Consider the following 72,089-nt stretch of genomic DNA (forward strand, 5'->3'; position numbering starts at 1 on the left):
AGTACTACAATACTACAGTACAGTAGTACTACCAGTGCTGTAATGTATACAGTATTGAATTGTCTACCATATTTTTAATCACAGTACTTATGGATCATACTGTAACTTAGTACAGTAGTAATACCAATGCTGTAATATTATATACAGTAATTTTGGGAAATTCATATCCTGCTTTATCTACAGCCAGGATTAATTTGACTAGGCCTAGGTATGGTTTAGGCTACACAAACTTGCATAAATAACCATTGACAACTTGTTATCAGTTTGAAAAGCAAGTACATTTATTCACTTTTTTCCGTTTAGAAATTCTCGTGTGCTGCATCCTAACGTTAGACCAACGGTTGCAGTCAGCCTGATCCACCACCAGTAGCAGAGTGAAGCAGCACCTAGCAGAAATAGAAGAAAAAAAGATAAACAGTGTTAGATAACAATTATCAACTGAAACTGAAGGCTACTTACAAGTGAAACTTTAGAATAATCATTTATATATATACTGTATGTTTTTTGAGTTTACTGTCAAAATGCCAGGCTGAAGATGGTGTTAGCATAACTCAGTTTCGCAAGGTATATTTAGCTGCTAACGTTAGCCAGCTGGGTGAGCTCATTGATGATGTTTGCTTGCAGCAACACATAGATATATATACTGTCAGTATATATATATCTATGGCAGCAACAGCCATTCGCGCTGTTCGTCCGAACAACGGTTAATGATAGTCAGATGTGACTTAAAGTTAACTTATATCAATATTGCTAAAGTTAGCCTATTAAACTCACAAAACCGTACATGATTACGATGAGTTAACGTTACATAAGTTAGCTGGTAGCAGCTAAACCTCCAAGTTAACGTTAACCAGCAGCACATCATCTTCAGCCTAACATTGTGACCATAGACTGTATATATAGTTCTATATATACAGTCTATGATTGTGACAGTAATATATATAGGCCTAGCACTACTAGCGAATGTTTTATATAAATTATATGAATATAATAAACTGTAACTTACTGAGAACTAAGGTAGGCCTAATATAAATGAGACTGCCAAAACGTTAACGTAACATAAAACATTAACGTTAATGCCACCTTCACAGCAACTATGATAGCTAGCCTAACATTACTTACTTAGTTGATCCGACAAGCATGGATGAGTTTGTAAGTTAGACAGTACAACGTACATAGACTGTACACATGCCCGAATTTAATGTAGTACAATTTCACAATGAAACATTAACGTTACATAAATAAATGCTTGCTTACCATTAAGGTGGAGCTGCGAACTTGACAGAGTGCTGAACACCGTTGGTCTGACTGACTGAACCAGAGAGGGTTAAAGCGGAGGATCTTTGACTGAACTGTTGCTCAAAAATGATCTCCCGCCGCCGGACAGTTCAAACGTCGTCGCGCGGTGCACGTTTCAATCACCACGTCAAAATTTCCCAGTAAACCATAAATCCATGACTTTTCAATATATTTTCAAAATGATGATTTGGATGGAAAATCAACATAATATCAATCTCACCTTGCTATCTGGGAGCTTAACTGTGTATTTATGTGCAAAAAGAAAGCAGAAAACCCCAACTGATTTTCCGCCATGTTTTTTAAACATTTTCAAAAAGTTGACAAGTGAGGGAGAAGTCAGATTTATTACTGTGTTATGATTCACAGCAAATTTTTATTACTGTAGTTTGACCATAATTCATAGCGAAACTACAGCAACATACTGTATTCACAAATACAGTACACATTTTTCTCAAAAACAGCAGTGATGCTGTGAAAATCTTGTTACAGTGTGTGGAAGTTTACATTAGACTTATGATGTTTCCTAACGGAAGCATATATAGGGAAAAGAGCAGGGGCCTCATGTACAAAGCTTGCGTACGCACAAAAATGCTGCGTACGCCATTTCTCACGCTCACGTCCAGATGTACGAAGACTGACTTGAACGTGAGAATGTGCGGTCCTCCACGCAAACTTCATGTCTGGCGTATGCAAATTTCTAATGTGTATCGTCAGTTGGCGACACTTAGAGGCAATGCAGCGCAACAACATTATATGATCGCGAGTCTAGGCCTTTATTTGCACAGTATATTGTGAAACATGGGTTATTAAAAATGATAACACTTCGAAAATAGGCCTATGTTTCTAAATTTGGACATGCAACATGCGCAAATTCTACTAAGTTATGCAACAACCTATCTATGATGACAACTGTAGACTTATTAGAGGATAAGAATTAAAAGGGAATGTGAAACATACAGTAGCCTACACAGCCCCAATATTTGGTTACGCGATTGTTGATGACTGGTTATCAAACATTTCAGATTCTGAAGAGCTTTCCACAAAACCTGTGATAAATGGGGTCGGCTTCACGCATTTGCCCATGCCTTAACATTTGCAGAGTGTTTTCCCTTCATATCTCCGATAGTTTTCATTTGAAAAGAAATACATATGGGACAGGATCATGCATGTGAATAGAAAGGCTGACTAATAAGTGCGAATATAAGATATTTCCCTGATTGACTGCATGGCTACTTTGACTTTCCTTGAGTAAGCATTTGCATTATTGGTCACACTTGTGTGCAAATATAGGGATATGATCCAGAAATCGTAATGTTGTGGCGAGGTGGCCTGGATCATTCATCCAGTTCATGGAGTTTCATGGAGTTCATTCCATTTGGGTGCACGATGCGTGGTACTTGGACATGATTTATTTAATGATTTTTTAATAAATGCAGTTATGTTGTCATGGTCCAAATGCATTCAACCCAGTTATGCGAACCCTGTCACCTACTTGCAGACTGACCAATAATTCTGCCACGGTCTCAGCCTAGCCACTGCCACGCTCTGCCACTACTGTTTTTGTTTTGTTATTAATTAATTACAGATGATAAAGACATAAGATTCTTGCCATTCCGTCAGATAAGCACTTCTACCTCGCATTCGCTGGAAATAAACTTTTTTATTCATTTGATGATTTCAATTATTAAACTTTGCAAATTGCAACAGGTTTGAGTATGAATGAAAACTCATCTGTGAATCCATTGTTATTAATATTGCGGGATAGGCCATTTTGTCTTCGCAGAGGTCTGCGCTCTCGAATGTCCTTCTAGTTAGCATATTAAAATGAGGGTGATTGAGGGAGGAGAGAGGGTGGAGTGTAATGCTCGTGCATGTACGCTTAATTTCACGTTAATTGGGATGTACAAAGAAAAGCTGCATGGAATGCTGCGTACCCACAGTTTCATTCATCAGGATTTTTTTGTGCGTACGCTACTTTTCAGGTTTGCGCGTACCCAATGTTTTAGTATGAAATCCACGCAAGTCTTTGTACATGAGGCCCCAGGTGACCAAGGCAGCTCCCCTGGGCCACACCAAAAGGCAAGTCATGTTTTACAGACACATGATCTCCTAGACTAACATAAAAATCCCTGCCAGTAATGTAGGTTTGAAACCAGTTTAGAACATTATCAGAGATACCCACCCACTTTGCAAAGCGGTGAATTATAGAATGTTACTATCAATGGTGTCGAATGCCGCACTCAGATCTAGAAGAATAAGTATTGAGACTTTGTTAGAGTCAGTAGCCAGTCTAAGATCATTGACTATTTTTACTAGGGTCTAGGTTATTTAGCTGATTACAAACAACTTTGCTCAGAAAAGGTAGGTCTGATATACTGTAGGCCTGTAGTTACTCAGGATACTATGGTCGAGATGTGAAACCTTTTTAAGTAAAGGTTTCACAGCAGCGGTTTTAAAAGCAGTCGGAAATTTCTAATGAGATGTTTATTATCTTGAGAATAAAGGGAGCTCGGTGGTTTGTGACGTGTTCTAATCACTGTCCACGAGCGTCCATCTGATGTAGCCGGCTAAACTCACCACACTACGTCATTTTGGTGTAATGATGGATGTTTTGTCACTAGTAGGCTTATTTGTGTATTTACTTTTAATGAAAGCCCAGCAGGAAAGAACTTTTCTCTACCTGCTCCTTCAATTAAGGTGATGGAGGGCAACACAGCAAAGACTTACTCTCATCCGATCGTTGCACCTACCTCCTTCTCCGCCTCAAACAAGACTTTTGGGTAAGGGTTCGTAGCCAGGACTGGTGGGAGAGGGTGGTCCTTAATGAGTTTTCCGATCAGGAATGGCGAGAAAATGTTAGAATGAGTCGGAGATCTTTTGTTAAACTTTGTGAAATGATGATGGATACATCACCAGAGGATGTGACGATCCGAAAGCTATTCCGTTGGCCATGAGAGTTGCCATGGTGTTATACAAGTTGGGTAGCAGTGGTACGGAGTACAGGATTATAGGGACACTAAATAAGATTCATGCATTATCATACTGGATATGTAACCATCCCACCTCTTCGTAACATACACCTCAGGTGGCTTTAAATACCATGTTCTTTTCTCTACACCTAACTAACTTATTCATTTATCATGTAAACAGACCTTACTGTTCTGTACTGACCCTAGGCAGATGGGTCAGGCGCTTGAGTTGGGATCTGCTCGAGGTTTCTTCCTACATGTATCTCCAATTCTAGGAGCTTTTCTTCGCCCCTGTTAGTCATGGGCCTTCTCTGATTGTTTAACACTCTGTAAAGCGCCATGAGACATGTGCAATGTTTTGGTGCTCTATAAGTGATATTAAATTGATATTGAAATTGAGTTCCTCAAATGACACAGGTAAAATTATCGAAATAAGATGCAACACCTTAGTGCTGCAGTGAAGTGATTGGCAGTAAGGGGTAGGGTTGGGCACCGAAACATGGTTCTAATATATGGATTTCTATGCAACGTCACAAAAACATGCGTGCGCAACCAAGAGGCAGAAAGCACCACAGAACAGCATAGAGCAATGCAAAAGAGCAAAAGAATAAAATTAGTTTTTGTGCTGAAAACGGCACCAATTCGAAATCACGATGGTTAGAGAATGTTAAATATGTTCAATATCCCTAACGGAATGTATGTCTTCGCCAAAAATGACAAAATATGATGTTATATTAATAATGCAAATGAACGGCAAACTTTGAAATATAGTCTGAAATAAGATGTTATTATCATTGAGACAACAGGGGTATACAAAAAAAATCTGAGTGTAGCTTACAGCAGCCTACTATTTAGGTTAAGTTTATAACGTTGTGGACGGCCGCCAAGCGTCTTCTGCCCCACGTCTGCGCGCGCATCTAGTTTTGTTGGTAAACGGGAAACCCGTGTATGGCACCGGTGCCGACGCAAACGGTACATTGAATAACAGCATGGATTTCGGTGCCTCATTTCGGTGCCACTTAAATCTGTTTTGTTTTTTTTAATACAAGGTATCACTGCACGTCATGCGCCATCTCTAATGACTTGCTCTGATAGCAACACATCCAGATACAGTTAGCTAACATAAACACTAGATGTATAAGATTAAACGCTAGTGGACAGTGTACATTTTAGTACATTCTCAGCTGTCAGAGTCAGGTGTCAGACATCAGATGAAAAGGCATCAGATCTCAGGAAAACCGCTGTCAAGTTTACGGAATTACACAGTCATGTCTCAGACATAAGATGAAAAGGAGTCAGGTCTCAGGAAAAGCAGAGTCAGACAAAAAGGTCTCAGATGAAAAGTTAGGTTTCAGACATCAGATAAAAAGGAGTCAGGTTTCAGGAAAACAGCTGTTTCTGTTAACTGGTACAACAAACTTATTTGTGATATAATAGGATACGAAATAGGTTATTAAAAAAAAAGCAGTACACAAAGGCAAACTGGAATCTATAAGTAATTAGAGAAATTATCCCTCCTGTGCAAATTGATATAAGCTGGGTTAGTGCGAGAGCAAAATTGAACTTTTAGGATGTCATACTACACACCATATTTGGAGGAAAAATGGCACTGTGCATCACCCTAAAAATACCCTACCAAGAGTGAGGTTTGGATGTGGTGTCATCATGGTGTGGGCTGTTTTTCATCTCATGGTACTGGCAGACTTCATGGAGTTAAAGGAATGATGAATGAAGTCATTTTGTTCCAGGAGAATCTTTACATCCACCAGGATGATGAGGATGAGACATGGCTAGATCTTCCAGCAGGACAATGATCCAAATCATTCAGCAAAGGAAACTCAATTGGGTTCAGAGAAAGGAAATCAAGGCCCTGACTTCAATCCAATTGAACAGTTTTGGAAGTTAACTAAAGATCAGGATTAACAAGAGGGACCCCTGGAATCTTCAATATTAAAGGACTATCTGTTTAAAAGAATGGGCCAAAATCACACCAAAATACTGTGACTGATTAGTTTCGTCATACAGGAAATGCCTTGAAGCGGTCATTACGAATAAAGGCTTTTCCACAAAGTATTAAAGAAATTTCAGCAGGCGTATTCAATACTTTTTTTCTGTGTCATTCCACTTTATAACACATAACTCTTATGACTTTAACGACTTTAATGTTTGGATTTTTGTTATATGGGTGGATTATCTGAGTTAATACTAATGTCTGGTGAAAATGTTATGCAAATAGCCTCATTGGAAGTATACTTACTCAAAAAAAAAAAAATGTTGACGTGTTCAATACTTATTTTCCCCGCTGTAAATGTATTGTAGCGTCAGTGACTGTAAATGTCTATCTAATGTTGTATGAGAATGCAGTGCGAGTGAATGCTAGAATGTGTAATGTCGGTTATAATCGTTGTATTTGCGTTTACCATGTTGTGTATTTGTTAGCATGTTTAGTCTCTTTGGTTGTACCTCATTTGTACCTTACCCCCGTATTGATGTGTATGATTACCCTTGTTGTGTGTTGCATGTGCGATTGAGACTATCCCTGTGTTGCCCTATATCTGTTTCTGTGTTTGCCTTACTCCAATAAATGGACATCCTGGCCAAAGGTGATCCCTGTCTGCGGGTGTGAACACTACAGTATTATGCGTAGAAACAATGAAATATTGATAGTAAATTGAATATATCAGTTTAATTTCATGTCTTATCAAAAAAAAAAAAAAAAAATCATGCTTTAGGCCATTTTATTGTAAAAACAAAGTAAGGGTTCAGGCACCGGCACTGTTTTCAAAGTCAATCTAATGTGATGGATTTTATCAATAAAAAACTTCAAAAATGTCTCACAGATGTCAGTCGATGCCTCAACCTAAGAGGGGACTTGGGGAATAATGATGGAATTTAAAGTGCTAAAAAGGATTCTGGGTCGATGGGAGTGTTTGCTGATGTTGTTAAAGTGAGCAGCTCTACATGTAGCTGTTTTAGCAGCTGCCTGGAATGCCGTTAGTGAGCTCCTAAACATGTGGTAGGAGACAGTGAGGCAGTCTTTCCTCCACGTCCGCTTGGCTCTTCGAATGGTCAAAATAATAAATTCTCATGAATGACAGAAAATGTATAGTCAGTAGGAAATTGTATTCTCTAATCTAGGGCTGCACGATTATGGCCAAAATGATAATCACGATTATTTTGATCAATATTGAGATCACGAGTATTTATCACGATTATTAATTAATTTTAGTGACCAGCTATCTGGCCCCCAAAATTCTTCCCAAATTCTTCCCCTCACATTTACTCCCCTAAATTACTGCAAATATAGACTTGACTGTGACTTCCAAAAATGTTTTTTTTTTTTTTTTTTTTTTTTTTTACAATTTAGAATCAGAAACATCTTGGCGTCATGTATACCAACTTTGACATTAATCGGATCAACCGTCTAGGAGTGTGTTAAAAACTGATCATGTCCACAACGCACAAAATCTCAATTACCTCACTTCCTGTGGGCGTGGCTAATGGCATGTTGGCAATATAATGGCAATACAAAAGTTGTTTGTTTTTGGGAGTTACATACACCTACCAAATTTGGTGTGTGTATCTAAAACTATATGCCAACCACAAGTCACAGTGACATAAGGGGGCGCTATGGAGTTCCTGGGCAACGCCCGGTGCCAAGCTTTTATCCCTGTCTATTCACTGCATCACTTGATGTGTGTGCCAAATTTCATGTGTTTTCACCCATGGGAAGTACCTCTTTTGGCAACATGATTCATCACATATTTCATCACATATTAGTCTGCACAAAATCCCAAATACCTCACTTCCTGTTGGGCGTGGCTAATGCATTGTACATACGAAAGTCATTCATCTTGGGGAGATACAGACACCTACTAAATTTGGTGTGTGTAGCTGAAAGTATATGCCCACCACGGGATCAGTCATCTATGGGGGCGTAAGGGGGCGCTAGCGAGTCTCTGGGCCATACCCGGGGCCAAGCTTTTTTACCTAGCTGCTTTGTGTGACACCTGATGTGTGTGCCAAATTTCAAGACTTTTCAATTATGTTAACCACCTCAAAAACAGGAAAGCAAAAGAGTGGAATAATAATAATAATAATAATAATAATAATAATAATAATCCTTACAAAAACAATAGGGCCTTACGCCCTTCGGTGCTCGGGCCCTAATAATCCTTACAAAAACAATAGGGCCTTGTGCCCTTCGGTGCTCGGGCCCTAACTAGTAAAACAATGGGTGCTTTTGCAGCTTCGCTGCTAGGCCCCCAATAATAATAATGATAATAATAATAATGTTTTGTATTATTTCTGTTGTAGAAAATTCATTTCTTAAAGCGATGGTTTGGAGTAATTTCACCCTAGGGTCCTTTGCACCATGACCCCGAGCCAAACACCCTCCCAGAACCTTTTTTCCCTTGGTCGAACCCTGGTCGAGTAGCGCTGTCAGAAACTAATGACCTTCTGCAGTCGTGATGGAACCAACTTTTATCTCGTAAATTACCCCACTAATAATGCCCTGAATGGTACGAAACTTCTGCAGTAGTACAACTATGACCTTTAGTCCAATAACGAGGCATTAGAAAGTTTGTAAGTGCACCAGGAGTTTATTTAAATAAGACTTGCCTGATTATCTGCTACTATACCGCTGCGTCGACGTTTCTTCCGTGATTTGGGAAAAGCCTGTAAAAGTCCTGGCAGGAAGCATGCATAAGGATGTAGATCCAGGAATGCACTACTATTTTGTTCGTAGTCCAGTTTGCAACAATTATTAGTTAACACTAAGTTGTAAACACTTCGGAAAAAAAATATTAAAAACTGGATATACCAAAAAACGTTGATGTAATCGCTTCCCGTAAGGACCTTTACTTTTTACTTTTTTTACTTCGCAACATTTTTGGATTACCCACTTGAGGAGTGTTTTCATTCTACCCTATGGATATGGATCTATTACAATGCTCCAGCGGCAGCAAACTTGTGTACACAAGGAATCAGCTGCTTGCAATACGATGGAATGCTGGTAGGGTTCACGTAAACATCCAGGAGGAGCTGTGGTGCTTTCGGGGGTGCAGAGCGGGAGTTAAAGTGAGGACTAGGCGTCGGAAGAAGAAGTGGCAACACAAGCCCTCAGTTCCTTCGATGGTTATGGGAAACGTGAACTCACTGGCCAACAAGACCGACGAACTGGTTGCCCTGGTAAGAAATCAGAAGCTGTACAGGGATTGTAGTTTGCTATGCTTTACGGAGACGTGGCTAACAAGCCATATCCCCCCCAGCTAATGTTGAGCTGCCCAGCTTCAGTGTAGCTCGTTTGGACAGAGACAATAAACTTTCTGGCAAAAAGAAGGGAGGCGGACTGGTGCTATACATAAACAACAGATGGTGCAATCCCAGACATGTTACAGTGAAGGAGACTGTATGCTGTAAGGATGTGGAGTTACTAGCGGTCAGTCTACGACCATACTACATGCCGAGGGTGTTCTTGCACGCCATTGTTGTTTGAGCCTAGCGTGTGACGTCATTCACTCTACAGTCACTAGGCTCCAAACTCAGCACATTGATGCCTTCTTTGCGATCTCTGGTGCACATTACACTGGATTCCACCCTCACAAACTTTTACCAGTTTGTTGACTGCCCAACTACAGTGGGCATCGCTTTCAAATGGCCACTAAAGTCGCGCATTACGAGGCGTGAAGCTGCGTGAAGCTTTAGTACCACTTTCAGCCACTGTGAGTCGCTCTGCCACTGTACATCGCTCCTGTCAGTAGCCTGACTGCCGCCCCTTTTGAAAAAGCAGGAGGCTAGGCTACCTTTAAACGTAATTGTTACCGAGAGGAATCCCAGCCTACGAATTCAATAACAAAATAAATCGTAATTAAACATTACCTCGATTAAGGCTACTTGGGTATGGCTTAAGGCTTGACTACACGGTGGTAGCGAAAATCGAAATCTGCTTTTGATAGCCTACCGGTGCCGCTCCACAAAACAAAAAATATCTTAATTTGCTGTCTATGTTATTGTCAGTGTTGGGGGTAACGCAACTACACAAATCAAAACAGTGCCTTAATTTGCCCTACTTCTTGACTGCAATGTAGTCAATTGACTGCTTGACAAGTCATTTTTATTTTTCTGTAGGCCTACAATAAACAAATACATCTGCTTTATGCCGCAGAATTACATTCATATTTGGCTGACTGCAGACGCGCCATTTCCCTCCCCATATTCCAAGATTAAGATGGCCTATACAAAAAGCACTTCATACTATCATAAAAGAAATCGTTAAAACGAATAGCTATTTGCAATTTGACAAAACACTGGTTCTCATTTTGCGAATGCGAGGACGATATACCTGTTGCATTTAGTTAGATGTCCGAGTCACGCATAATGTTTGAAAACCACTGGCTCGTAATCACAATAATTTAACACAGACAGTTGGATAGCCTACTTCATCATGTCCCCATGCCTACATTTTTGTGAGTAGCATAGAGATCGTTAAAAACAATAAAGTATGGCTCTCCGTTTGGGACATCGAAAACTTATATTTTTAATAGACTACCGTCGAAGATGCTGACTTGCAAAAGCTTCGGGATAACACGTTATCTCCACTATCATCAGTCATGCCCCTTGATCAAAGTGGGGAATGAAATAAAAGTTAGAGAACCACTGGCTTAACAAGTTACCTGCAGTCCAGAACACAGAATCTGTTGCAATATTCTGATGATCGGCGATGATATCGGCAAATGTTTGTTTTCCAAAGTAAGAATTTCACTTCACCATGCACCTTCGACAATGAATAGCTCATTACACTTGTTACTGTTAGACGTAGGCCTACCTGGTATCATTACAAACATTATTCTGTGTCCTAAAACTGGCATATTTTATGGCATTGTGTCATGTAAGTTCGTTGCAAAATGTAGAGAAATGTGTGAGGTGGTCAGCGGGGGACAATTGAGACACACATTGGATTGTGTTATTACTTGAACATTCCACACTATCCACAGCTGTGGTAGGCCTATCAGGGGCAGGAGGATTACTGTTAGCGCAGGCTTTATATAAAATTCTTCAACAGAAGGCCTCGAATGTTGTCTTGTTTGTGGAGCGCTTTGCTTCGCTTCTGTAATCTCGGCTTCATTGAAAATGAGAGCTTCCCTCAATGACCCTCCGAGAATAAACTAGATGTACCGCATAGTGGTACAAAATATGACCGCCGCTCAGTCCTGTACATCCGTTCCGCGAAAATAAATCACACTTCAATTTGTCTCCATATTTTACTCCATCCCCCACTCTTGAAACTTTTGTGTATGCTTGTTTGGCATGCCTGAGTGTGTGTGTCCGACTTTATTGTCAATGCACAAATTAAGTAACAGTAGTCTGAAACGTTATTGTTAATGCACAAATTAAGTAACAGTAGCCTAGTCTGAAACGAAATGCTGTTTTACATCTAACCAGTGGTGCAAATAACTGACATGTCCAAATGGGCCTTGATGAAATGCGTCGCTAGACTGTTCATACACATTTTAACGGGCCAAAGTTGAAGAGCTTTTGTCCGTTATTGTTCGTGCAAATATAGGCTGATTCATGTTCCCTTGCATTGTTTAACTGAGGTCCATGGCTAGTCTGGCTTTCATCAGACCAAGCTCAATCTTTTAAGAAATCAAAAAATAAATAGCGGGCAGATCAGGCTGGGTTCACCCAGCCTAGTCCATAGGCACCCGATATTGTTTAATTTTCCGATTGAGATATACACGCTCTGGCTATTCTAAATGCAACAATGCATCAGGGAGTTATGACAAAACGGTAACTAACAAACTAGATCCTAATAGAAAGCTGTTAGCTTCCATAAGCTACAGGTAGGATTATAAGGTAGGCCTATTTACAACATAAATTGTCAATAGGCTATGCTGGCGACACAAATAAAATCTCCTTTGGAAACCAATGGCTTACGCCTTACAGTATCAAGCGGACTTAAACTGTCATATCGTGGCGAAAAGTTGTAATAACATTCACGCAGCTCCATGAGTCAAGGAAAGCGCGAATGAAGTAGCCACTTCTAAATGGGACCCACTACACAGTAGCTTAAGGTGTTTTGCTAAAGCAGCCATAATGAAATGAAGGTGTCATTGTTTGGATACTTCACACACACGTCCTTTTTAATTTCACAGACTACAACTACCAAGCTGTAATCAAAGCACATCGATTCCCCTCTCACACCCTGCACGCCCCATACAAAAATGTGATATATGGCAATATATGAACATATATGTCAAATAACAGGGACTTATAATTTTACTTATATGGACATATATGTGATTCAAATATTTATGTCAAACATATATTCAAAGCTATATGTCCATACATGCATACAAAATATTTTAATTTCCCATATAAGATGCTATATATCTTCATATACTAGATACAATTATTTGTTTTCCAAATATATGGAGAAGTTTATGTGTGAATATGTGACAGACTTATGTGTAGTCTCTATGTATGGTGGCATACATATCCATACACTAGATTCCACTACTTATTTTCTAAATATATGGAGAACTTTATGTGTGAATATGTGGCAGACATATTTGTAGTCTCCATATATGGTGGCATACATATCCATACACTAGATTACATTACTTATTTTCCAAATGGAGAACAGTGTGAATATATTTGTTTATGTCTTGGCGTCACAGATAAGGTGTCGACTATGCTGCCTTATGTGTCAATGTTTTGTGTGGAGCGCTTTGGGTTGCACTATGTGCATGAAAAATGTGTGAGGCCAAAGCTACTTTAAATATAACGGATGCTTATCGCATCTTGATATGCGCATGCGCACACAGCAATACCCATCCCCCACCCTGGACTGACATTTGAACTCCAACCACGGTGACTTCAACCGTCACTTTTTGTCATGCATCCGACTGTGTAGCCTAAGCTGTACAAACTCTGCTGTCATCATATCCAAGGTAAGAAAGCCTTTAGTAAACGGGAATCAGTTATAAAATATTGTTTTTATAATGTAATGTTAACCAAATCCGTTTGTTAACAGTCTAACCATCATGTTAGAATTAGCTAATGTTAATGTTATCAATTAGCTATCGATAATGTTAGCGAGCTAATATTGCTAACGTTAGCGATGTTAGCTGTTAATGTTAACTTTTCCATTAACTAACTTTACCATTATGTGGAATATCTAAAATGGTAGTTAACATCATATCCAACAACAAGCCTGTCTGAGATGTCGTTATGAATATAAGTTTTAGTTTGAATGAAATATCAGGTGTGAGTAAGTTAGCTAACCTAGCTATAGCAGCTAACTTATATTTAAAGTGGCTGCTAAAAACCATGCAGGCTAACGTGAATTTTAGTAGGCCTAAATGGATCTTTAGTTTGTGAAGGGTAGTGTTAAGCCATCCTTACAACAGAAGACTTTGAAGATTTGGGAAAGATTCTTGAAAGATAGTCTTTTGAGTAAAGCTTGAATGGGGGGCATTAGTTAAAAGACTCCAATCTTTCAAGAATCTTTCCCAAATCTTGTCAAAGTATTCTGATGTATGGATCATTAGGCTACATGTTCTTCATCTCATAGCCCTTATTTAAGCTTACTTGTGCCAAGGTGTGTGTTTATTAAAGATGCATGTGAAGGTAGTAGTGCTTCAGTGATGGTCTTTTCATGTTATGTGTGTTTTACAGCATATTAATCTTCTCTGTTCCCTGTTTGCAGGTGGTGATTTGTGAGGACTGCTGCCCTGAGAACACAGAGTACATTCTGCATATGCCAAATCAATGTGTGCCACTTCCATAAAGGGGAAAAAAGTTTCTACCTGGAGAGTGTACTCACTGTTTGTGTGGAAAAACTAAACTTTAATAAAAGGTTAAACAAATATTTTGTGTGTTTTCTTTGGAACATCAACAATGTTATATTTCTGATACAGATACTGTGACATATTTCTATAAATGTGACATAGCAGAACATAACATACATTTTGCAATATATTTACCTTATATGAGTGCAAATATATGTCCATAGACATATATTTGCAATATATTGGTATCCCTAGTATGCGTACAAATACATAACTTATCATATATTAACATATATGCAACTAACATATATTTGTAATATATTTGTATATCTGGGAAAATATATGTGACATATATAAAAACGGCCAATTTTGCTATATTTTGAAATATATTTGACATGTATGTGTATATATATATATATATATATATATATATATATATATATATATATATATGACTTATATGTGTGAAGCATACATTGACATATACATAATATATGTGATTTACATATATTGCCATATATCACATTTTTGTATGGCGCACTTAAAACAAAATAAACAGGCGTCTCAGTCTCACACATGTATAGGCAAAACTGTATCAGACCGGTGTAACGTTGGTAAATCTTCCATTGCACAGAATGATTTTGTAGCACGTGCAATAAATGACAGTCGAAAGATACAAACAGTGCTGCTATACATTTGCTTGGTATAACCGCATTTATAGTTTTCTACAAATGCAATCAATCAAATGCCTCCATCACTCAACCAACGCTAACGGTAACATTACCTAGGTCCTTATTGATATTACAAGATTAACGTAATCGCTGCGCGGCGGTCATAATAAAGGTTGAATGAATGAATGAATGCCCAAAATAAAGGCCTGTGGTTTGCGCAGCCTACAGTAAATAACAGACCCGCCAGAATGTGCGTTATGATGCTTTTTTACGAGAAAGATGTTTTTGGTACCCTACGCACACTGCATGTTCTTAAATAACAATGATCATCAGTAATATTCGACCATTCATTTGGGTAAATGGGCAAGCGTGACCACCTTGATTGGCTGATGATTTTAAGGCGGGCATGATTCCAAACACCTCCCTTACGATGATGAGTGACAGGTGACAGGTCTCAGAATGCGTGCGCTACACAAGGACGGAAGATGATGAATAACTGGGGCCGTAGGCTATTCACAAAGGTTTTTATCTTACTACTAGGAGTAGGCTACTCCTAAATCGCACTTAAAGATTTTAGCTTGGAGTTTTCTCTTAAAAGTTATTCACAAAGCCTTTCAGACAACTCCTAAACTAGGAGTGAGTCTTCGTGGCTATGGATGACGTCATTGTCATTACTCATGCATGAGCTTGACTGAAGTGACCACCTTGATTGGCTGACGATTGTAACGCGGGAATTCCAAACACCTCTCTTCCGATGATGACTGACAGGTGACAGGTCGGAGAATGCGTGCGCTACACAAGTAGTGCGAAGGACGGAAGATGATTAATAACTGAATAAAAAGGCCTAGCCTAAATGAATAAAGAGTAAGGCAAAACAAATAGCCTAGTAGCCTAATGAAACATAGGCCTATGGATTGATGTAGTAGCCTACCTTTTTGCAACATTATTAAATTAATCTGTCACCATATGCCTAGGCTACGTTTGCAAAGAGGAGAACATTTTAATTTGATTCACAATGAAACGTTACATTTCATTTACATGTTAACAATGAGTAGTTTTGGTTGTTGTTGGTGGCGTTATTGCATCCCTTTTATGAATGCAAAATTGTTCCCTCGTGATTGGAAGCTCCTGTTGCGCATAGGCTACGCATTTCAAAACATCGCAACTAAAATGCCACAAAAAAGCTGTTTATGAATAGGTCTTAGTGAGTTAGGAGTCCTCTCGACTTAAGCTGTCCCAGACTTGGGTGCTACTTTTAGGTCTAAAATACTTCGTGAATTACTTTTTGTGAAAAAATTAGGAGTCCTAAAGTTAGGAGTGAAACGGCCATTATTTTTAGGAGTTGCTCCTAAATTCGCCAGTTAGGAGCTACTTTTAGCCTTAAAATTCTTTGTGAATACGGCCCTGAATAAAAAGGCCTAGCCTAAATGAATCAAGGCAAAACAGCCTAGTAGCCCAATGAAACATACGGATTGATGTAGTATCTTGTAACATTATTCAATTATTCTGTTACTATGCCTACGTTTGCAAAAGAGAACATTTTAATTTGATTCACAATAATGTTACATTTAATTTACATGTTGACCATGATTAGCCTTTTGATTGTTGTTGGCGCCATTATTGCATGTTAGTTATGCCTACAATGCAAAATTGCTTCCTCACGATTGGAAGCTCCTGTAGCTGCATAGGATTTCAAAACACGGCAAAATACCGCAGGTTTGTGAATAATAGGTCTGTGAGTAAGGAGTCCTCTTGACTTCTTTTAAGCTGTCAGAGATGGGAAGGTGTGATTTGTTGGGGGCAGGGTGGATTAACTGGCCACAAATGTCTGATTGCCCCCCTTCCCCCCAGCCAACGTGAATCGGGTGGTTAGTTAATAGGCCTATCGTGAAGATTTTTCCTGCCATCTAAGGCATGAGCACATCTGTGAGGCCAAGCCTCACCAAGTAGCTTGTTTGTTTACAACTAACATTCCATTTAATTAAACTGCTTTATAGGCTATGCCGAAATAGTTTTCAACATTTTGAATATTAGTGTCGGGTGAATTGAAATGTTCTCAAAGTAGCCTTATGGCTGAAAGCTGTTTGGGATCCCCCCCGTCAAGCAATATAACCATACAAACGCGCTTCCTGCACTCATTGTTTCAAAAGGAGTAATTTTGGCTTTTTCAGAACTGAAGAGCTGTGGACGGCATGGCAAGGTATGCCCAATGAAAATACATTAACGCAGTGGTCCCCAAACTACGGCCCGCCACCTCATTTTAGGTGGCCCCCCAAAACATGTCCGTGGTATATAGGATCCGGCCCGCACGGGAGTACGACATCGTCAAACTATAACCTCCGTAATTTCCCCCATTCATTCTCTATGGCGGGTCTTAACAGTACACATGTAATACTCTTTTTGTCCACTGGTGGTTGTTTTGGCGCAGTTTCGCGTTTGCCATTGAAAACGGAATGAAATGTATAGTAGGCCTACTGTACCTGCAAACAATGTAAGAGGCCTCTGCTGACTGCATCAGTGCTCAAAGTATTCTAAAAGTTTATCAATTAATTGTTAATAACTAACTAACTTCTATTCAAGTCATAATTCTGAAACTTTCTGGTATAATTATTTATATTTTTTATTCACTCGTTCAAATATTCATACAGAGTTCACAAAGTTCTCATCAGGTAAGTAAAAGTTAGAATGGTGGTCATTTCAGATGTTTCTGCCACCACTTCATAAAACTCATAGTTTGAGAACTTTATTTGTAGTATATTGCTTGTTCACAACTCAGCTGTGTATGCAAAGTTCAGAGTTCAAAATATACTTTTGGGACTCCCTGCTTATAGTTTTGAGAATGCTATTATTAGTATTATTTTATTTGAGCTACATTTTACACTGATATGGCAAGATGCCAATATAAACACAGATAACAATGGTATTAAATTGCAATAGCCTATAGATTAAATGTAATGGAATATTCAACTAAGGTAGACTGCCTTTGTTCACAGTGCTAAGCTATTTATGGTTACTGATATACTCAGAGTCTCTGGCCCTCTCTTAGAGCCAGGCATAGTGAGCTGGCCCTCGGAAGAAAAAGTTTGGGGACCACTGCATTAACGCAACGCAACACAACACAGACCCCGCTTCTCTCGCGTCAATCACTGACAGTAACCTAGAATAAATGCATGGTGAAAAACACTTCCCCATGACAGACATCATAAAACACTGAAAGTTAATATTTTGTCACTAGCAACATACATCTGTCCTTTGTTAAATGTATTATGTTCCAAGTAGCCTATGCATAATTCTGCTTCATAAAGTTGAACAAATACATTTGGTTATTTCACAGAAAAATATAAATAGCCAGTTAGGGTCTACAGTGCAGAGTTGGTAAGTTATGGTAGGCCAACTTGCAGTGAACATACAAACAGGGGAAATTCTTTCTCTTGTATCTGAGTAGCCTCAGGTGCGCATGTAGACATAAGGCCGAACATGCAAGCGCCAATGAATCGTGCTCTCACGACAATCACGCCGTTAAACTTAAATAGGTTACTCTAAAAATCACTCTAAGTTCGCCTTCAAGCAAGGAAAATGATGATTTGAAGACTTGGAAGGGCAAGGGGTAGCAACAGGGCAACACAGAGACAGGCCCGATGGCAGGGCTGTTAAGAGCGTATTAAAAATATGGGATATTCTACGGGAAAACATTAATACGGCAAGACAGCGGGGGAAAGTTAAAATACATAAACACGGAAAAAGTTGGCATGCATTGTTTCGGTCCCCGTGCACAGGGATTATTTGTCATATTATTATTCACATATGATTATTTGTGAAATTGTGCAAACAGGCGCAACACATTGGAAAATGAAGGACTGGTAGCATGCAAGCTCACGGGAAAGATTGATTTAAGAACGTTATCACAGTGTGTGGCTGTGGCGCGGGCGGAAGACAGCGACAATTGGCAGGGGAGGGTCATGTCTTTTTTTAACAATTCTGTCGGAGGGTCATTGAACAATTTCTAGCAGGCAAGAGATCGCTTGTAACTCCGTGATAACAGGACGTAACAGGAAGGCATTTGGCTGAGCAACGGCGGTTAATATGCTCTATATTTTGTCCAAATGATGTCTGTCTATCATCGTTGCACTCGGAGAAAACCAGAATGTTTAATTTGTCCTGCGTTTTAATTTGTCCTGCGTTTTTCTACGGCTGCAAACGGGATTCACTCGCAGTTAACCAAATATTTCTTTATTAGGGCAGGGCAGGCATATTTCTGGCTATTAAATTATTTCTAAACGAGTTTGCTAAAGTCTGTAGTGAAGTCTGTGTAGGGTTTTCCAGGCTCCATTTCTTTTTACGAGACACCCTGCTCACTTGAGCCATCTACCGGTTGTTTGGGTTGTTGCAGCGTCTCACTGGAAAAATACAAATTAAAGTCGCGTGATCCCACGCGCGGACCGCGAATGAAGCTGGCCAAGTCGAAGCACTGCCCACTGTAGGAAAAACAGGACAATAGATCTCATGTATGCAAACGTGAGGGATGCTTACAGTGCCACCCCCCTTCCCCCACTGGGGAAGTCGGACCATAACCTCATTCATCTTCAGCCAATGAACAAGCCAAAAGTTCAGAGGCTACCAGTTGCCACGCGCACCTTCAGGAAGTGGACACCGGAAGCGGATGAGGCTTTGAGAGACTGCTTTGAGTCCACTGACTGGAGCATGCTACTGAATGGAGAGGACTTAGAGGAGGTCACACATTGCACTACTGACTATCTGAACTTCTGTTTGGACATTGTTGTTCCCACAAGGACTGTATGCTGCTATCTAAATAACAAGCCTTGGATAACCAGTAATGTCAAGACCCTTCTCAATAGGAAAAAGATGGCGTTTAAGAAGGGGGACATGGCAAAACTGAGGCGAGTACAGGGGGAACTCAAGAATGAGCTGAACTAGGCCAAGGAGGACTACAGAAGGAAGATGGAACAGAAGTTGCAAGAAAACAACATGAAGGAGGTGTGGGACTGTATGAAATCCATCACTGGCCTTAAGAAGAGCAGCAGCTCTGTGGAGGGAGACCTGGACAGGGCGAACCAGCTGAACCACTTTTACAACAGGTTCGATTGCCCATCCCCCAGCCCCCACCTCATTACCAGTGCAACACTCACCCCCACCATCACTGGATATTGCACCCCTCCCCCACATGGCGACCACTAACAACGAGGTGACAACGACCTCAGTCATCAGCCATCAGACACACAGACACCAGACGCTGCCCCCCTCCCCTCCCCCCCTCCATCATCACTGCTGATCAGGCTATCGCACCTCTCCCCCACATGGTGACCAGGAGTAGTGCGGCAACAATGGCTTCGGCCAATGGCCATCAGTCTCTAGCCACACGACAACCCTCTCAGAAGCACCCCTTCTCCTCCTCACCCTCCACTCACCTCACTCCCCCTATCATTACAGCTGATCAAGTAAGTTATCTTTTAAAAAAACTTCATCCTCATAAGGCAGCCGGACCTGACAGACTGTGTCCAAGGCTGCTCAAGGCCTGTGCTGCTGAACTGGGGGAGCCACTGAAGCACATCTTCAACTGGAGTCTACATCTCGGACAAGTTCCAACACTGTGGAAGACATCATGTCTCACCTCCGTCCCCAAGAAACCACACCCCAGTGAGCTTAATGACTTCAGGCCTGTCGCTCTAACATCACATGTGATGAAAACAATGGAGCGCCTGGTCTTAGGTATGCTCAGACCCCAGGTACGCCATGCACTAGACCCGTTACAGTTTGCATACCAGGAGAAAGTGGGCGTGGACGATGCCATCACTTATCTTTTACACAGGACACATTCTCACCTAGACAAGGGGAAAAGTGCTGTGAGAATCATGTTCTTTGATTTCTCAAGTGCTTTTAACACCATCCAACCCCTCAGACTGGGAGACAAGCTCTTGCAGATGAGTGTGGACGCTCACCTGGTAACCTGGATTACAGATTACCTGACCGAGCGACCGCAGTTCGTCAGACTGAAGAACTGTCTCTCTGACACTGTAATCAGCAGCACCGGAGCGCCACAGGGAACTGTGCTCTCTCCAGTCCTGTTCACCCTGTACACATCTGACTTCTGCTACAACACCGAGTCATGCAGAAGTTTTCTGATGATACTGCAATTGTGTGGTGTATCAAGGACGAGCAAGAGGAGGAGTACAGGAGCCTGGTGGAGGGCTTTGTGCATTGGTGCAAACTCAATCACCTTCAACTCAACACTTCAAAGACCAAGGAGATGGTGGTGGATTTCCGCAGGTCTAAGCCCGCTCTGCTACCAGTCTCCATTGATGGGGTCAATGTGGAGGTGGTAAGCACCTACAAGTATCTGGGTCTCCACCTGGACAATAAACTGGACTGGTCAGCCAACACTGATGCACTCTACAAGAAAGGACAGAGCATGCTGTACTTCCTGAGGAGGCTGTGGTCCTTCAATGTGTGCAGCAAGCTCCTCAGGATGTTCTACCAGGCTGTTGTGGCCAGCGCCCTCTTCTATGCAGTGGTATGCTGGGGAGGAAGCACAAAGAAGGATGCTGGGCGACTTGACAGGCTGGTAAGGAAGGCTGGCTCTGTAGTAGGAGCTGAACTGGAGTGCATCAATATCTGACAAAAGGACCCTAAACAAATTGATCAACATCTTGGACAATGAATGTCATCCACTCTACAGCACTATCAAAAAGCAAAAGAGCTTGATCAGCTGGAGACTTCGATCACTGCCATGCACAACTGAAAGGCTGAGGAAGTCATTTGTCCCCAGGGCCATTGAACTGTTCAATGCCTCACTAAAGGAAAGAGGAGAGAGACTTCTCTGCTTAGTCTGTCTGCCTCTCCACCCTCTCCATGTTTGAGTACTGACTGCCCACTACTGCTTTACTACTGTTTTACTAATGTACACAGCCTATTTTTTTCACTACTGTTTTACTGCTACACTGTTTTTCATGCTATATTAGCACACATGATCAATGCACGGTCAGGCTTTTGTTATAATACTGAATGAATGAATGGCTATAACCCTATTACCTCAACCTGTTCTTGCACTGACATAGTTTTTTTATTTTACCTTGTCTACATTATACTTTACTCTCCTATTTGTCCATATTATTTATGCTGGTCTCTAGACCTTATTCTTGCACTGTTGGACTAATCTGCCGTGCAAAGGCAAAAGGCCGTAACTTCAATTTTATCAAAAATGAGTTTTTGTCATTTTTGGAACAATGGGCATCAATTTTATCATGTGGACAAATATCTTGAGTCAATTTTGTTGTTTTCTTATCAAAATAAGATGCTGATTTTGCCGTAACTTCAAAAAGCAGAGGGTAAGCCAAGGCATAGCCCGTAACATCAGTTGTGGTTCTTTAGCTTTGTTTCGCGGCTCTATAGAACGCTGGAATTAAGTTACAGTGCACCGTAATTTCAGCGCAGCAAACCATATTAACATTGGTGGTGGGTAAAACAAAGGCAGAGTGTCTTATGCCTATGTATTGTATGTAGGCCTAATTGAAGCACTTCAGCCACACTTCAATAAAGTGAAAAGAAAATGTTGCAGTGGTTGTTTTACTATCTAGCATTAACTACTTCAGATTTTGTGAAATTCAGCTAGGACGTAGCCTAGTTAGCTAGTTAACTGTTCCTGATCCACAAATAGCCTACATGATAGATGTTGTGCCAGGCAACTGTAAGACACCATAAATGTCTCAAAGCCTGGATACTATTCTCGTTTTCTCGTGCCATACAGGGTGGCTAGCTGCCTGCCAATCTGCAAGTCCACTCACTGGCAGAAAACAAAGCGAGTGGGTTGGGGACGCCTCACGATACACCTCCCCGTCCCTCCCCGGCGAGGAGAACATGTCGCACACAAACTAACCCAGCAGATAGAACTTAGATCGCAGCTTACCTTTAAAAAAATCCATGGAAAACAACATCCACTGAGAAGACAAATCCATTGTTTAAATCCATCACAAGTTTTCAGCAAGCCCATTCGCAATATAATTATGTGCAGGCTAGCTAGCCTAAAATCTATCAAAGTGCAACGTTGTTCGGATGTTGTCATTCAATTTTAAGTGTCGCTATGAGTAAGCTATTAGCTAAAGCTAGACAGTGTTGGTTGCAAAATATTTGACTCCCATACGAACAAAACTACACAGCATGTCCTTAAGTCGATGTCCCTTTAATTTGTCAAGAAAGAAATCCAATCAATGTGTGACTCCTCCGCCGCCCGCATGACACAGACAGTAAATTATTATGTGTCCATGAGTAGCAAAATTCCTGTAATTGCATACGTTTCCAATGGCATTGGCTTGGATCATGTTGTGGCTGTTTTTTGGTTTTCTGGCTCTTAAAGTGTTATTTTACTTAAATTAAGTACAACGATAAAGTTTTAAAATGTTCCAGTGTAGCCTTCTCATTATTTTGTATTTTGTAATATTCTGTTGATGGAGGCCTAATATTAAGCCTTACTAGACAAAACTCACTAAATGTTATCTTAAGGCTATCATTGTTATCATATAAATGTTTCTATAGAGTGATAAAAGTCCAAATGGTCAATAAATTAGAAGTTAAGGTATTTTGCCTTTGTATGACCCATTATTGTTTTGCAGATAATGCAAAGGCAGAATACAGTAACTTCCAAATAAGGGTCAAAGGTCAAGTTTGAGCTGATTTTTTTTCCATGTAGATACATGTATTCATTATGACAATTACTTGGCAAATTTTCAGTGTCCTACCTATCATGCAATTGGCTGGACAACAAAAAAACTTTAAAGTCATTTTTCTCAGTTTCACACTCTGGCGAGTTAAGGTCTTTTGCCTTTGTAGGGCAGTAATGTTGGACTACTTTTTGCACCTTCACCATGACACTCACTCTCTTGAGCACCTTGCCATGCACTCACAACTAAAGGACTATGGTTGGACAACCTTTTGCACCTTCACCATGACACTCACTCCCTTTAGCACCTTACCAGTCCCGGCCCTGTCACTACAAGCGTCTTATGCTTGATCACCCTCAAGCACATTGGACTTTCTAAATTTAATTTATATAGTGTATTTATATAGTATATTTATATAGAGTCTGTTGGTTTTCAAATACAGTCGAGTCCGAGTCAAGACCGAGTCTTTGAGGAAGCAAGTCCGAGTCGAGACCGAGTCCTTTAGGAGTCGAGACCGAGTCGAGACCAAGACCATAAAAAAATTTCAGTTTTAATATTCATAATTTAATATCACCCCAGTTAATAATCAACAGTTAGGCCTACAGACTAAGCTAGATTGGGAATTGTTTAGAGGAGCAGTCTTAACGTCTTAATATGGACTATGCTGACCTACAGACACTCACCGGCAGCAGAGCCAGAGAGATAAATAAACGGCTCCGACGGTAGAATCTTTGCATTGCACCATGGGATGTCATTTTCAAATAATGCCGGTCAACATTGCATTTTATTATTATTGTTGTTATGCAGTGCTGCAGTTTTTACTGCCAAAGGTGTTGCGAGTCGAAGTGCTCACTAGCCTACACAACAACCACGGACATCTGGGGGTGGACAGGACCACAGATTTGATATGACAGGGGTGCTACTGGCCCCAGATGTGGCATGAGGTGCAAAAGTGGTGTTCTAAGTGTGAGCACTGTGTGGTTGCTAAAGCAAGACAACCCAAGCCAGAACCGTCTTGGGAAATATGTTAGCCACTAAGCCTTTGTAGATAATCTCCATTGACTTTACTCTCTTGGATTGGGCTAGCACAGGACAAGAGAATGTTCTGCTAGTCACAAATGTTTTCTCAAAGTTTACCCAGGCCTTTCCCACCCCTAATCAGAGAGCTTCCACCGTAGCTAAGATTCTAACTGAGAGATGGTTCTATGTGTATGGTGTGCCAAGGAGAATCCACTCTGATCAGGGGCGCAGCTTTGAGTGGGAGCTGTTGAAGCACCTGTGTGACACCTACATCATAACAAAGACTAGAACCACCACTTATCATCCAGAGGGAAATGGTCAATGTGAACGTTTCAACAGGACACTTCATGACTTGCTCAGGACCTTACCCCTGAAAAGAAGCGTAAATGGCCCCAGTTGCTCCCTCAGCCTATAATACCACCGTGTACCAGTCCACACAGCACTCCCCATACGAGCTGAAGCCACAGTTACCAGTCGACCACCTACTTGGAAATACTGGAGGTGACCACAGGGACAGTCCACCGACTGATTGGGTGGTGCAACATCAAGAGTACCTGACTTCTGTCTATGCTAGTGCTAGGAGACACTTAGAAGAGGCTGCGGCATATCGTAGGCATGGTGGTCCTAACACTGTGATCCTCTTCAAAGTGGTTGTATGCACATCCCACCTCACTGAGGCCAGGTGCAGGACAAAAAAGCTTATCAAGGAAAGAAGAGTAGTTGTCCGCACACTGCAATCATAACACATAACGCAACGTTTCGACCCACCAGGGTCTTCATCAGGCCTGATGATGACCCTGGTGGGTCGAAACGTTCCATGATGTTTTTAACTCAATAAATGTAGTTCTTCTGGGAGATTGCAGTGTGCGTTCCTGACACTGTACCCATATTACCATCTGGCACTCTAGTCTTTTTCTAGTGGGCAGTGGTATTGTAGTGGTTAAGGAGCTGGTTCTAGCGTGCAGTAGCCTGAAAGTTGTCGGTTCAATTCCCGGCTTCACTGTTATGGCCTTGAGCAAGACACTTAACCCCAAGTTGCTCCGGGGACAATGTGATCCCTTGTAATCTAGCTGACATACAGTATGTAAGTGACTTTAGTCAAGAAGTGTCTGCTAAATATAATGTACATGTAAACTCTTTTGCAAGAACCATTTTCACGGTCGCCACAAAATCCAGGATACATGGGTGTCTACCAAGTATGAAATTGTGGAGTGTCTTGATGGAATTGGCAGGCTGTATGGGAAAAAGGGCCCCCTTAAGACGTTCCACTCATAATACTGCCGGACAGCATTCAAACCCTTGTAAGTGCATGTTGTGTGTGATGTCTGTATGCTACTGAGACGCTTGAATTTCCCCTTGGGGATCAATAAAGTATCTATCTATCTATCTATCTATCTATCTATCTATCTATCTATCTATCATCTCTGTCATCACCTCACATACATACAGCACACTGCTTGCTACAGTAAGCCTCCTCTACATACTTGCTGCACACTGCCCCCCCCCCCCCCCCTTCCTACAACCACAGCACATTGTCTTCAGGATCTTCTCCAACACACATCCTCTACATACTTACAGCACACTGCCCCCACCTACCTACCCACACACACACACTACACACCCCCCCCCCCCCTCCCCCAAATACACAGCACATTGTCTCATGAGGAAGCTTCTCCAACACACATATTGCACACTGCCCTCTCCCCACATACACAGCACACTATCCCATCTCCCCGGTCATCCCCCCAACACACACACCAAGACCCCTGGCAGTTGGGTTAGCCCCTTGAGCCGTGGATCTGCCCAAGTTTTTCCTTGCCCCTGTTGCTCTTGGGTGCTCCTTGTTGGTGCCCCCCGCCCAATCCCAATCCTCCCCCACCTTTCTTATGCAGCCCTTGCCACTTAATCTACTAAACCCCTTCTACTGCACTTTTTATTTCCAAGACAAATTTCTCTTAAGGTAGACAATAGAATGACATTGCAGGTCAAAGAAAGCATCAACAAAAGCAAAGATTAAGAAATCGTTTTGACATAGGCAACAAGGGTGGAGGTGTTTTTACACTTTTCAGACACTCAAAGTTTGAAAACTAAGGTTGTTGGTTCTAAAACAATATCCATTCTACATTATCTGGGGGTTTTGAGTGCAAAAAATGGAATTAATTGTCAAAAAATTAGAAGAAAATGTGAAAATCACTTTTCAGATTAGATATAATCGCTTATTTTAAAACATACAGAAAAAAACACTAAATATGGATCGTGAAAATTTGAAGTCAAAATAAATCTTGTTCCTTAGACTATATTAGCAAAATATGCAAAAAAATCCATTTTTACACGAAAATCCAGCGGGACCGTATTTTCCAAACACAGCGTACTGTACTTTTTGATCTTTGATCGTTTTTTTGTATAGTCTAACTAGCTTACTAATAGTTAACTTAATGCTACTAGTCCACAGTGCATCCAGGCTGAGCAGTGCAGGGAACAACTGTCATTGGTAGGTTGCATGTAGGCACATGGTCAGACAGGTTTAAGGAGCGCTTGATTTGTTTTGTAGCGGAGCGTTCTATGGGTTGCCAGGTTGGTTCTATGGGTAGAGCACGCATTTTTAATATCGCTCGATCACGCAAATTTGATCGTGGGAAGCCAAAATCGTGATCGTGATTAAAATTCGATTAATTGTGCACCCCTACTCTAATCATATTTCGTTTTTTCCTTCTAACACGGCTAAGCATTCTGTCGGTCATTTGTTCCATAGGATTTTACATTTTGTGAGACCTGCATAGTTTACTTTGAGACAAAAGCTAGTAAAAGGCACTTACTGTGTTGAAACTATGAAGAATCATCTCATGAACCATTTCATGATTGGGTTTTAAAACAAGATCAAGTAACCAATGAAATGCCATTCACAAAAGGATACAATGTTAAAGTCATGGTAGCAGAGTTTATTTATGTAGATTCCATTAAGATCTTCTCATTTATGATATATTATATTGCAATCCTTCCACAATAGCTGCATTAAAGAAATGTAAAGAAATGTAAGACAGTAAGCCAGGTATAAAGCAGTTGCCAGTTTCTTCCACTACATACAGTACTTACAGTTTGTAGAAGATGTGCTGCATAACAGTGAAGAAATACAACACAGAATGCATTTATTTTAACTTTACCTTACTGATACCATGTTAATTGATACAGTACCCCGGTATAAATCTGCTCCCCAGCCATATTCAACCATCTAAAAAAAATGTGCTCATTTAAAAATGTACTCACAGAACATGTTGGATATTCGAACACAAAGTCTATGAGTTTTGCTTAAGGGTGCCTCACAAGATTGGCAGAACAGACTTTATTGAACACAAAGATCCGATTTTAACATTAGGGTTAATCTCCCTTACTTATCTAAGTGATTGTTTTCCCAAGCAGAGCACAGCAAATTTACAAATGTACAATCTTAAATCATAAAAATTGAGAGACTATTTTTTTGACTGGCTATAGCCTTTAAATCTTTCAGTTTCAAATGACATGTTTTGTTATGCTTCAGGTGTTCTTAAGATCCATGTGAGGTCTACACCTGTTCCAAGGTTGGAGCTCACCTTCACAACATACTGACCAGTTTAAAAGTAACGTCCTGCTTTTTCGGAATCACACTGATAAAGGTCTTATACAGCACAGCTCCTTTCGGCAGCTTTGAGATCATGTCTTTGGTCTCAGCACTGTGAGGCAGAGGAACGTACACCTCCTTGGTGAACCTAACAACGCCATCCTCCAAAGCATACAAGGTGTTGTTTTTCCCAATTCCAACCTGTGGACAAATGTCAGTATTTACCCTGTGACAAGGCATCGAACACACATCAACAACACATATAGCATGATTTTTATTATTTTGATGATGATGTAAAATATGTGCCAGTTTCTTCTCAGATGTCAAATTTGGTTTAGTCACCAAATGAAAAGGTACCATATAAAGGACACATTACAAGCAGGTATTCAACAACATAGTTACATCTGTTAAACTGTCTTAAAGGTGTCATGTTTAATGTCCGCCAAAAAATCAATTCATACTCCACATTCCATGGCCGAAACTGGTATTATGACATCTGTCGGGCTGTGGCTAGTAATTTAGCATGCTAATTCAGGTTGATATCTCTGCAGCACTATACCGTGTCATTTTTTTAATCATCACCCTTATTTCTTCTCATTCTTTTGATGCGTGTAGCTAATTTTTTTGGATATTTTTACCTCTATTCTTACACATGGCACCTTTAAGGCCAGGGTGCGATTTGTAGGGGGGGATGGTGAGGATTTCCCCCCCTCTGGTTTTCCTATCCCTACCTCTGCAAGGGCGCGGGAAGGGGGGTGCTGCAGCACCCCCTGCTGGCAGGAGATAGATTTTTAAAATTTGTTATATAGCCTATATTTTCAAATAATTACTAATTCGCTGTCTATCATTATTTATACTTGTGTATGTGAAATGATGAGTCAAATAGCAAAAAAGGGTTATGGATTGGTTGGAATATAGGCTACTAAAAATTAACAGTTATAGAGATCAACGTGAACGTGAGTCAGTTACTGTAAGAACCGTAGCGTGGTTTCAGCTATGTGATAGCCAGAGAATGTCTAATCTGTAAACGGGCTCTGGTGATAGCGATCAAGTGTGTAGGCCTACGATTGATATAGGCCTACATATTCTATGCGATTTACACGTTCAAAAAAGCATGGATAAGCTGAAAGAAACTTTAATTGTGTTGTACAGTTTTGCCAAATTAATAAATTATAGCTAGTGAAATCATTTCACTAGTCGCAGATAGAAATTATTAGGACACATTCTTGCTGTGGAGACGACACACTTTAGGCTATTCAGGAATTATTTGCGAGATCATTGCAGCCTGATTATTAGCCTATATTTAAAGCCAAACATCTCTGGTGTGGTTTTGACGATCTGAAAAGTAATTTTCCTTAGCTATACTGAAATAGGCTAATGATGTCAAGTGCGCTTCTGTGGGGTTAGGGTGGGTGCAGTGGAGTCGGAGTGCTGTCGCGGAACATTGGAATTTGTGGCTGCCCAGGACGTAAATAGATAGATAGATGGATAGATATACTTTATTGATCCCTAAAACTTCTCTCTATCACCCGCACACCGCACTAAAATGATGTATTTAGCAGTCAAAATCCGAAACATGTCCGAAACATGGAGGGAAGAAATCGTCGGACATCCATTATTTTTGTTATTCAGCACCCCTGGTCAAAAATAGGTTCCCGCGCGCCTGTACCTCTGCTAAATTATTTTTTATCCCCGGTGGGGACAACATTTATCCACCTCTGCCCCTCATATTGATTAATGCTACTTCATATAAGTAAAGCGCTGCAACGTGAGAACAGTCTAGTAGGCTAGCCTACATAATAATCTGACATCAGAAACGCACAGTCACCTTCAGCACTCATGCTGCTGACACAGTGGCTGCGTGATAACTTAATTTGGCCTTGATTGTGCAGGACATTTCAGAATGTCGAGTGTGTAATCCATCATAAATGGCTAGTTTCAATGGAAAAGTTAGCTGGACACATTAAAGAAAATGAGAAGGATTCAGTGAAGCATAATAATGTTTTAGAACCTTCAAAATTAGAAAACTGATGCAACTGAGATGGAGGACAACTGCACGTAGAGTAGAACGTAGGCCTATTGTCCGAAGGAACTTACATTAAATGAGGAGATATTTGCTGAATGTCACAAAAAGTGTTACAGAAATTGCTTGGCATCGCTTATTCAATGGCTCTCTACCGAAACACCTGTAGTTTGCGGAGGACAAACGAGAAAGCACTCGTTTGATAAATCAGCCAGTAGGCTAGGCCTAGTAGACAAATAACTTTTAGAAATCATCTGTACTGCAAAAACGAATGTTGGTGGCGGGTGTTTTAAAGGGACACCAGGCAAGCTTGATGCTTTTTCCTCTACGAAACTCGCCCTCGCTTGGTCTGAAGCTTTTTTCCTTTTCTTTGCATCTTCCGTCAAGGGTTTTCGCTGCTTCTTTACTGGCTCTGCCATTATACACACGTTTGCAACAATCGCTAGAGTTTCGTTAGCCTGCCTCTGTGCTGTATGCAGGATGTAAACTGATCCTGCTTCTGTCGACGGGTAGGATACACCGAACTTGCAAGTGGGATATTCTTCTTACAGGCAGTAGGGGTGGGCGATTGAGTCTTTATTCGCCCTGTAATGAGTCATTTAACTATATACCAACTTACGAAGATGATTAATCAACACGAAAACGTTGCCTGGTGTCCCTTTAACAGCTGCAAGAAATAGAAGCTTCATGGTATTTATGTTCTGGTTCGTAAATTATTTTCATAAAACTTCTACTGCACTGTAGGGAATTAACTGACAGTATGATAGACTATTTATTTTCTGTAGGCTACAATAAACACATTTATTTTTCAACTTTTGCAATATTACGTACTTGGCTACTGAACGCAAATCAGCAGGAGAGAGAATGCACGTAGCCTACGCAGCGTGTAGCGCAATGTGTAGGCTATTTGGTTACCAACTAACACTGTTAGCCAATTCACTAACTTAAGACTTCAGTGCCATCATATACAACGTTTTTTTACACAACAAATACAGAAAGGATGGAGGCAGCAAAAGTAGAGGAGTCATTTCAGAAGGTGAATTTGTATGCTTGTCAAAACGTAGTCCTACCCTGCATTAGAGGAGCTGATCATCATACCAAGCACACTCGCTGTTTAAAGTCATACACCACGGAAAACTAAAACTAAAATGTTACAAAGGTGGCAAAAATAATATAGGGTATTAATTAGCCATGACATTACTAGGCTGAATCGTTCGTTCATTTTTTTTTTTTTTTGGGTGTGGGGGGGGGGGGGGGGTACAAACTTATTCAAAATCACCCCCCCCCCCCCCCCCCTCTGGTTTTTACACAAATCGCACCCTGTTTAAGGCAATTCATATTCTGTTGAGCAGGCTTGGAATTTCACCATTCTGGGGGCAAGGCCACTTGGCCTTCAGCTGGGCATATTTGGTGGGGGAAACAAAGGCCACATGTCAGGGCACCAAGGCCAAAGTTAACTATACAGTAGTAGGCTATAAAAATGATCAAAGTTTAGCCTATTCACTGCAGTAGACCTGCATCACTGTATGAAACATTACAAATACATGAAATGAAAACATGACATATTACACAGAGCTGTAAATCATCTGAATATCTAGGCTATATAGAACATTTATTTTATATTTGGCCTGTTATGAAATCATGTATTGAACAATTTAATCACAATTTAAGAAACTCAAATAGCCTAGATGCATGCTTAGCATTTTGTGATCATTAAGGCTACTTTCACAAATTCTTAGTCAGCTGTACTCTGATTTACCAATATCTAGGTGATATTTGTAACATTTATTTTGTATTTGGCCCGTTATGAAATCATGTGGAACAATTTAAACACATTGTAAAACTTAAAGCCCAAATTTGGAGACATCCATGTATGTCGAACTTTACTGCAAATTCAAAACTGGATTACTCTGGAACGGCTAACTGTACAGGGGACTGCTTTACACCTTTGTGTTCGGTAAGGTCTCCTGTTTATTCTGATATATGGTTTGTCATGTGTTAAAAGAAGGGTTCGTAAAGTATTCCACCGAGATGAATGGGTAGGGAGATCATGGGACGCAAAACCTTCAGTAGAATGTATGATTAAATTGAATTATATTATTTACTTTTCTCGCGAACCGTTCAACACAGCAATTATCGGCTAACATCGTTTAAAATCTGAGAAAACGCTCTTTCATGTGATACTTGTGATGTCTGTGTGATGAATAGGCTACTTCGCGAGTAGTTCAACTGAGAATGGGTGAATTTGGACGCAATTTCTTTCTTGCGCTGTCACTTTCTCCACTGCGTAAAAGACTAAATACATTTGCGTTGTGAATGCTAAGATTATTTTCACAGGCCACAGGCTAAATAAAATTGCTATTAGTACGACGCAAAGCAGAATATTGAAAGAAGGGGGCACCAAGGCCACCGTGGCCTGTAAACCTCTGATTTTCAAAGGGGCCTCACGACCAACGCAAGGGGCTACGACGGCCATGGCCGTCGTGGCCGCCGTGAAATTCCTACCCTGCTGTTGAGGATTGTATGACTTATGAAATGTTTGATGGCTGAAGACAACAACAACAACAACAACATTGCATATGCTTTTTGATGAATGTTCCAGAGCAAAAACAACCTAGGGTCTATTTCCAGAAGCCAACAGGTTGGTCAGGCATGGCGTAAAACATGTCTATTTTTTAAACAATTAACAACCTATAAAGTGGCCCAGTGCATTGTCTAAAACTCACTATTGTACACTACCTAAAACACATTCCGCCACTGACCAAGAGAAACCTGGTCAGAAGTCTATGGCGAGTTGTTTATATGTTATTTTAAGAGCGCATTGTCAACAGTCATATGCTGAAGACGCACTGTCATGAGATATAAGCAACTCCTCGGGATAAACATTATTTTATTCTGTCATTTGAACAAGATCAGGGTAAGTGTAGCTTTTTCCAGCCTATGTTTTCGATGGTAACCCATTGTCAGTCAATAGTGAAAGTAACTTACTGTGTATTAGACCCCGAAGCCATTTGTTTTGAGAATAATGGCTGGCTGATGAAGTTATTGGCTGGCTAGCCGGCTCAGCCAAAACCTAAATGGCTGCTGCAGCCGAGTAACTTTTCATGGCTACTAAAGGCTGAAGCTGCCACTTCATGTATAGATGTCTGTTATATTGATTTACTAGATCTCAATATTTCCAAGCAATGCATGGCTTACACCAGGGGCCCGTTGCACAAAAGTAGGATCAAGACATCCAAGATAAGTGACTGAGCTGAGCTCAATGAATCCAAAACAAGAGAGTGTCCAGGCTTAAAATTGGTTGCAAAAAGACCAAGCCAGGATGAGCAGACACGGATTCATCAAGCCAGGTGAAACCTATCCTGGATAAGTGCGCGCGATCACGGCTCCCTCAAATAGACCCTGCCACCGATCACAGATTCACCATGGCAACTAGAGCGTCTTCATTGCTTCTTCTACAGTGTAAAGTAGGCGATAGCCTTTTCACAACAGCAACACCTCTGTTTAGGAGAATATTGCAACTAGTGTCATGACCACCACCCGCAAAATGGTTACGGCACTTCCGTGACGTCACATTGTCGCACGACAGGTCGGAAATGGCCAGTATGTAAAAGACATAATTAAAAAGAAAGGCAACATCGCCACAGTGATAAAGCAAAGCAATCTTCCCTGATGACGACAGTGGTCGGCTGGTGGGGGACCTATGTGTTAAATCAGTTAATATGCATGCTTTAAATTTATGTCCTGCAGTGGTAGAGATGCATGCTGTGAATTTCAGTTAGATATGTCCTGCAGTGGCAGAGGAATTTGGATTTTTTTTTCCCTCTGTGTCCCTAATATTCTGTCATTTTATATATAGCCTTACAGCCTATGGGAAACTAAATTATCTAATGATCAACATCATCTAAAATCATCATTTATCCAAAATGATGAAATTAATAATCACAAACGTTTATAATGACAGTGGGTCTAGTTATATGTGATAACAATGTGTAGTGGGCAGTAGAATAACTATTGGTTTCCGTTTGTGGTGACTGCTGACTAAGGGATGAGATTAAATAGATCCTGGAACTTAGCCTGGTCTGGAGCAGGCTAGCTCCACAGAATAAATCTCCATGGTAACTTATACCATAACATATCCTACTGCCCCCTATCCTGCTTTTGTGCAACTGGATCACGGATAAATTGAGCCAGGATAACCAAGATATCCCGGCTTAATCCCTTATCCTAGTTTTGTGCAATGGGCCCCAGGGCTATTCAATTAGTTTGCAATGGGGGCCAGTTCATGAAAAGTATCACAACTGAGGGGCCGGAAAAATGCGGCTTGAAATAGTAATCACATTAACAGCTGTAGATACAATGAAGTACAACAGCAGCAATATGGGTGTTCAAATGTTGTATTTTGTACATGCATAACAACATCATTAGCCGGTTGTTGGTGGTATTAGACCTAATGGAATCTGTGCTTTGCGCAGTAACTGCTAGGTCCAAGATTTCCAGTGAGTTCAAACAGGATTCAAACACTGTTCAGGTGAATTTGTAATGTGTAATCAGTCGCGTATAAGTATATATACTTTTTTGATTCCGTGAGGGGAATTTGGTGCATTTAACCCAATCGGTGAATTAGTGAAACACAAACAGCACACAGTGAACACACAGTGAGGTGAAGCACACACTAATTTCCCCTTGGGGATCAATAAAGTATCTATCTATCTATCTATCTATCTATCTATCTATCTATCTATCTATCTATCTATCTATCTATCTATCTATCTATCTCTTGTTACATTTGACATTTCTACCATTTAAATGAGATGACCGTGTTCCAGTGTTTCATCTAGATTTTTTTTAACAGTGGCGGCAGGCCAGTCATAATAGCCTAATAATAACAATATTTTTTTTTTCTTTTGTGGTTGCTAATCTACGGAGCCCGGGAAGGTCACGTTGGTAAATATTTTTAGACCGCACTATTGCGTTCCCTCGCAATAGTTTTGCGTTCCCATGAAATACTTTTGCATTCCCTCGCAATACTTTTGTGTTGCCTCGCAATACCTTTTTGTGTTCCTCAGGATAATTTTTTTCCGTTGCCTTGCAGTTTCAACTTGGGCTCTGTGCATTTCAGACCCCATTCATGCAGCGTTGTCAGTGCGTTACCTGAATTCATAATTTATAACTGTAGAATACCTGTGTATCGTAGCAACGAGAACAAGACTGTGCTGTGGTGAATCCAGTGGGAAATAGATGTCGCTTATCATTTATTTGTCATGTGTGTATGTCTCTACGTACCGGTATGTGATAGAATTATAATTTGATGCAAATAGTTCTAACTGGCTCAGCCAAAGTTCATCAGATGGCGGCTTAATTTGGCTTACAAAATGATTGGCTGGCTGCGGCTGAAACTCTAAATGGCGCAAATGGTGGCACATGGCGGCGGCTTTGGGCTCTACTGTGTATAACTGTTTTGTCTTTGACTGACACCACAGTGAAGTTAGTTTCACTTTGCCAATGAGTTCCAATAATAGAGGAGTGCAAATGCGTGAAAGCTATACTATGCTAGGTTTTAGTAACGAATGATTTAGTGGAATGACTGTTCCATACGGTCTCGCAAGCAGACTCCTTCAAATGCGCCGCTGACTGTCAAAATATCGATGCATTCTTTGACGTCACGCTTTGCGCTGTTAAAGGGAATGACAGAGGTCATTCTCATTGGTTTAAATGATGTTACACCCCAAACACACCCATGACTGATTAAAAAACCTAGGAACGCCTTGTTGTGCCATCCGCCCAACGTTTGATCACGAAAACACTCCTGATGTGGACTGGATATCCTACTAAATTTGAATAAGCTTTTGGCTAGTGACCATGCGCTATAGACTGTCATAATAAGGCCCATAGGCTAGTCGGTTCTGCCTACCTCAATGAACTATGCTAAGCTAGGCTAACGGTGGGAGCGTCAGACTGAGTTACTGCTCGCACAGAGACGAGAAGGTGATCATCTTAATTGTGATTAATTTAATTTCTCAAAATGTTGGCGTGTTCCTTAAAGACAATACCCACATTAATATTTGCATTAAATATATGAAGAAAACCAAAAATACTTACATGACCTCCAGGATGCCAGCGCATCAACCTCTGTGTTGCAACAATATTCCCGGCATGTACAAAATTACCTAAAAATGAAAAAGGTTAATTCATTAATATTATCATATTATATATATTATTAAAGTGTAATTCCAGACTAATTTGAATCCAGGGTCTTTTTCAACATGATGAGTCAGTGGGTCGCGATGCACAAGAGTGCGAACAAGTTTTTAAAGCTCTTTGCGGGAGCGGGCAGGGTGAGAGTGGTGCGTTCATGGGTGCGGGGCAAACAGATGATTCACTGCAGTCCTACAAATTAAATATGTGCGTAAATAAAAATATGGAAATTATTAAAGTAGTGTCCAGAACTATAGTTCAGCTGAATGTTCAGTTAGGCAGCATTAAAATAACGGAGTTTAAGCATAACTGACAGATGGCAGGCCTAGCCTATTGTCATTTACATGGGTTTAATTTGTTTCTGCTGCTCCGTTGTCAAAACTCAAAAACGAAAGCATGACAGAGGAAGAGGGCACTAAACTACTTCAGTTGCTAGTGCCTTTGTAAAGAAAGGTAGCCTACATTCAGAACCAAGAAACTTAAAATCAGACATCTGGCAGTCTTTTAGGTAGGGGTGTCACAATTCTCAAAATCCTCAATTCGATCTAATTTTCGATATTAAAGTCTTAATTCGATTCGATTTTTAAAAAAGAAAAAATACTATTAATGCATTCCTTATGTTTACTTTTTTTACCTTTTCCTATTCCGTTTCGGAGGGCTTTTATTTTGAAACCTCTTTTTAGTTTGAAACGTTTCAATCGGGAGGTTGTAAACAGATTGTTGAATATGGGTGGTTGACATGACATGGCCTTTTTTTGGTCCAATGTGTCAAAGATAAGTAAATTATAGAAAAATATGTCAAAAACTGTGTTGATATTGTTCATGCTGTTTTATATGAACATACAGAGCATTCATTGGATTAATCTTCCATTATTTCACAATTTTCAGCCAAACCAGAAAAAGCTCATATGGCGTGACTGTCCCAAGCACATTTAACACATTTTTATTTTGAATAAAAACTTAATTAATTTTCTGTTTATTCAATCATATATTGATAGCCCAGATGTCTACTTATGAGTCTGCTTGACTAAAAGTTCAGGCATAATATTTTGAAGCCACCATTAACTAAAACATTTTGTCCCAAAAATGTATATCATATGGTGTGACGCCATATTCCTATTTTGAAACTGGCACCGTTCGGGGAGTGGGGGTCCAGAACACCACCCATACCTGTCACCATTTAGCTTTTCAAAAATGGGATTTTTTTTTTTTTTTTTTTGGGGGGGGGGGGGGGGCAGTGTTTATACCGGATCAGTGTTTGCATATTTAATACGTTTCATACACGTGTTTCAACACTGCATTTTACCTTATCATTACCTTACGCATGCCAGTTATGTATCCACCAGCTGCCTGCCTGCAGCCTACTTCCAAAACTCCAAAGCTGCTTGCTGTCAGATTTGGTTTCGAGGACACAAGTTCAGTGTATCAACAACACTCAATTACAGTTTGTGATGTGTTAATCAATTAAATTCCCAACAATTTCACAACAGCTAGTTCTAAAGTAGGCCATTCAACCAGCCCGCTTGCTTACAATGAGACTCAGGCTGCACAGTCGGCATCCACATCCTTATTTGGGTTTTGGGTTGCCAGGTTTATAGCCTATGACAAAACGATTGAAATTGAAACTAAGTGATCGTGTATGTGTAGGGTGTATTTCATACACAATCTGGCAACCTGGGAGATGTCAGACTAATAGAAAAAAGGCATGGATCAATGATTTTAAAATGAAGTTTGATGGCCATGCAAATTATGGGAGTTTTCCAGGAGATGACCTTGAAATACAGGAGAACCGGGGAAAAACGGGAGTGTTGACAGGTATGACACCACCTCAGAAGGACACTGAAAGTTTCAAGGTGAGTTTTCTCTCTTCATGTTTTAAAAAGTACATCCGGCACTTCTGCTTCAGTTCCCTTTTGCACTGTCTTTTGGTGTGACGCATTTTACACAAAAATTCCCAAATGAAAATAATTTTCAGTTAATATGACCTTTAAAACTATGTTGTCATATTGTAGTTAGCATGGTTTTAGGATGTTAGCATAAAAGCACATTGCTTAATGTCAAGTACATGAAACCTCATGGTGTGACATCATCATAAGGTGTGACAGGGTTTTCTTGTCACACCATATGATTATTTTGGTCACACTATATGATATGAACTGCATTTAAATACATAAATTATGCTCTTAGATACATATTTTATAGGTATTAGTTAAGTTTATTGAATATTTTGTGCTTTTAACACATTTTGATACTATATTATTCACACATTTAATATCTATACACCAGCTCAATTTGGTGAATCCCTACTTCCCTACTATCCCATTTTGAAGCTGAATCCATGTTAAACTACAGCATTTTATCACTCAAATGTTTCCTTTCCAGTTGCCTACTCAGTTAGTGGCTCACAGTGCTATGCCACAATCTCCCAAGTCCTTAAGTCACGATGAACGTGCAGTGTGGGCACACATAAAGCCAGTTTTAGATTTCCGAAGAAGAAATGTCCATGCCATCGATACAGTACATTTTCTGAGTGATGGGCCAGCCAACCAATATCGCAACAGGGCGAACTGCTACATCATAAGCAGTATTTCCTACACGTGGGGGTTCAAGCGGGTCACCTGGAACTACTCAGAGAGCAGTCATGGGAAAGGGGCACCTGATGGTGCTTACATCATCACATCATACTCTTTTTTAATTTAATACACAATAACATTCACGTACACCATATGACAATTTTAGTCTAGACAGTAGACTAGTTTTAGTTTAGACAGTAAACTAGTGAATAAATGTAGGCTACATTTCAGGACAAAATCTACAAGACCACATATATATTTGGAAATATTAGAGTTTGTAGAATATAACCCAATGGAGTTCCATGACTTACATTTGAGATTTAAAAAAAAAAAAAAAAAAAAAAAAAAATTCAACCAAATAGGTCAACCACCCATATAATACTTGGGTGATGTTAAATGTAAGTAAGTTTTTTTTTTGTCGGTCTCGATGCGGTCTCCACTCCTTAAAGACTTGGGGCCAGATGTACGTACATTTGCGAACGTAGCGTTATCAACGCCATGGACACACTGGAGATTGCGAACGCTGTCAGACCCAAGTTTCCGTCGTATTTATCAATCGTTCAATTCTTAGTGTAAACTGCGCCTTTCTCTGCCTTTCTCCGCCCATAAACGCAATTTATGAACGTCCACAACTGAATGGCAGCGCCTACATACAAGCGCAGTTGAATGAAGTTAACTGACAACATTAAAAAGAATCAAACGTTTAGCGATCATGAAATAATACCATACATGATAAGATGTAAACAAGCAGGGAGATAATGAAGATCAGTAGTTCTACTCAAACTACTTGTGCACGTAGGCTATGGAAGATTGGTCAAATCTAGCAAGTAGGAAAGTTTAAGTGAATGACGTGAAAGTGAAAGTAAGACATTCGAAAGGCCAACAAAAGTTAAGGATGCTTTTGGTAGTACAAATACTTTCACCACAAAAACTGGTGTTCTAAATAGCGATTCTGTTGTCTTTGAAAGGTTCTCTTCTTGACGCATTGAACTGCACTTTGGATTAACACCTGCTTTTACAAGGCGGAAGTATTTAGGCGCAGAATAGACGTGCGCTTTCAGGAGCAGTATACTGCGGAAAACATAACTAGGCGCTCTTTACTCTTACCCCAGAGAGGGTTAAAGTGGTAATCAAGGATCTTTGCTTCCCCTCCCATCTTTTTACGCTAAATTCCCACTTTCCCCTGGATCCTCCCATGAATGCATGACATGACAATCGCAATCTGCCACTTTCAGCTCCCGCGACAGGCAGTTTGCGCTTTTACATCATTGCGGCCTGTGTGTACATACCTCGCAATGATTTTACATGCACATTGCAAAACAAATACGCCTGAAATGGGCGCAAAAACGTTAGTACATCTGGCCCTCGTTCTCGACTCGGTCTTGCCTCTTCAAAAACTTGGTCTTGACTCGGTCTCGGCTGCATTTAAAAGTCTGGACGTCTCGACTCAGACTCAACATGCGGTCTCGTCCCCATCAGCCTGTAGACCACTCTTGAAAAAAATCTATAACACTAACAGACTTGAATTTCAGCTACAGTAGCGTTTGTGGCTGGTGGACACTACAGACGCTCATTAAACCACAGGGTTGGGGATGTATCTTGATCATTGAATTAAGATAGCAGGATTCCCCAGCGGGCACCGTGATGTCAATTTGATGTCAAGAATTAGTCAAGGTTTTGACCATCATGTTGAGCATCTATAATTTCATACTATTTAAGCATTACAAGCTATGGCTTGCTTGTGGTTATAAAGAGGTCCAACAAGGGATCAATCTAACATGTAGTCACTGGTCTATAAAACTTGGGTCAATATGATTGATGTTAAATCAACGTTGATTTGATATCAAGAAAAAGGGCGTCAAAATGATATGGAATTGACGTCATTGAATTGACCACCATATGAGAACCAATAATGTTAATAATAATCATAATAGTAGTAATAATAGCCCACTAGGCTAATGTTATTATTGTTTTGACACTTCTACCAATCAGTCTGGTAATATAACAGACTAAAATGCCAACAGTAATAATTTTCACGATTGTTTTTAACGGATGCTTATCACTACTTGATAAGCGCATGCGCACACACAGCAATTCCCATCCCCCACCCCTGATCAAATTCAAATTCGCGTAGCACTCTAGAATCTTTGCTGAGTTTGCGCCTTTTCAACTGCAGTCACCAGTGACTTCAACCGTCACTTTTCTGTCATGCCTCTGACTGAATGTGTAAGCTGTACAAACTCTGCCGTCATCATATCCCAGGTAAGAATTACAGTACTTTTGTATGCCAATTGAAAACGTGAATTTATTCGAAATATATTGTTTTCAAAATGGAATGTTAATCAAAGCCGTTAGTCATGTTTAGAATTAGCTAGTGAGCTAACGCTAGCGATGTTAGCTGTTAATGTTAACTTTTCCAGTAGTTATCTACCCACTGATTTAAGGAACTGCAGTTTAATATAGCCATGTTCATTAACAGACCTGTCATTTAATGGATGTGAATGGGGCAAGTGTGATGGGTGGGTGGCACCTCAATATCATGCCTACAAGTAAAGGGATCTTTACTTTGTGAAGGGTAACGTTAGTGTTAGGCTACATGTTCTTCATTTCATAGCCCTTATTTGCCCCTTGTTTGATGTACCTGACTTGCTCTGAGGCATGTGTTAAGATGCATGTGAGTGTAGTAGTGCTTCAGTGATGGTCTTTTCATGTTTTGTGTGTTTTGCAACGTATTAATCTTAGTCTCCCTCTGTTCCCTCTGTTTGCAGGTGGTGTGTTGTGAGGACTGCTGCCCTAAGAACACTGAGTGCATTCTGGAATATTCCAAATGTGTGCCACGTCCAAGCTCGCAATAGAGTTCACTCACCAGGTAAAGACATAAAAAACGTTGTTTTAGAATTTTCGAACGAAATGGTTGGTAATTAGCATGTCTACGAGTATAGTTTACATTACAGTATGATGGCAGAAGTGTCTTTGTGTACCGTGTGCCAAAACTATACTATTTAGCATGGTTGTGCAGCTACTTCAAATACTGTAAGTATTGTAATTTATCTACATATAACACTACCGTTAAGCGTGGGAAAAAGATGGAGGTGGGGGTGGGGCGGGGATTGCATGGAAGTAGATGCATGCTATTTCAAGAGTTGGACACCCATTCACTTGACTTTTTTAGCACAGTTAATTTGAACTAAATGCATCAGTTTTTCAGGGTTTTTTTTTTACATGGGTTCCTCTGAATTACCCATCAAAAACTATACAATAAACTCATATTTTTGTTCAGTCTCTCTCAAATTTGAAGGGTTTGTTACATAAACCATATATTTTTTGCATAAAACGTAAAAACTACTGCTAACATAACGTTAATTTACCCACTGCATTACAGATATTGGTTTGTACCATCACTGTATTCAAGAGTTCGATGATGGAGAAAGTGAACTTTCTTTTGAGATTACACCCATCAAAGATTGTAGCCTTTACCGAAATAGTCACGCTGCCCCTCCATTTCAATTGTTGATGCGCCGAAATTACTACCATCATGCTTATCAAGTGTAACTCTCTGAAGACATCCTTAACTTGTGGGTGTTGGAATCGTTGCTAGGTAGTTAATTTAAGTTCACTCAAAATGTCAGGCCGATTGTATGGTGTGTGCGTCCCGTCACTGCTATGGCGCATTTACATGTTATCTGTCGCTGCCAGCACGTTCTATACCCAGCGTCGAACCCATTTGCAAGGATGGACAAGTGAGGACATAGAGTTAAGTTGTAAAAAATTGTAAAAATGATTGCCATAATCTGATTACAATCAAAAGACATCTGTCTTTGCTACTCTACAAATAAATGTTTTACTTTGTTATTTGTTATGCAATGTTAATGGTATACAGATTAAAACATGTTTTCAGTGTCTCTTTAGCTGGAAACTACTTCCAACACGCATGCCTCTTCCATGAATAGGCGCTCTTAGCCTGGCTAACGTCAGACCTCATTGAGATAGGGTCTGGGAATTAGACATTCATGTATTTGAAACATGGTTTACGAATGCCCAGAGCCGTTTATTGGGCGCTACGAATGTCTATCAAAAGCGTCTGTACATAGCTCATAACGGCTTCGGCGTGTCGTCATCGTCTTGCTGCCCTCCCTCTGTTCTGTGATTGGTTCCTTCGTTGAGGTGAAAATGAAGTCCATAGAATCCAGGCTGCCTAGCAGCGTGAATAAAATCGCGTGCGTAAGGCAGCATGGGTGAACTAGAAATGCAATTCCAAGGAATTACCAGTGCATGAAAATGCTGAAGTTGTGATGTAAAATATCATGTATAGTTAAAACAGATAATACAGAGATGGTTACTACGGTGATGCTAGGATAGACATGGTGGTTGCATAGCTTAATAAAAGTTGATAGTTTAAAAGTAGACTGTTTAAAAGCTGAATGTAGATAGTTTAAAAGTTGTTGATAGACAGTAGATAGTTTAAAAGTTGTTGATAGACAGCTAGTTTAATAGATGGTTTAAAAGTTGACCATTTAAAAGTTGAAGGTAAATAGTTTAAAAGTTGTTGACAGACTGGAAGTTTAAGTTAACCATGTGTCTTAGCTAACCTAGCTAATCATTTTTAGTAGTTATGCTAATTATGCTAAATAACATGTTAACTATGCTAATTACGTGACTTAGCTAACCTAGCTAATCGTTTTTAGTAGTTATGCTAACTATGCTAACTAACATGCTAAATATGCTAACCATGTTACTTAGCTAACTTAGCTAATCATTTTTAGCAGTTTTGCTAAAAATGCTAACTAGCATGCTAACCATGTTACTTAGCTAACTTAGCTAATCATTTTTAGCAGTTTTGCTAAAAACGCTAACAATTTTAACAATGCTAACATGCTAACCATGCTAACTAGCTACAGTGGGTAGGAGTCATAGTTGATGACAAGTAACAGTTACAATGGCTGAACAGTTAAAAAGTTCAGTAGTTTAACCCTTTAGGCGCCAGAGGTTTTTTTCCGAAACAATCAATTTTGACATCTTCATTTCAAAAGGCTATATCTTAAAAGTGATAAGAGATAGAGACTTTCTGTAAATTAGAGAAATATTAAGGATGACCCAAAGTTTATGTAGAGATTAAATGTTTATATCTAATTTGCATATTATGACGTTATATGGTGGCGGCCATCTTGGATTATAGAATTTTCATGAAAAGTTGCATGTTTGAATGATAAAATGCACCACTTCTTTCCCCCCAAAATGTCCCTCACCTTCTGTATGCTATATTGCACAATACTGAATGCTCAGGTAAATAGTAAGTAGTGAACAAACTGTGTAAATCATTACTAATAAATGGCCGAAACAAACCAAATGCATGTAGCGGTAGACTGGCCTTTTGCTGTAGAGATTTTCCATTTACTACATACAGTAGGCACTCTGATTCCATGTATGGGGCACATATAAATTATTCAGATGACACACAAACACAAGTAGACAAGACCTGTTTAGTTCAAAAGCTCATTTGCCACGGCAAGGCACAGATCAGGACTGAGATGACGAGACAAGACAAGAGACAATGTTAGTATTTTTTTTCTTTTTGTTGTTTTTTTTCTTAGCTGACAAAGACACACACATCACAAGGACATGAACACACAAAAAGGAACACATAGTGTATGTCCTAAATGATCAGGTAAATAGATAGCAAATCAACAGTGTAAATCATTACTAATAAATGGCTGACATTTTTTTTTTTTATGTAGCAGGCCTTTTGCTGTAGAGATAATGACTCCCTATCCATACAGGGCCGGCATTCCCATCATCTTGTGATAGACTATGCATGACCTAATGTGTGTGTGTGTGTGTGTGTGTGGGGGAGAGGGCGAGAGCGTGTCACCACCTCCACCATGCGAGCAGCATGGCCAGATCTGCCTCGCGCGCGCCGAGTGGAGAGAATTTGCGCAGCTCGGACTAGGCCTACTGTCATTCTCATTGCGACTCCCCACACTGCCACTACGTTCCCCCCTAACTCTCCTATGAGCACTTCGACCTCGTCTAACATACCCAGTCGCATTAGACAAAGGCTCCACCACGTTACTGTCGTCGCGATTGTGGAGAGGCAAAAGACAGAAGCTAGCGCTATTAGGCTACCTCCAGCCTTGTTCGCCACACCACTAACACCCTGCTAACTTCCTGATGAACGCTCCGAACCCGTGAAACATTATTCCCACCAGTGACATTGGGCAAACGATTCAACGTTTGTGCTTGGTGTAAGCTAAACTATGGAGTAAACTCTCACTTTGTCCAGCTGCATCATTGAAGGCAGGGACGCATCTGAAGCCTCACTAAACGAATCACCGTCATTTCCTGAAGGCAGATATTCCCCTTCAGAATCAGGGTCCGCGAATAGAAGACCCAACACTTCATTTCAGGTAAACTTTTTTGATGCCATTAGACGATAATCTAATGCAAATACTCGCTAACGTTGACAATATCGCTCTGACTAAGTGGCTCACACGCACACTAGCTCCGGTATTGCACACACTGATTCAGTGCGCTGTAGCTCAAAAGTTTTGTTTAAACCATGACCTTTTTCGGACTCGGGGATGACGTATGACATGTTTGCCACCTAGTGGAGTGGATGTCGAACGAAATATGACACCCTATTTGACTAAATCGGCCGTTTTATTCAGTACCGCATCTTGTCGAGTAAACTCGACAGTGGCGCCTAGAGGGTTAAAGGGTTAAATTGTTTAATAGTGAAATATTGTAGTGAGGACTTTTATTTTGAAACAGTTTTTGGCAGAGGAAGCAGTTGAACAGGATGTGTAGTCTTAATAGGGCCAGTTTGTATGCTTAAAGCCCGAGACTGGCAGTTGATCCAGGTGGCCTGAACACCTGCCATAGGATTCTAATTGCTTAACGGCCGTATTATGATGTCATAATCGGCAATGTTAAGTCTATGGGGATTTTTAAAAAGTTTTTCTTTAACCCTTAAGAACGTAGGTTTTATTTAAACCAACGTACACCACTGGGTGAGTTTTTTGGCCTGCGTCACTAGCGTTCTACACCGACATTCTATAGTCATTATTAGGTGGCCTAGAACCTATGCAGTGTTAGCATGGCCTGATCTGTTTTATTTCACGTGAACATTGCAAAGTACCACACACACACACACACACACACATGCTTTCATCATGTGATCACATGTGTTGCATGCATGCACCTGATTACGCAAATGAAGTCGCGCTGACAACGTGTTACAATTGTCACGAGGATAACAGGACACGCGAATATCTCTGCCCTTACCTCAGACAGATGTTTAACTCCAAGGAAGTTTTTGTTGTCGTCCATTTCCTTCCTTCACATGGATTTTACGTAAGTACCCTTATAGTTTATGTATCAAATCTAGAAATCAGTTCATACGTTATAGCGTTATCATTTACAGCAATCGATGTTGTAGCCTACAGATGTCATCATCATATAATGTTAGCATACTGGTCTTTGTTGTGTTTGAGGGGAAGAAGGCAAGATAGTTGGTCGATGGTAGTGAACTCTGTGAGTAGCCTTAGTCAAGATATATACTTTTAGAAGTGGAAGACACATTAAAGAAAGTGATCGTCATAGGCTATCATATTCCATCCATTCAATAAACCTAATTCTGTTAGCACAAATCTTAAACCAGGCAGATGCGGCATGAAAGGAATTTAGCGGTTTTGAATGAACCCAATGCACACAATATGAGAATTGTATTTTCTGAACCTTGGGGTTTCAATATCTGATAAAGGATGTTTCAGTTTAAAATTTTGGAAACAAGGTAAATGACAAAAATGAATGTCTAAAACAGTCAGATTAATTCAAGAACTTTGAAGCCATTTATTGGAAGGCCCATGAGGCAAACACGTGTGCCTTATGTAGGCATGAACACACAGACACACGCACACACACACAGGAACAGGAACAAAAAGTTGTCATTTGTCTTTAAAACTAATAGATTATTGAAATATTAACTACTGTTTGTATGTTTTTTCTCTTTTTCTGACATGACTGGACACTCAGAAATGCTTGAGGGTGTGGTATTCCTCAAAGCAGTGAGTCACACACAGTGGTACATCACAGGGGACACACATGTGCTTGGTGGCCTTCCGCAGCTGTTGACGCCTGGTTGTTGTCTGGCAGACCCTGCAACGCCTCCTTGTCCGAATACCCTGCTGAGATGTCTGTGTCACCAGTGATGGGAAGTGGCGAGCAGTGAGACGGACTGGGTTGTCAAGTGTTGGACGGCCACCACTTGAAGGCCTCCTCGCAGTGTGGAATTCCTCCAGCAACTGACGTGCCAAGTTCTCTCTAAACCGAGCATATGTCATCTCCTGTCTGGTCAATTCATGGTGGAGTACATAGCTATTGAAAACAGCCACATCCAGCACATAAAAAATAGCTTCTTGTACCACTTGAAGGACTTTCGTGCACAGTCAACAAAGGTGTTTCGTTTATCTAAATTATCCACACATCCCATTTTCTTGTTATATTCCACCACACAGACTGGCTTCACCACTCCTTGACCTGTGGCATAGTCCACTTTGCCCGTTGGTACCATGTCTCCGGAGTGCACAGTGGACAAAACATGCACATCACGCCTATCATGCCATTTCACAGCCAGCATTTGTCCATTATTGAAAAATGCAGCATCACCTTTAGACATTTTTTTAGGGAAATGTGGCATGCCTTTCCTGTTGGCTCTAACAGTACCACAGGCACCAGTTGTATGCTGCAAAAGATGATTAAAAAGGGCAGGGCTGGTGTACCAATTATCCACATATAGAATGTGACCTTTATCCAGAAAAGGCTCCAGCAATGTGAGAACAACTGACCCAGAAATCCCCACACCCTCAGACATGGTAATATCTGTCGATTTCCCTGTGTAAATTATCATGTTCTGAACATATCCTGTCTTTACGTCACACAACACAAACAGTTTGATGCCAAATCTGTCGTTTTGATGGAATGTACTGTTTGAAGGATAGTCGCCCTTTCCACTTCATCATCGACTCGTCAATACATAGGTCTCGGTGGGGATAAAAAAAATCTGGCTGAAAGATGAGATAATTGGGGTCAAAACAGATCGAATTGTTTGGAGGGGGTCAGTTGAGGTCATGCCAGTGAAATGCAGAGCTCTAAGTAGCAAGAGGTAGCGGTCCTGTGAGAACACAGTGGCAAAAAATGGTGTGGATAGCAGGGGATTTGTGGTCCAGTAATCTCTGATGTTGTTCTTTTTAACTAGACCCATGAGAACTAAGACGGCCAAAAAGAGATACAATTCAGCTATTGTGGTGTCCACCCACCTTGCCAGCTTTCCAACACAGTTTAACTTCTCCCTCAGTGTCTGGGCATAGCTGTTGGTCTCTGCCACAATAGTAGCCACAGTGGAGGGAGTGATAAACATTTTAAAACCCTCCACCTCCGTCGGATTGTCAGGTTGCTTCCTAACCCCTGACAGAGACCTGGCAAAGTTGACACTTTTCGGACGAAAGTTTCCTTCCCTCCAGTTGACATCCCCGGTGTCCTCCGACGCCTCTTCCTCCAGAGCTGCCAAATTGTCCGGCAACTCATCAGAGGAGTCACTTTTCAACGGTGCAGGTTCAGGTTCAATGTCAGAGTCATCATTAGATGTAAAAATCACCCTGATCTCTTCATCAGTAAGCTGACACCTTTTCAAATGTGCCATACCTAATCTAATATTATCTATGATATTGTATAGCGTGTGTAAATACTACGATTGTTTTGAGAATGAATATACTCCGAGATGCCGGTCGCTGTAATGTTTTGCATTGACGGACTTGATGGATGCACTGCTATTGCGCAAATAAAGCTGTGATTATAATGGGACAAGATAAAGATGTATGCGCATTTCTTGTGCGAGTTTTAATATCATGACTGTAGCAAACTATGTTTCCTGAGCCGTGCGTTACTCAAGGCTACATAGCTCGTGAATGAACGATGTTAGTTTCCAGCATTCCGTACATTTCGCGGTCATTTTGATTTTCATCTTATCAGTGGCCATGAGATTTGACTAAACACTGAATAACATAATCATTTAATAAAAATAAAAAAAATCACTAATTTTGCTTGTGCTTGGTGTAATGACTGACATTCAGAAATATGGCAATAAATGGCAGTGAAGCTAGCAACATTTGTAGCCTCCTGTAAGTAAACGTCTTCCCAATACTTGCCACTCCCGTGGATTTTGTCATGTATAGCCCGACCACACAATCATAATATAAACTAGATCTGCAAAATGTGGACATAACAAAATGGTAGTGGCAAAGTGATTTGCGAGAGACCATCTTTGACTTTGAGAATCTACAATGTCAGCCTATGTTAGCCAACAAGTGATAGCCCATTGATAAACAGCAATTAGAATACTTATGTAGCAACATTCCAAACACAAAAGTGTGACGGTACGCTTTTACGGATAGTTAACGTTGGTGCGTTCTTAAGGGTTGGTACGTTCTTAAGGGTTAATAGTTTAAAAAGTATAAAAGTTTCAAAGTTGAAAAGACATACCAACCTGATCTGTTTGAAGACCTACGTTACAAAGTTTGAATGAAGTTTCTAAGTTAAACTGTTCAAGAGAAATTGCGTACGGAAAAAGTGGTAAGCGGAATAATAATAATAATAACAATAATAATAATAATAATAATAATAAGTTGCCTAGGAAGAACAGTACAGTGCATTTTCATGCACTGTAATAAAATCGGGTGCGTAAGGCAGCATGGGAAAACCCAGGCTAAGGCACTCTAGTCCTTGAGCCACCCCCTAGTCCACCCACCCACCTACCCATCCGCCCCCCTGAAAAAAAAAAAAAAAAAAAAAACTTGGGGGTGTCACTCCCGGGATATTAAAAAAGTTGCTCTAGTTGCTCAACGTCATGTTACTGCTATGAAAGAGACATTACATGTTCTGGTCAGTGAGGTTTAAATTAATTAGTTCCTGAATCCTATCCCATTTAATGTGACTTCAGAGGGCTTGAGAGGGATAGGATTTAAACCGTGGCGGACCGCCATGCTTAAATAAATGTAGAGGAAACATTGGATATTCCTTTCCTTGTTCTACAACAACAACAACCAAATAACATGATCATGCTGATGGCTGATAGCTTTTGCTCTTCCCAAATACAAGTAGCCAGGTGAGATGTTTGCAACTACATTACTTTTTATCAATCCAGTTGCAGTAGGCCTAGTTCCAAACCACAATTGTTGAACTGTGATGAACTGCCCTATTTGTGATTGTTTTTAGAGATTTTAGAAGTTTTATACTAGTGCTGCCCCTAACAACTAATAACTAATTTTGTTGTATAACTCGCACTCCTCCTTGTCCACAGGTGGCAGCAGTGCGGTGACGGCAGAGTGGCAGCAGTACGGTGGAGGCAGAGTGGCAGCAGAGCTGGCCTAAACGAAATAGTCTTCAGTCCTTGGAACCGCACCTGGCTCTTTGGCCCCAAGAACAAACCTTCCGTCATAGGTGCCTCTGATAGTGCATCACTCACAAGAATGGTAACAAGAATGCACTTAAAGAATGCCCTGGCAGGAGCATCACATATGAATGCTTTCACAGACAGTTGAAGTGCTTTGCCTCCATGAACAATGCCATCTTGCTGTAACTGCTGCAACTCCTGGAGAAAGTCACTTAACCCTCTAGGCGCCACGGTCGAGTTTACTCGACAAGATGCGGTACTGAATAAAACGGCCGATTTAGTCAAATAGGGTGTCATATTTCGTTCGACCTCCACTCCACTAGATGGCAGACATGTCATACGTCATCCCCGAGTCGAAAAAAGGGCAGGCTTTAAACAAAACTTTCTAGCTACAGCGCATTGAATCAGTGTGTGAAATACCGGAGCTAGTGGGCGTGTGAGCCACTTTGTCAGAGCGATATTGTCAACGTCAGCGAGTATTTGCATTAGATTATCGTCTAATGGCATCAAAAAAGTTTACCCGAAATGAAGTGTTGGGTCTTCTATTCGCGGACCCTGATTCTGAAGGGGAATATCTGCCTTCAGAAAATGACGGTGATTCGTTTAGTGAGGCTTCAGATGCGTCCCTGCCTTGCAATGATGCAGCTGGACAAAGTGAGAGTTTACTCCATAGTTTAGCTTACACCAAGCACAAACGTTGAATCGTTTGACCAATGTCACTGGTGGGAATAATGTTTCACGGGTTCGGAGTGTTCATCGGGAAGTTAGCAGGGTGTTAGTGGTGTGGCGAACGAGGCTGGAGGTAGCCTAATGTCCATAGCGCTAGCTTCTGTCTTTTGAACGTGTGCCTCTCCGCAATCGCGGCGACAGTAACGTGATGGAGCCTTTGTCTAATGCCACTGGGTATGTTAGACGAGGTCGAAGTGCATAGGACAGTTAGGGGGGAACTTAGAGGCAGTGTGGGGAGTCGCAATGAGAATGACAGTAGGCCTAGTCCGAGCTGCGCAAATTCTCTCCACTCGACGCGAGCGCAAGGCAGATCTGGCCATGCTGCTCGCAACAGGAGCAGAGGTGGTGACACGGGGCAGGAGAGCCATTAGGCCATGCATAGTCTATCACAAGATGATGGGAATGCCGGCCCTGTATGGATAGGATATGGATATGGATAGTCATTATCTCTACAGCAAAAGGCCTGCTACATAAAAAAAAATGTTTTTGTGTGTCATCTGAATAATATATATGTGCCCCATACATGGAATCAGAGTGCCTACTGTTTGTAGTAAATGGAAAATCTCTACAGCAAAAGGCGCCTACCGCTACATGCATTTGGTTTGTTTCTGCCATTTATTAGTAATGATTTACAGTTTGTTTACTACTTAGTATTTACCTGAGCATTCAGTATTGTGCAATATAGCATACAGAAGGTGAGGGACATTTTGGGGGGAAAGAAGTGGTGCATTTTATCATTCAAACATGCGACTTTTCATGAAAATTCTATAATCCAAGATGGCCGCCACCATATGACGTCATAATATGCAAATTAGATATAAACATTTAATCCCTACATAAACTTTGGGTCATCCTTAATAGTTCTCTAATTTACAGAAAGTCTCTATCTCTTATCACTTTTAAGATATAGCCTTTTGAAATGAAGATGTCAAAATCGAACGTTTCGGAAAAAAAACCCTCTGGCGCCTAAAGGGTTAAGTACTCTTCCACTGAATTTGGTTTAGCAACTCCACAGTAGATGGCCACAATGAAAGGAGCAAAGTTGTGAAAGTTGCAGAGTATGGGACACATTTGGAAGTTGGAGGATTTAAAAAGTGGCACACCATCAATGTTAAAGCACAAATGTAGGTGCTCAACGATTCCTGGATGCTGAGACAAACGTTTGGTTTTGGAGTTTTAAAGGATGGAAAAAGTATGGGATTTTGAAATAGAAAATGTGTAGGAACCCTGTTAAAAGAAACCTTTTCTCTGTCTCTCTCCATTCAACTGGATCTCTCAATGTTCTCCAACATTCCATTACTTGTTACTACATTGTACATGTTGTCATACATTGTTCATATTTAGCCATATTTATTCTGCCCTTATAAGATAGCTACTAATACACTGCACATATTTAATTTATATTACTCTAAACCACCTTCTATAAACCAACTGTATACTACTGTCTGTCTTGTCCTGTCTATGCACCACCTGTCTATACTTTGTATATCACTTTTCTGCTTTTTTGCACTTCTAGTTAGACACAAACTGCATTTTGTTGTCTTTGTACTTGTATTCTGCACAAATAATCAAAATATGTCCATAAATTCTGATGTAATTTTGACATCAATGTTTGTCACATTTATGTTTATTTGACATTGAAGCTTGATATTGAATGATATCAAAACGACATCAACATCTTGACATCAAATAGATGTAGAATTGACATCAAATGCCAACAAAGCTTGACATGGAAATGACATCTTGATGTAGAATAAATGTTGAATTGACATCAAAGCTTGACATTGAATGATATCAGAATAGCATCAAAACGACATCAACATCATGACATCTTGATGTGAAATAAATGTCGAATTGACATCAGAGCTTGACATTGAATGATATCAGAATAGCATCAAAACGACATCAACATCATGACAATACAACTTTCATTCTAGACCTGTTTTTTGACATAATTTTGACGTCAATGTTTGATGTTGAATTGACATCAAATGCCCACTGGGTCAGTCAGTGTCCTAGGCCAAAGTAAGCGATTTCAAATTAATTCTGGCCACTATAGGGAGCCAGTGGAGAGTAACTAGGAGAGGAGTGTCCTCTTTGGCTGATTGAAGTCGGCATCTGAAAGGCTCGGCTGCAATTGCTGGGTGCACGTGCAAGATAGGTGGAGAAACCAGAAGGCACACAAAATAGGCCCTAGTGGCAGTGTAGTAAATTATCATGCTACAAATGAAGGTTCCTTACCGTCTAGTTTCTTATAGCCATATCTGCGTCCAGGTGACTTTCCTCCAAGGTTTTTACTACTGCCTCCAGATTTCTTCGACGCAAACCGCGCGGTCACCTCAACGACAGGCTCAAGGGAGAGTAACCCACCTACAACGATGAATAGTACAACGTTTAATAGTAGATTTACAACGTAAGGGTTTTTGTTCATGTTCATTTGTTTTTTCCCTCATCTTTACTAAAGTTAGTGATTTATACTAAAATTAACATGCCATGGCATACAACCATCCATGATATATTTAGCCAGTAAGTGTGCTTTTAGTTGCTCACACACACCGATAACTATCCAATAAAATGATGAATGTTAGCTTCCGCTTTTTATTAAGCTAATGTTAACTAAACAACGTAGTTATGTAACTATGTTGTAAGTACATAGTTAACAAACATGGCATTAATATTGTTACCTATTTTCAATCGTGAAAACAAGGACACGGGCGCAGCCATGTCTGACCTTCTTCCTCTTCTTCTGTCACTGGCAGACTGGACAGTAATTGTTTTGTTGCCACCTATTGGTTCTCAGTAGTAATGCATCCAGTATTCTAATGGTGCATTCATGGCACCTGGGAATGACAAGGACCGCCCCCGTGATTGCTTTGTTTATTATGTCTCAATTAAATTTGATCCAAAATGCCCCCCCCCCCCCCCCTCCTCCGCTTTTGGCGCTACCCTGACCTCTGGCTGCAGTGTAGCTGCAGCACAATAAGTAGATGAAACATATTGGGTACTGAAATATTCACAAGAATCCATAGAAATTGAATATTCATGTTGTATTATCCAGTATTAGTTGTACAGATGTATAGTCTATCGTATACACACTCATTGAACCAATTTGTAATTATTCCATCTTTTGTGTAGTCAGTCTATATCAGAACACCTGACATACAAATAATATAGAAATACTCCACAAGAAACCTCAAAGTGTTACCTTTCATTTGAGACCAGGATTATGCAAAGGGGTTCATGTGCAGTAAGCATTTGATTGTCAGTATGCGTTTTGGATAACCAAAAGTTCTATGCAGAGTTTCCATAGGCATTTTACAAAACGCATGAGCATACTTTGGCAAATAATGGTCTAAAGCACTCATATTTTTATTCTATATTGATGTACTTTTGCACACAGCTTCACAAGACCTGGTGCTAGGGCTCAGTTGTGTTTCTAAGTGATATCAAGTGAACTAGAGGGATGAAATGTGGTCAGTTCGGAGATGCTTGTAATACGGCAGAAAGAAAAAACTATATTCTAGCCTCTGTAACTCTGTGTGAGTACATCACACAGTTATTTTGACTGTTTCCTACGAAAAGTACAGGTTCTCAGCTTTCTATAGAGGTCCAACATTTGATGGTAGGCCCCAAAAGAGGTGGGAACAATGCCCTTGTAAATAGGCACAGTGCAATTTCAGGCAAAAACTTGAAATTTGTATTGACCATGTGCATACCACTTACGCTCATTAATCCTAAATAAACAACTTTATTTGCCTAAAATATAGACGCTTGTGAAAGAAAGATACGCAGCTTTCAAGTGACAAAAACGGAAATTCCCAAGTTCACATTAAAACTGTTGGACATGAAAGGCCACATGGACTACAAACGAACTACAACGTGACGACAAAAGTGATGACGAGCCCCTAACTGGGCAACTATATTAGCAAAATCTAGCCCCAGTTTCCGACCTCTGACTCACACATTACGTGACGTAAATGATGCGGAATGATGACGTTTTCACTATGAACGCTAGCTTATGGTGCATTCATGGCACTTCGGAATGACAAGGACCGCCCTTGTTTTTTTTGTAACATGGTGATAACGAACTACAGTTGCATGCGAAGTCACCGGTTTGGGGGCTTCATCTCTAACTGATCAAAATGGGCAATTTGCTTGACTGGCTAACATGTTTTTGTAATAACGGAGCGCGATGTAAACCGCGTGGTGATTACCTTTATGTCAGGATAACTTGTGTTGTGCTCACATGAAGAGCTGGCAGTAAGTGTTAAGTGTCGATGCTAACCAGGCTAATAAACAAACCATGCTACTGTGAGTAACGTCGAAAGCTAAAGTCACATGACTTCTTTTGTAGTCCGTTTATGAAACAAAATGAGCAAAATAGGGCCTGACATTTCAGTTAGTAGATTATTACTGTATACACATCGAAAAATATTTTTGGTGGATAACTTCGCTGATTTGGCTTCACAATATTTTTTAAGAATAGATCTATGGGACTTAACATTGGAGCTGCTCTTCGATAGCAACGCAACCACTTGGAGCACTGGTTTTCACTTTCCCTCCCTATAGCGTTCCAGTTTGTTTTCACTACACGTGAGTCGGAAAGAACATGTCAATGCGAAATCATAATAATATGTTGGCATTTTCGACTATTTAAATTTCAACAAGTACTGTCACGTTTTTCTCGAGCCACGAGACCACTAACCACTCGGTGAGTTGCACAGTTTTGAAAACGAACGTTAAGGGTTGTTTTAGGACATGTTTGAGCATGCCTGTAGGCAGCCACTCTAGTCAAAGGCGATGCTAAATACCGGAATTCTCCTTTAAGGGCCTGACCTATCTGCCTAGGGTCAGTACAGAACAGTAAGGTCTGTTTACATAATAAATGACATGGTGACATGGTGTTTAAAAAACATGGTGTTTAAAGCCACTTGAGGTGTATGTTACAAAGAGGCGGAATGGTTACATATCCAGTATGATAATGCATGAATCTTATTTATTGTCAGAAAGTTCAAATAGTCCAGTGTAGGAAATGAATTGTCCAAGGGGATTAGGAGTTGTCATAGGGCTAGGGTCGCTAGGCTGCGCGGGGCCAGGAATCCGGGCAGGGGGACAGCAATAGGCGATGATAGGGCAGCCGTAGGGATGGGACTTCAGGTGAGATGAGTGAGATGCGGGCCAAACACAAGGATGGCTGATGACTGGTAATTGTATACCTCACAAGTGAGGTAAGGGGGGAAGAGAGAGAGAGATAGAGTGGGTTAGAATCAGGGTTCTAAATTCACACCTGCCAACCTGCCAGATGTGGGTTAAAAGCCAGTTTGGCCGATGATGCATGAGCAGGCGCGTGGGAACATATTTTTGACCAGGGGTGCTGAATAACAAAATAATGGATGTCCGACGATTTCTCCCCTAGCATGATATGATTCGAATTTAGACAGCCGAATTTCAGCGCCATGTATGTGTAGGCCTAAGAGCGAGAAGTTTTATAATGCCCTGGGCAGCCACATTCCACTGTAACTATGCGCAGCACTTGCCACTCCGACTCATACAAAAAAAACTGCGCGCACACACACCAGACTCAGAAGCGTACTTGACTTTACATCATTAAACTATTTGGTAGCATCGGCTAACTAGCGCCAGATTTCGGAGTGCAGGGGACAAGCCGAGATGAGCTATGAGACAAAAGTTCACACTCGGTATCATGTTTCAACACACTTTAGGTCAATATCACACAAACTTCTCCTTTAATTGAGAACGCATCATGCGGCAGTGGTTCGGACAGACTTATGGGGGCGAGAAGAGGAATGAAGCAGGGGATGAGGATATCGACAGAGAAATAGATAGATAGATAGATAGATAGATAGATAGATAGATACATTAGATAGATAGAGATCCCAAACATGAAATGAAAAGTGTTTGCACTTTCTGTGTATATTTTGTGGTATGTTCATGATCAAATGCATTCAGTGACACTCAACTCATAAACTCATAATTTTCTTATTTTCACCGGAAAAAAATTTGGCTAGTAGACATTGTGTTTGGCTATAGCTTTGGAAAGTTACCAGCCACATTGGCTGGTGATCAAAAAAGTTAATTTAGAACCCTGCTTATAGTCTATGGGAAACTGTACATTATCTAATGACTGCAACATCATCTAAAAATCATAATTTATCCAAAATGATTTAAATTAATGATCACAAACGTTTAAATAATGACAGTGGGTCTAGTTATGTGATATCAATGCGTAGTGGGTAGTGGAATAACTATTGGTTTCCGTTTGTGGTGACTGCTGACTGAGATAAGGGATAAGATTAAATAGATCCTGGAACTTAGCCTGGTCTGGAGCAGGCTATCTCCACAGAATAAATCTCCATGGTAATTTATACCATAACATATCCTACTGCCCCTTATCTCGCTTTTGTGCAACCGGATCACGGAAATATTGAGCCAGGATAACCAAGATATCCCGGCTAAATCCCTTATCCTAGTTTTGTTCAACGGGCCCCAGGTTTTTCTTGGTCTGTAGTGTAATGCGATAGCGATTTTTAGATAACGACCCCTCCTTATGTCGTTAATTGCTAAACCCCTTGGCGTGTTGCTCAATAAAAGAGAAGTGTAAAATAAGAATAAACTAGGATAATAATCTGTTTTCCGCCAGGTTTTGCGTTGGAAAATAGGGCCCAATGTCTTTGCAGGGAAGACCTTGAATATTTCAGAAAAACAATGCCAAACTTGGCTTCACAATAGAAGACTCCAAATGGCCTGTCTGCAAACCAGACCTGTCACACTAGTTGCATCACGGAATGAAAAACAGGCAAAAATGGGACAACATTTAATTCTTAATCTCATTCCCAAATCTAGCAGTTGCATGTTGGATGTTGTTAGGGGGGTCATAGAATGCAAAACTGTGTTTTTGGTATACAGTAGTTGAATAACAACAGTTCGGTAAGTAAAATTAACATACAGGGAACCTCAAAATCCCATTGCCACCTCCTTCGTATGGAAATCTCACAACTTAAAACCGCCGCTCCGTTGGACACTCACTAAAACATAATGGGCTATATCTTGCACTTTAGCGCAATTGATTTTGCGCAAATCGCTTTGTGGGCGGATCTTGGGCGCTGTTTCTATTTTACCGGCGGGATCATGACTGTTGCGCCCGACCCAAATCTAAAATGGGGTGGTCTGAAGTAGCTACATTAATCATGGGTGTGGTTTGGGCGTAACGTCCAATAAACCAATCAGAGCGTCATCTCACATTCCCTTTAACAACAGGCACGCTTGTTCCATAGCAGATTGCTATTATGATGGCAGAATTGCCAGGCGCAGCCAGGAACGATTCACAGCGCTATAGTCAATTGGGAACAGTTTGCTATTGATTTTTCCTCTTGACAAAATGTAATACAGAAATTAGAGACTGACCGATTTGGGTTTTTCTAAAGCCGATGCCGATACCGATTTTTAGCGGTCGGAGTCAGCCGATGGCCGATGTGACCTGCCGTTTTTTTGGGCCGATTTTTAGGGCCGATATGCTATCGTATTATCCTTAATTGGCATGCTAAAAATCATACTAGTAAGAGGAGGCACAACACTTGTAAACTTCATACGATTTATTGAAAATTGAACATTAAAAAATCAACATATGAATTTATATATTATATGTATATAGTAGAAATATTATGTAGGCTATAAAAATGACTGTAGGGGCCTACTCATCGATTCATTACAACAAGAATTAACAAATGTATGACTTCTTGCAGTCTGTTAGTCTATTAATTATTCATTTTAATATGTTTAACAGAGTGTAAGAAGACTTCCATGATGTGACAACTTCAGATAGTTACTTCAGAATGGCAAAATACATGTTCAGGTTATACAGTTTCACTGTGGAACTTTCATGCCTTACCACAGACCTAGGTTTCAACAATATAAAACTCTGTCTCCCAGCATGCTGTGCAGGAAACCGGAAATAGGAACTAGAGAACATCCGTTTGATACTTCTCAAATAGACCTATCCAGAATAAGTCCCGCCTCCTAACTTCCGTATCCATCCAACCTTCGGTCGTCAAATGTCTATGGGAAATAGACATTCCCATCCCGGTGTCGTTTAAGTAGTATAGTCTATAGTATACTACTTAAACGGCACCGACAATCAAAAAATCCAGTGGAAACTAGATGGCAGAAGTGTGTAGGCCAATCTGCCCACCAGCTTTTTCTACTTCGCTACCTACAGATGTTTTACCGGTATGATATTTCGAAACGCCATGTTATTTCCCATAGACAATCGACACCCGGAAGTTGGATGGATACGGAAGTTATGGAGGCGGGACTTATTCTGGAGAGGTCTGTAGGTACCACAGACAGTAAAAGAAAATAGAGTCAATAAAATAGAGTCAAATAAGAGTCAAATAGAATGATTTTTCAGTTGGTCCCCCCAGTACTGCGCAGACTCACACTTAACTTTGTGACGTTAGCCATCGAACTGAATCTTGTAACTCATATGATAGATACACAGAAATTCTTCTCACACTTCCTTCGCCTTCAAAGTCATCAAAGTTAAACATTTATTTATGTATTATTATTAATATCATCCTCACCAAGTCGTGTTAATGTTGAAGCTACCATACATGATCATCTTCAAAAACAGTCATGCTAAAACAAAACAAAAAAGTTATAGCCTTGAAGCTAATCTTCTTTCCACTTTTCCGACCTACGGTCAATCCATCGAAAACCTCTGAAATGATTAGTGCCATTTTTAAAAAAAATTAGGTTTACTTTTTTATTATTATTAGGTTGCCTCTGTGTAATGCTTTACCTTAACATACGGTCGTGTATGCTAGGTTTTGCTTATGAGTTGCCGTCATAGACAGTAAGGTGGACTGAGCTTCTTATCCAAACAATACGGTTATCTCCCTACGGCGCGAAAGAAAGATTACGTCAAAGCTAGCTTCCCTCCAACCGAACAAACTAACCATTCTTCTTACGGGTAACCAACGTTACGGACGAGGTAGTGGAGTCTGGTTTGCCTTTGTAGTGTTTAATGTGGATTACACAGAAGCTACAATATCGGCACAGGATATATGTTATATGAAGTTATGGTATTTAAAAAAAATCCTAGAATGAATGGGCTTCTATGGGAGTTAGCAGAGAGGTGGTCCCTCCAGCCTACGTCGATTCTTCTACTTCCGGGAATTCGCCTGCCCCCTTGGTAGGTACCCGATTAATGCTGCCTGCACGATCCAGTCTGCGCATGCGCATAATTCTTTGTTACGACGATTTACGGACACTGCCCGATCTATTCCACGCTCGCGCACCGCAGGAGTTTCATTGGCGCTCTGGTATAGTGTTTCTTTTGAAGACGGACGGTCAGCAGTGAAGAAGTTGCGAAGAGAAGCCAAGTTTACAATTTGAACAAAAATGAATCAGAAATTCGCCCTTTACGTTGCCCTTAGGCAATATTTAATTGAAGGGTTGGCGGATCCAGCGATTCAGAAGGTGAAACAGATGGCAGGAAATTTTGTTATAAGAGGTAAGTTAGTTTGGGTTTGTGAAATAATATCAGTAACGTTATTATGCTACTAACGTCAACCTAATGTTTGTGGGACAAGAGATCTTTTCGCACATTTCTGTTCATGACTACTTCTTTATTAGCTGTTCAGTAAAGCTAAGTTGAAAGAAAGTAATTGTGAGTGACCTCAGCTCAGCTGTGTTGTAGCTAGAAGCTGGCCCCCAGACGTCAAACTGGAACAAACAAGGATGCAAACAGTGCGCTTTAAAGCGCGTGCCGTTTATAAAAATTCTAAAGTAAAGACGGCGCCGTCTGTCCATTCAATAGCTTGAATTGAAAGCCTGATCAGTCAGTGTTTGCATCCCTGAACACAGACATATGTGCACACACTATATTGTATTGTAATACCAAACAAAGCAGCAAAAACATTTGTTTGTCTTCCACAGAAAGTCAGTTATTCTATACTGGCCCCAGTGTGCAATACATGAGGCTGGTGGTTTTATCTGATGAGCAGAGGCGGGCTGTCTTAGAGGAATGCCACAACAACCCTGGCACAGGGAACCACGGGGGCGTGAGGGTGACCAGAGACAGGGTTGTTGCCGGCTATTACTGGGGCAGCATAAAGGCAGATGTGGCAGATTAGGTTTTTTTTTTTTACTCTCAAGTAATGAAACAATGGCTCTCAGGCAATAAATTGCATTAGTGGCTGTGTTTGACTTCAGTTTTATTATCTGGTCTAAATAATAAATGTATCCATCAGGTCAAAAGTTGTCACAGATGTCAGAAGAATGACCCCATAAAAACTGTCTCTCCTGTCCTTCACCCTATTAAGGTAGGGCTTACCTTAGTGTACCATTTTAAGCAAAAACAAATATACGGTGATATGGTAATATTACATATCTCCACAGGTGAAAGAGCCATGGGAGGTGGTCGGAATGGACCTCATTGGTCCACTGAAAAAAAACGCAAAAGGCCACCAGTACGTCCTCACGGTGACAGACCTGTTCACCAAGTGGGTTATCGCTGAGCCTTTGCAGTTTGGCTCCAGCACTGAGGTGGTAGAGGCACTTGTGCCAAAGCTGTACTTGGCATGGTCCGAAAAAATCATCACGGACAGGGGCCATGCATTTGTTAACGAGGTATGTGTCCTGATTACCCTCTCCCTTCACACAGGTCATATGACGTCACAATTCACACAGTTTTAAGCGCCCATTGGTCATTTCTGAGACCAATATATATTGAAAATAACCATATGTGTCTGAATTATGTACAGCTTAACGCACTCATATTCGCGGCACTGACAATCAAACATGCCGTTACAAGCACATACCACCCCCAGTCTAATGGCCAAGTAAGTGTGCTATCATGACAACCCTCAAAACAGTGAAGTCAACTTTAGCCAATGTACACTTTAAGTACATGTAGTAATGCTATTGTTATGTTGAAGGATGAGAGAACTAATCAAAATGTGAAGAGGACTCTTAGAAAATATGTGAATCAGCACGAGGATGATTGGGATGTCCACCTGAAGGCCATAGTTTATGGAATAAACACTGCAAAACAGGTTATTATTCAGAATGACAAGATAACATAACTCAACAAACATTTGTTTAAAGAGTTTTATTTTGTGGTTTAATGCAATCTAACATAACCTTTTGTTTCAAATTAGAGATCCACCAAGTACAGCCCGTACTTTTTAATGTACAACCGGCACCCCCGTCTACCACAGGCATTAAATGCCTGTGAGACAGACGCCGGCGCTTTTGAATTGGGGGACCCAGAGGAGGAGCTAGAGCTAAAACTCTCTGAAGTCAAGGCCCTCAATGAAAAGGTTTGTTCTGAGTTGTGTGGATGGCGTGTTCAATTTGAATAAGAATGTTTGCATATTCATTTATATGTTCTTATCTGTAAGGTGCTGAAAAACATTGAAAGGGCACAGGTGAAGCAGAAAAAGGCCTTTGAGAGCAAGAAAAGGAAAGGGGTGCGGCAGTGCACAGTGAAGGCAGGGGACGAGGTCCTAATTGGGGAACCTAAAAAGAAGGTGAAGAAAGGAAATTGTTTACAGGATCTCCACCAGGGGCCATTCACCCTCACATCCCTGACAGAGAAGGGTGTGGCAAGTGTGGCCATGTCAGGGACAATTAAAAAACTTAATGTTTCGCGGCTTAGGTCCTACTTCCGCCCACAAGGTATTGTAATAGTCTTTCTTGGTGGCATAGCAATTGAAATATAAACATGACACTTGACAATGACAATTAGTATTTACTTTCCTGTTGTTTAGACCAATCCTGTGACCCAGAGGGCAGCCCAGAAGATTCAGAGGACATTAGACTGGTGGACCACCAGTATGCCAACAAAGGTCCACTGTGGTCCAAGAGGTTGGGTCCTCAGCAAGAACAACTGGTGAGTACCAAACTAAACTGGATAGTTGACATGGACAGGTTGTTGATAAGTAAGGGATAATGCCCGACGAGGTGTCCATTATCAGAAATAAATGGACGACGCGGAGGCCGCTTCCGCGAAGTCCATTTATTTCTGATAATGGATGCATCGAAGTGCATTATCCCGTTTATACCATTGTCACTTACGAAATAAATAAATATGTCACACAAACGGTGAGGTTCGTGCTACCAGCATAAAAAGAGATTCCACTGTTGGAGAATGGAAAGACCATTTAACAATTTATTAAATTTACACAAACACACCCCCCATAAAATATGCACATTATATCACAAAGAGTCCATAAAACATTCAGTCCAATGGCACAGGGCTAAAGATAAAACTCCCAGAGTTCAATAGGGAAATTAGGCATATGGTGTCAAGTCCGTTTAGTTCGGCACGGGGTTAGGAGAACCAGATCGTCTTGTTATTGCAGGCAGGCTCCAGTCATTCCGAAAGACTCAGTCAATAGCGAATGTAGGGTGAAACTCTATGGCAGCCAGCGCCACGTCTTCTTACTTTTACAGGCAGGCCCCAGTCACTCTGACACTCTAAGGACAACAAAAAGAGGCTCTCAGTCTCCGTTGCACCCCAGTAGACTAAAATTATGACTTCGATACTGAAACGATACTACGGCGAAATCCTAAGATATCTGGAAAAGAAAGGACTCATACCTCCTCCAAGTGTATCAAGTGTGTTGAATTCGGTGCACTTTTGTAGTGTGCAGGTCAATTCTGGGTTCTAAACTTCCTACATAATTATTATTTTTATAGTCAGTAAAATAGTAGGCCTACTGTGTGTGATTAAGTCCTTTATTTTTTTTGTTATAGTTCATTTACATTGTGTTGTGTTTTGCCAATAAAGTAGCTTTAAATAGCCAAACTAGGCTAGATCAAGGTCAGTGTTGAAATTACTGCATGCAAATCACTGAATGCTATGCAGAGGGGCAATCTTTAGGCCATCTGATGTACAGTATAGGCTTCCCTAGGCCTTCCCGTGTTCATGGGATTTCTTTGACAGTTGCAAAGGGAAAAATGTGAGGATAGTCTTCTTTGCGCCCAGTGTACAAGTACGACTTTCCAACCACTCAGGTCTTCGTCAGATAGGCCTACACCATTACCTGTTGCAATATGTCTGTGTGCATTCCTACATTAGCCTACGTCTATTTCTTTGATAACATGATTTGCTACCACGTAACAATAAGCTGCTATTATTATTAGGACTCAACACGCTTTGGTGGTGTTATATGCTTTGGGCTTTAATTAGCGCATTTCGGGTAGCCTATCCTACATCTGGGCATTATTGAACAAATTGCAGTCTACATGCCATGACAAATATTACCAGTAGTACTGACCGAATATGAAATAGATTGTTTACAAGTTATGGTAATGTTATTCTGGCGTGAACATTGCGCTTTCATCACGTTAGCACCCTGATTACAGCTCGTTATGTCTCGTCAAAATGATTACAGCTCGTTATGTCTCGTCAAAATTCATTGATGAAGGAAGGTTCGCTTTATCACAGAGAACCATACTCGTTTCACTTAGGCTAGACTAAAACAGAGGAGAAGAACTTGGCACTAACCATGTAGTCGTGTTTTCTATAGCATATTCGTTAACCTGTCGTTCTTTGAACAAAAATGTTGGGATATGTCTGCGAGGTGTTTAGCCAAGTTCCATGCGTAGCCTACTGCTTTTAAATGACTTTGAAACATATTTCACAAACGGGCCTCTGTGTACCTGATGGCTTGCCTTCACTATTCGCGATGTATCCGAAATAGTTGCAGATTTCAATTCACCTTTTGTTTTATCCACAAGGCCGAGGACGGTCGGCAAAGAACTACTGTATGTTGACGTTGGCTGCGCACTCACTCACTCAGAGCTGCCTGCTTGACATGCCCACTTGCCTAGATGCGTGCAAGGAGCAGTGAGAGCAGCAGTTCACGCACAGAACGTTAATTTTAATAAAGTAGCGATTCTAAAAACGTCGGAAATCGCATCGTTTTTTGTGTGAAGGCATCGTGATACCTTTTTAGTATCGATACACCATGCAACACTAGTAGACAATTATTATGTACACACACGCACGCAGGTAAACCAGCTTTCCTTTACTTAGCTTTAGTGATTGTTGAACCAAACTCATCCGGCCGCTGGCGTCACGTTGTCTTGCGGTTGCAGGCAGGCTCACTGCATAGGTTACAGCCACACACTAGGAGAGAGGGAGAACTTCTAAGTCGCAAGCAGATAACACTTATATCCCACTCTCACTTCGCTATTGGCAGATGGACTTTCCTTTACTTACTGTAGCTTTAAAATGCGTGGAATCAGGCTTCAGGTCCCCCTTGGGCTTTGCGTGCGGGTCCCACAGAACTTTCGCATGATTGGTTGTTTGAAGAAAGTTGCGCTGTTTGTGCTTGGGGAATTCATGTTGGAACTCCAGTCACATTTGCCGGTGTGACAGACAATTTGGAAGATGGTGGATTATTGTCACTTCGCTGGGGCCATGCAGAGCTACCCATAGGATCAACAGAAAGTGGTCTACCTGGTCTGATGGAGGCAGCATGTGTGGGTTACCATTGCAGATGAAGTTAGGCCTAGGGTTTTGGTGGACATCGCCAGCAAGCAGGAGTGTGATAGCGAGGTAGCTGACCGATCTCCTTAGCAGTTTAGATGGATTCTCTCTCTCCGTGGATCTCTCTCTCTACCCTCTTTTTGGGGGGTCCAGTCCGGCGGGAGACAACGGATTTCGTTGCTGTGCCCATTTGTATGATCCAATCAACAGAGACGGACAGTAACGGAGTACATTTACTTGAGTACAGTACTTGAGTACAATTTTGAGGGATCTGTACTTTACTCGATTATCATTTTTGGGGAGTACTCATGACTTTACTCAAGTACATTTGAGAGGCAAATATTACGGAGCCCCGGATATGTCATGGGGAAAAAAAATAAAATAATAATAAGTTGTGGCCACAAAATAGCTCCCACAAAGTACTAATTTGTGGCCACGAAATATTAATTCGTTCCCACGAAATAGGTAATTTGTGGCCACGAAATATTAATTCGTTCCCACGAAATAGTAATTTGTGGCCACGAAATAGGTAGGCCTATAGGCTGTGCACTGGACAGCTGGATGAGCAAATCAAGCGCAACTCCTCAAACAGGAACAGTCGCTGTCACACAATGGACAGAGATAATATGGTAGAGTGCTATTTTAGGCTGGGAATGAAATACAAAGACATTTTGAAAAGCCTGGCATTGGAGTGATTCATTATTAGCGAGAGGCATCTCCACAGACTATTAAGAGCCAGGTCGCTGCACCTGCGTAGGTACGACTTGAATGTGTCTCTCTCGTTTGCGTTTTTTTTTTATAAGGCGGCCATGAACATTTCCATTAAAACATGCATCAGATAGCTGGAGGTGAATCTTCACTCCCCCCCCCCCCCCCATCCTCATCTCATCTCACGCCTTCTACCCACACACCCATCACTGTTCCATTTCTTTGTTATTATTTGCATACGCCGTGCGCTGATGAAATCATATCTCGGGCACTTCTATCTTTTGTAAAACTCGCGTTTTAGTAACTCGCAGAGGTGCGCTGACCCGAGGACCTGTGCCGAGATAGATGGACGGTCAGGAGCAACGCCGAGGCTGATGGAGAACCGGGACAAATGAAACACTTTTTAATGAAACGTAATTTACAAAGACATTGTAAAACACTGAAAGTTAATATTTTGTCACTAGCAACCTACATCTGTCCTCTGTCAAATACAGTTGCATTTACAGCTCTGAACAAAACCGTTTTGGCTGGGACAAATGAAACAGCATGGGGGACGAATGAAACATACAGCTTAAATTATGTAAACTTCCCACAACTTCAATATTTGACAACATACCATGAATAGTACTTCAAGTATGTGTTATTTTAGATAGATTGCTGCTGGGCTATATGTCTTGGTTCATGTCTGTTAACAACTCATTGCCGTCATGGTGATGCGCGTATTTCGCGGTTATGGAAATAGCATGCACTATGCCATTAATATAGGTAGAATAATGCATGTTTCGAATTATATAATGTTTCTATAGTACAAAATGTTATTTCACTCTGTTTTTATGTGGTTAAAGCCACCACACATCCAAATAAGTGCCCTTCATGACCCACAGGCCGTCAGTCTCCATAGGTTAACATGGCAAAACTCGACCCCCTACCTGATAGCCCCAAATATATTTGCATCTTTCTAAAACTGCTTTTCCATGTCTCACCTGCATAAAATAGTATAAACACAGATACGTGTGCATTGACTTAGAATAAAAGGGGTTTACTGCCTGGTCGGGACAAATGAAATAGGTGTTTTAATCGTCCCCCCATAGACATTTAGCATTATAGGCTGTTTTGCATCCATTACAAACAAACATGCAATGTGAACGTCTGGGATTGGGGAACCGCTTCTTTGCTCGCTTTGAAGCACAAAACAGCACCTGCCCACAGAAGACCCATCCCCCTCTACATGAGCAGCCCCTGTGCCTCTCTGCCGACAGCGTGAAGAGGACACTTGCTGCTATCAACACCCGTAAGGCAACAGGTCCAGACAACATTCCAGGTCGTGCGCTGAAGGACTGCGCAGGGGAGCTTAAGGATGTCTTCACAGACATCTTTAACACTTCCCTGAAGCAAGCCATCGTCCCATCATGTTTCAAAGCTGCCACCATCATACCTGTGCCGAAGAAAACTGCTCCATCCTGCTTCAATGACTACCGCCCTGTGGCACTGACACCCATCATCATGAAGTGCTTTGAGCGGCTTGTCATGTCACATATCAAATCCATTCTCCCCCCCACCCTGGACCCCTTCCAGTTTGCATACCGAGCCAAGCGGTCTACAGAGGATGCAATCTGCTCTGCCCTCCACCCAGCCCTCACCCACCTGGAAAAAAGAGACTCATATGTGAGATTGCTGTTTATAGACTTCAGTTCTGCATTCAACACCATAATACCACAACAACTCATCAGCAAACTTGACAAACTGGGACTCAGCACCTACCTCTGCAACTGGCTACTGGACTTCCTCTGTCAGAGGCCTCAAGTAGTACGTGTTGGCAACAATACCTCAAGCAGCATCACACTGAGCACAGGGGCCCCCCAAGGCTGCGTGCTCAGTCCGCTGCTCTTCACCCTGCTGACGCATGACTGCACTGCAACCTACAGCAACAATCACATAGTGAAATTTGCTGACGACACAACTCTGGTGGGTCTCATCACCAAGGGCGACGAGACCCAATACAGGTTGGAGGTCGACCATCTGACCACGTGGTGCAGGGACAACAACCTCCTGCTGAACGTCAGCAAGACCAAAGAGATTGTTGTTGACTTCCGGAGAGGTCACACCCAACACCTGCCACTGACCATCGACGGTGCTGTGGTGGAGAGAGCGAGCAGCACCAAATTCCTGGGGGTGCACATCAGCGAAGACCTCTCCTGGACCACCAACACTGCATCACTGGCGAAGAGAGCTCAGCGCCGCCTGTACTTCCTGCGGAAACTCAGGCGAGCAAGTGCTCCACCAGCCATCATGACCACATTCTACCGAGGCACCATTGAGAGCATCCTCTCCAGCTGTATCGCTGTGTGGGGCGGAAGCTGCACTGAATACAACAGGAAAGCCCTGCAGCGCATAGTGAACACAGCTGGAAGGATTATTGGTGCTTCACTCCCCTCCCTGAAGGACATTTACACCACCCACCTCACCCGCAAGGCGACCAAAATTGTGAGTGATGCAAGTCACCCCGCTCACAATCTGTTCGATCTACTGCCCTCTGGGAAGAGGTACAGAAGCCTGTGCTCCCGCACTACCAGACTCACCAACAGCTTCATACACCAAGCTGTAAGGATGCTGAACTCTCTCCCTCCTCTCCCCCCTCCACCCTCAGCTACATAACATCCTGGACATTGGACCCACAATGGCCGCGTGCACTACTCCACTTGCACACTTGCACACTTGTACACTTTACAACTTGTTGTTGTTGTCCTGAAAACACAACACATCTGCTGCTCTTACATAACTTGCACCACTATGTCACTTTCTTTCTTACTTAGGTCAAACAGAACTACACAAGCCTTTTATTGGCCTGACTTTGCACTAGTATTTTATTGACTGTCTATGCACAATTTTCAACCAAATTTTGCTGCTCTTATTTTTTTCATTATTATATGTGCCCTCTTATTTACTTACTTTTTTGTTTACTTGAATGTTATGTTTGTCTGTGGACTTAAATTGGTAAAATATGTCTTGTCTTCACCGTGGGATAGTGAGAAACGTAATTTCGATCTCTTTGTATGTCTGGAACATGTGAAGAAATTGACAATAAAGCTGACTTTGACTTTGACTTTGACTTTGAGAGCACTAAATGCTCTACTGAATAAGCCTGAAGTCAAACCTTTAAATGAAAAACACTCTTTAATAATCAAAAAAAAATAAGCCGCTAATGAAGTAAACTTGTGACCATCAGAAATCGTTTATCGCCTGTAACTCTGTGATAACAGGACGTAACAGGATGGCATTTGGCTGAGCAACAGAGGTTAATATGCTCTATGTTTTGTCCAAATGATGTCTGTCTATCATCGTTGCACTCGGAGAAAACCGGAATGTTTCATTCATCCCCCGTTTCAATCGTCCCGGTTGTACACTACTGCAAACCAGAGAATTGAGAGCTGGTGGGGAGTGATGAGAAAAGACACGACAGGCTTCTACTGGCGCTCGATTTGCTCACCCAGCTGTCCAGTGTACGTTAGACTATACATATTTCGTGGCCACAAATTACTACTTTGTGGGAACGAATTGCTATTTTGTGGCCACAACTTATTATTTTGTGGGAACGAATTGCTATTTCGTGGCCACAACTTATTATTTTTTTTCCCTATGACATATCCGGGGCTCCGTAAAATATTGTACTCTTTACTCCACTACATTTCTAGCCATAACCGTAAGTACCTGTTACTACTTCTAAAAAAAAAAGGAAGAAAGAAAAATATCGGAATCCCTAAATTTGTTGTTTCCTCTCATGGATTGTGCAGGCGCCACTGATTGGGACAGCCTATCAGCAATCACCTTCAGCTTTCCACCAAAGTCAACTCCATGGTCAGATTTAGATAAGAGACAAGACCATGGACAAAGGATGAAGACGCAGCAGGTCCATCCTGGGAATGTGCCAACCTGTGGCCCCACCTCGCCAGACTATTTCAATTTTCTGAACAAGTTAATGATAGTTTTTGCTTCAAGTACTTCAATTAGAAAATAGTATTTTGTATTTGAAATACGTATTTTAAATAAAGTACATGTATTAGAAATACTGCCCATCCCTGGCAACATGGTAAAAAGATGAAAATGACTTGATTTTACTTCCAATTTTACATTCTTCAAGGTATTAACATTAACATTTTTCATAACTCCATGTAGGACGTTTCTGTACATAAATGTAAGCAATGTGGCAGTAGTAATGCAATATTTAGAAAATGTAGGCTACTCTTGATACTCAAGTACTTTTAAAAACAAGTACTTCAGTACTTTTACTTCAGTAGACATCTGACTGTTGTACTTTTACTTGTACTTGAGTAAAATTTAGCAAAGTGTATCTGTACTTTTACTCAAGTAATGAAGCTGTGTACTCTGTCCGCCTCTGCCAATCAACAACATAACCAGATAAACTGCAAGCCCCTGATGCAGGCACACACAAATACCAACACATCCTTCATTCAATCATCTTTGTTGTTTTGACAGTTTATGATCTGATCAGAAACATATCCAAACAAAATGCAAACCCTTGATGGCACCAACATGACCAATCAAGTACCAGCAAATTCTTTGGTCATTCCTCTGTGTTGCTGTAGACTTTTATGATCCGAACCGCAGACAAACCCACAAATACCAACAAATCCTGCAGTCAATCCTCTTTACTGTGTAATGTATAGAACGCCGGTCATTATTGGGAAAATAAGTCCCAACAGGGCGAACAGGACATCGAAGCACAGGCAGATGGGTCTTGCTTCGTCCTGAAGGGACTTATTTTCCCGATAATGACCAGCGTTCTATCATTATCCTGCTTATTACTGTACACGGCTACTTGCCAAAACAAAAAAATAAACTCCACATGACTCTTTACATTTGTTTGTTACTGTTTCATCATGGCTTTTGCTGAGAAAGAAATAGTTTGCAACACACGCTGAACTTGAATCAAACATTCTTTAATACACAACTGATCAACCATTTCCTTTCATTTTTGAATGAAGTTTCATTGCAAGAAGTGACAGGACTAATTGGGGAATGATGTGAAAGACGTGAATAAGAAGCACAGCACCCATTTTCCTTGACAGCTGTCTGTTATACTTAGCAATGGTCAGTTATTGAGAAATATCAGACCTCCGAACGTTGGGAAGACCCATTCAAGTGAATGGAGCATTCTGCAGCATTATGAAGAGTCGTGTAATAAGGCCATTTATTATCCAATCAGGGGTGTGACAATACACTCAGCCCGACAAGGTGATCCATGATGTTGGTTTCACGAGACGAGGCAATATATATATATTTTTTTTGGGGGGGGGGGGGGGGGGGGGGTCTTTTATGCCTTTAATGCGACAGGATAGTAGAGAGTGACAGGAAGTGAGTGGGAGAGAGAATCGGGGTGGGATCCGGAAAGGACCACGGGGCGGGAATCAAACCCGGGTCGCCGGCGTACAGTGCAGGTGCCCCAGCCAGTTGCGCCACGGCTGGGGCGACGAGGCAATATTTATTTTTCCAGTTATATATAGAAATATATAACTGGAAAAATAGCCTGTTATCTGAAAGTCACAAAATGCAAAACAATCCAGGTGCATTTTGAAATGTTTTAGTTAGTGATGCATCGGTACCATTTTGTTTTCAAACCGATTACACATATTTATTCGATACCCGGGACACCGAAACACTGGGGCACATGAAATTTGGTGGGTATGTAGCCCAGCTAGATTTTTACGGAAACATTTTGTTTGGTCCCTGGGGGCCACTCTACCCCACCACCAACCCCCCCCCCCCCCCCCCGCCCCCCCCCCCGCGCACTGGGCCCCCCGAAACCCCAAAAATGCCGCTTTTTCTAAATAACTACCTGAACCCTGGCAC

General features: G+C 41.0%; 1 protein-coding gene and 1 long non-coding RNA gene across 2 annotated transcripts; one reads left to right on the forward strand and one right to left on the reverse strand.

The window, feature by feature from the left end:
- The first annotated feature begins 12,821 nt into the window (after positions 1–12,821).
- LOC121700084 lies at positions 12,822–14,143 on the forward strand. Its single transcript, XR_006027104.1, has 2 exons — positions 12,822–13,225; positions 13,984–14,143. It is a non-coding gene; the product is annotated as an uncharacterized LOC121700084 (long non-coding RNA).
- A 13,203-nt stretch (positions 14,144–27,346) lies between these two features.
- Positions 27,347–53,808, reverse strand: mrpl27 (mitochondrial ribosomal protein L27). Its single transcript, XM_042082793.1, has 4 exons — positions 53,677–53,808; positions 53,234–53,362; positions 36,149–36,216; positions 27,347–28,224 (listed from the first exon to the last, which is right to left on the reverse strand). Exons 1-4 carry the CDS (start codon positions 53,714–53,716, stop codon positions 28,018–28,020), a joined length of 444 nt encoding a protein of 147 aa, XP_041938727.1. The 5' UTR covers positions 53,717–53,808; the 3' UTR covers positions 27,347–28,017.
- Positions 53,809–72,089: the final 18,281 nt, after the last annotated feature.

The sequence above is a fragment of the Alosa sapidissima genome, chromosome 24 (genome assembly GCF_018492685.1).
Source record: "Alosa sapidissima isolate fAloSap1 chromosome 24, fAloSap1.pri, whole genome shotgun sequence".
Taxonomy (NCBI): domain Eukaryota; kingdom Metazoa; phylum Chordata; class Actinopteri; order Clupeiformes; family Clupeidae; genus Alosa; species Alosa sapidissima.

Bases quoted from the DNA above. Each gene is read 5' to 3' on its own strand.
- mrpl27 (XM_042082793.1), bottom strand. From the start codon at position 53,716: ATGGCTGCGCCCGTGTCCTTGTTTTCACGATTGAAAATAG. The intron at 53,363-53,676 runs GTAACAATATTA...TCATCGTTGTAG, and splicing joins GTTTTCACGATTGAAAATAG to GTGGGTTACTCTCCCTTGAG. The intron at 28,225-36,148 runs GTAAGTATTTTT...ATTTGTCCACAG, and splicing joins GCTGGCATCCTGGAGGTCAT to GTTGGAATTGGGAAAAACAA.